At 39.0% G+C, this 72,089-nt stretch overlaps 2 protein-coding genes across 2 annotated transcripts; both read right to left on the bottom strand.

Annotated features, from left to right (window-relative positions):
• Nucleotides 1-24,518: 24,518 nt before the first annotated feature.
• Nucleotides 24,519-48,479, bottom strand: IPMK (inositol polyphosphate multikinase). The gene is made up of 6 exons (XM_058187315.1): nucleotides 48,100-48,479; nucleotides 40,503-40,588; nucleotides 37,899-37,995; nucleotides 36,228-36,400; nucleotides 32,429-32,510; nucleotides 24,519-29,958 (listed from the first exon to the last, which is right to left on the bottom strand). The coding sequence occupies exons 1-6, from the start codon at nucleotides 48,290-48,292 to the stop codon at nucleotides 29,360-29,362; spliced, it is 1,230 nt and encodes a 409-aa protein (XP_058043298.1). The 5' UTR covers nucleotides 48,293-48,479; the 3' UTR covers nucleotides 24,519-29,359.
• Nucleotides 48,480-52,910: 4,431 nt separating this feature from the next.
• Nucleotides 52,911-69,282, bottom strand: CISD1 (CDGSH iron sulfur domain 1). Its single transcript, XM_058187317.1, has 3 exons — nucleotides 69,136-69,282; nucleotides 55,432-55,637; nucleotides 52,911-53,273 (listed from the first exon to the last, which is right to left on the bottom strand). The coding sequence occupies exons 1-3, from the start codon at nucleotides 69,266-69,268 to the stop codon at nucleotides 53,184-53,186; spliced, it is 429 nt and encodes a 142-aa protein (XP_058043300.1). The 5' UTR covers nucleotides 69,269-69,282; the 3' UTR covers nucleotides 52,911-53,183.
• Between the last annotated feature and the right edge of the window lie 2,807 nt (nucleotides 69,283-72,089).

The following is a 72,089-nucleotide window of genomic DNA, read 5'->3' as shown; positions in this document are numbered from 1 at the left end:
CGAACGGCTCAAAATTTCCCCTACTGGTTTTCCAGAACCTGTCAGAACCTGCTGGATTTCAGCCCTGCTTTAAATGTCCCCTTCTTTTTGATGTGTAGCTATTCAGCAAATTGTTACCTGAGACTCAACTTTATTCATTTGCGATGTAGTTGAAAATCATATAAAACAGATATGAAGACAATGAGGAAAGCAGAATCCTTTGGTGTCAAATTAAGATGCAGCAATAGCTATGGCTGCTATAGTAAGAGATCAATGCAAATCTACAGCTTGGTAAACCCAATTTAGTACAAAGGACTTCTACGATAATCTTACTGAACCCCAGTGCCCTTTTAGATATGTAGCCTTTCAGTGCCTGGAACTTTCCAGACCACTAAAGTCCATGTTTCCTGGAGGTCAAATAACATCCCTCTCATTCAACTCTAATCATATTTGTTGGCTTTTCAGTGGGAAATCTAAAGAATCTAAATCTAAAGAACAAACACAGGAAATAACAGTGTTAAGAGGCCATGGAAATCTTTCTTTATAAATTGCCATCTCCATAAAAGCTTTTTATAAACAAGAGAAATGTCAGAAAAGAATAAGCACGCAAACAACATTCCAATCGTTTCCCACAAATGTAATGATATTATTTCTCCCCACCTAATCACACTCAAAATGCTCAATGGCTGATTTCTTTTATGACCCTTAGATCAGGGGTCTCCAACCTGAGTAACTTTAAAGCTTGTGGACTTCAACTCCCAGAGTTCCTCAGCCAGCTTTGCTAAGCTTTGCTGAGGAACTTTGCTGAGGAACTCTGGGAGTTGAAATCCACAAGCCTTAAAGTTACTAAGGTTGGAGACCCCTGCCTTAGATGAAGGAGGAGAAACTTAAAGCAGAGATATAGATAGTCCTTGACTTACAAACAGTCACTTAGCCTACACTTATAGCCATCTGCCTCATCCTACAATCACATGATTTACGATATCTTTTGCCAAAAAAACAACAACAGCATTTACTTCCAGTTCCTGACAAAAAAAAGCCCATCGTAGACAATGGATTTGTTTAACAACTGTGGGGTTTGCTTAATGACTACAATCACCACTTAATGACCACAGTGATTCACTTAAATCCACTGCAAAAAAAAGGTCATGAAATCAGGCGTGATCACATGGTGACCCGCTTCACAAACTGCATGGACCTGCAACCATAATTCCCGGCTCAAACACAATCATAAATTTACTGTAAAGCGGTAAATACATTGTTCTCCCGCAACTCACAATTTTTTTAAAAAACTACTTCGTTTTTTTTATATGTTCACCTGTACCTGGTGGGCAGTATTCAATGTACCAGAGTACAGTGCAATATTAAAGACAATTCAACAATACTTGATTTATTTATTTATAATATTTACATAGTCACTCATCTTATAAGGAACTCTGGGCAGTTCCCAATCAGCAATTAAAACATCAATACTAAAACAACACAATACATACCTATTAAAGCTAGAAACATTTAAAGTCTGCCACCTTAGTTAAGCTTCCTCATTAGACTGTCTGGTCTACCTCATCTCACATATAGTCGATTAACTAGGACAATCTTCTTCAAACTGGGGTTCTTCAGATTTAGGGATCTTGGAATTGAAATCCACAGATTAGAAAGACACCATTAATTAGCTGTATCTGAACTTGCCAGATCCACTGTCCTCCATTGGAGATCTCCCAACAATGCTTCAACACCAGCTTAATTTTTTTTTTTTTTGCAGATCCTAAATCACCTTTTGATCATTACTCTGAAATTTGGTAATATAACTTTCTTCCATAATTGAGACAAACAAAAAACAAAAAAACGCACACAAAACTACCAAAGTAGGGTCCATGTTGTTTTTAAGCTAAGCAATTCCCAAACTATTGTTTTAAAAAAAGGAGTTTAAAAAATCCTGTATTTTTGTTTTTTATTTGTTTCCTGCTTAAAAACAGCAAGAAATCTTAAAGGCAGAATTTAGCAATTGATTACTAAATTTTAGCAGCAGGAACTGGTGGTTAGGACTCCGCAGGCTGAAAAAAACAGTATCACCCCTAGACTGTCAATTCTTTGAATTAAGTGGTTATGTTGCTTCTGTGATTATAATTTCTAGACTCCCATTCTGTGATTTAAAAAAAAAAGAAATAAGAAACTGTAGGAAAATACAATACAAGTACAAAATATATACAATATTGTCTATAATGTATCTCTTTGGAACAAATCCAGTTCGATCAGTATATATTAATTCAGTTAAAAAGCCATTTCATCTCTTTGCCATAAAAAATGTATTCTATATTCAATAACAAAATAAGTCTGTGTAATTCTAGTGATTCCTCTTTTATAAATCAAAGAAATAAAAGTTTCTTACCATGAAGGAAAGGTCTGATGCTGTCGAATCTCATTCATTTGTGAGTTAATGGATCGAAGAATAATTAAATGCAACACAGCTTATCAAATTTACAGATCAACAAATTAACTTAATAAGTTAATTACAGAAACTGAAGTGGAATAAATCTCAGTACCAGATGGTTTCTTTGCAATGTAGTGGAAGACCTTTCTGGAAATGTTATGAGAGAGAATAACTGTAAAATGAAAACCTAGCCCAGAATCATTATATATACTTAAATGGAAAGGTTCTTTGAATAAAGAGTTCTTTTTCTTAGTTGTTTGGTTTGGTTTTGGTGTAACAGTGACTTGGTTAACCCTAAGACAAATTGTAAGAAAGCTAAACTAAAGTATATTTAAAAAATGCTAAATTATAAGGCAAGCATCACACGTTTTAACTTTTTAACCCTGTTTTTAAGCTACACTTTCAGCCATGTGTTTATATGGTTTTATTAGGCTGTTATAAACTACCCAGGGTGATCTAGGTGAGATGGATGGGTAAGTAAAACTTATAAGCAGTGGTGGGATTCAGTCAGTTCACACCACTTCGGGAGAACTGGTTGTTAACTTTCTGAGCACTTTGATAAACTGGTTGTTGGAAGAAATCATTAGGGCAGAGAACCGATTGTTAAATTATTTGAATCCTACCACTGCTTATATGATTTACTAAAGCAATAAAGAATTAGACTTAACATTTACTTACGAGACCGCCTGCTGCTTCCAAATGCCTCCCAACTACCAGTGCGCTCCCATAGGGAGGGCCTCCTCAGGGTGTCGGCCAGACAATGTCAACTGGCGACCCCCAGGAGGAGGGCCTTCTCTGTGGGGGCTCCTGCCCTCTGGAACGAGCTACCTTTAGGGATACGTCAACTCCCTGACCTCCGGACCTTTAGACGCGAGCTTAAGACATTCTCGTTTCGTCGCGCAGGGCTCGCCTAATAGTTTTAATGGGGGCTTTTAAATTGAGTTTAATTTAAGTTTAAGTTTTTTATTGAATTTTAGCTGTTAGCCAAATTGAATAAGTTTTTTAATAATAATCTTAATTTTTATATTCCTGTTTTATTTGGCTGTAAACCACCCTGAGTCCTTCGGGAGAAGGGCGGTATACAAATCAAAACAATAAATAAATAAATAAAACATTTAAGGATGTCTGTGATTCATATAAAATAGAAGAGGGGCTTCAAATCCAGCTGCCAGCTTTACTTTTTTAATTCCATGTAAATATCCCAGATGACTTTAGTGTAGCACTGTGACACGAGTAACAACTAGAGAGAGTAACAATTCTCATTAACACTGGAGCTCAATGTTCATTCATTTTCTGTCTTGGCTTTGCCTGACACAGTGTCAGGGGCCAGGAACCAAGAAGGACCCAAGGAGTTTCTCATTGTAGTTTCTTTATTGTTGATTGTCTACAGATCTTGCCAGACTAAAGCACCTATCTGCATAACCATTAGCTTCTTTCTTTCTTTCTTTCTTTCTTTTTCTTTCTTTCTTTCTTTCTTTCTTTCTTTCTTTCTTTCTTTCTTTCTTCCTTCCTTCCTTCCTTCCTTCCTTCCTTCCTTCCTTCCTTCCTTTCCTTTCTTTTCCTTTCCTTTCCTTTCTTTTCTTTTTTTCTTTCTTTTCTGCTTTTACTCTTGGTTAGTTTGTGTTAGTGCTTAAGCTCATTAGAAAACTTATAATTAAAAAAAAAATCAAAAAGAGTAAGCATCTTTTGAAAAAGCCAGATTTTAATCTTCCTTTCCTGTTTAGTAACAACCAAAGCCACAGAACAGAGTGTTGCTCCAGAGCTAAATTGCAGGGATTGGAATCTAATAATCCTAGTGCATATTGTTCTTTGTTCAAGGCATTATCTCTTTAAGTGTTTATCTGAGCTGTAGGCAAAATAAAAGAGAGTGGTATTTGGGTGCTATGTCTTACTTAAAAACCTTAATAGGCTTCACATTCAGCAGAACTTCTTTTCTTAGGGCAAAGTAGAAAACAGAAGAATCCAGCAGTTAATACTTCAGGCAAGGCTTCCGTGATGACCTCTAACCTCCAAAATCTCAGTAATGAAACATTTATAAGAAGCCACAGTGACCAACATTTTAATAATAATAAAAGTCAAAAAGAGGGCTGTGAAAATATTTACAAACCCCTCACATCCTGGATATAAATTGTTTCAACTCCTACCCTCAAAATGAAACTAGAGAGCACTGCACACCAGAACAGCTAGACACAAGAACAGTTTCTTTCCGAATGCCATCACTCTGCTAAACAAATAATTTCCTCAACATTGTCAAACTAGTTACTAAGCCTGCACTACTATTAATCTTCTCATCATTCCCATCACCCATCTCCTTCCACTTATGACTGTAACTTTGTTGCTTGTATCCTTATGATTTATACTGATATTGATTGTTTCCTGATTGCTTATTTGTAGCCTATGACTATCATTAAGTGTTAAATTTGTACCCTATGACTATTGTTAAGTGTTGTAAATGTACCTTGATGAAGGTATCTTTTCTTTTATGTACACTGAGAGCATATGCACCAAGACAAATTCTTTGTGTGTCCAATCACACTTGGCCAATAAAAAAAATCTATTCTCAGATAATATTTCATATCACTCTAGTAGCAGCCCCAGTGAATTTGCCTCTGTTTCCCCAGATGACTACCCAGATGCTAACTACTCACAGGCATGTTCAGGTGCATCTTTCAACTGACAAAGGTTGATCTTTAGACTGGAAAGCAGTGACATCCACCAACTGTGGTCAAAATTGACAAGGTGGAACATTGTGATGCCAACCCTGGTCCTTTGATACATGCATTGGATAGTGTCAAGATCACAAGAAGTAATAATATTGTTCTATGCTGCATTAGACTACATTTGATACATCAATAGAATATTGATAGACTAAGTATATATAGGTAAAGGTAAAGGTTCCCCTCGCACATATGTGCTAGTCATTCCCGATTCTATGGGGTGGTGCTCATCTCCATTTCAAAGCCAAAGAGCCAGCTCTGTCCGAAGACGTCTCCGTGGTCATGTGGCCGGCATGACTCAACACCAAAGGCGCACGGAACGCTGTTACCTTCCCACCAAAGGTGGTCCTTATTTTTTCTACTTGCATTTTTTACATGCTTTTGAACTGCGAGGTTGGCAGAAGCTGGGACAAGTAACGGGAGCTCACCCTGTTACATGGCAGCACTAGGGATTCGAACCACTGAACTGCTGACCTTTCGATCGACAAGCTCAGCATGCTAGCCCCTGAGCCACTGCGTCCCTCTTAAGTGTATAGACCAAGTGTATATACCACTGAAAGCGTATGCACCAAGACAAATTCCTTGCGTGTCCAATCATACTTGGCCAATAAAGAATTCTATTCTATTCTATTCTATATGATAATATATTGTATTATGTATATGTAATATAATGTATTGTATTGTATTGTATTGTATTGTATTGTATTGTATTGTATTGTATTGTATTGTATTGTATTGTATTGTATTGTATTATATTATATTATTATATTATATTATATTATATTATATTATATTATATTATATTATATTATATTATTATATTATATTATATTATATTATATTATATTATATTATATTATATTATATTATATTATATTATATTATATTATATTATATTATATTATATTATATTATATTATATTATATTATATTATATTATATTATATTTCATGCATGTTCAAAAGAGGGAATCTTGCTTCTCTCTGATCTTGGTTGTTTTCTTGCAGATATTTCATTACCAAACTAGGTAACGTCATCAGTGCTAGGGAGTGGGGTTGCTCTCATATTCAAAAGAGGCAAGACTTGCATCATCATAGTCCCTCCACCATCTCACCCATCTTGACTGCCCTTTCCCCACAGATGCCCAGGTTCTCTTTGAACACTGATAGCGTGTTGGGAAATATGCTACCACAGCATGGGAGTATCATCCCTTTTGGATTTTTGAGCTTCTGCCTATACTAATCTTGAAGTAAGCCAAAATAGGATCAGCACAAAATATGTTCCTACTTCCTGCAAAAAATAAGTTGATACCACTCATATATTCCAACTTTTGCCATAGGCTACTACCCTCCCCTATTTAAAGCTTAGTGTTGTGTCCCACTCCTCTGACGGCCGGGTCAGGGAAGTCCGTATCAAGTGTGGCTGCAAAGCCTCTGCAGCTTTGCCAAAGTTCTGTCAGAGTTCTCAGGGCAGGCAGGAGACCAGGATGTGACTTCAGCAATCCAAGTTAGACTTTGCCTGACTCAGAGAATGCCAGAAAGCAGATCCTTTATATAGGCCATGGGGTGTGGCTCCATGACTCAGCACTTATCCAGGCCTGCTCCTCCCTTCCTTTTGCTGACGTCGTCTCTCTATTCTCCAGAAGCGAAGATCTCTCCAGCCTCCAGCTGTTGGTAATCTTAGCTCATGACTGGCTTCACATTCTTCAGGCTCACATGCTGTGGGGGAGGGGTTTAGTTGCTCCGTTTGTCTGGCATGGTGCCAGGACTGGGGGCTGGAGGCACATCAGGCCATTCGTCTTGCTCGGCCTGTCTGGGCATGGTGCCAGGGCTGGGGGCTGGAGGCATGCCAGGACATTCTTTCGCATTATCAGCGTCCGGCAAGAGATAAGAGGGGCCCGGCTGCGGTGGGGGGAGCGAGCGAGGCACAAACTTAGGGTCTCTTAGCTAAAAATCTCCTTTCTAAATGAACAACCATGGAGAATTAATATCCAGTGGAACTTTCAATTTATTTTAATGCAGGAATACAAAATTAGCTCTCCAGTTGTTTTTGGCATCCGAAAAGTCAAGATGATGAAAATGCCATGCAATCTCAGAATAGCAGAGTTTGAAAGGACCTTGGAGGACATCTAGTCCAACCCCCTTCTCAAGCAGGAAACCCTACCTACATCATTTCAGACTTAAAGCTTTGATTGCAAAGGAACTGCCACTATGCTGGTTATGTTTCAGGTCTGAGTAGCCCCAGACAGAATGGCCAAAGGAAGTGGTAACTAGGAAAGTTAGTTTAGCAACAGCAGAGAGTTTTGAATTCCCCTCATTTGCTCTAACATAAAACCTAGATCTAAAAATTATTCTCAGTTGTCCTTAATTTGTTGTGATTAAGTAAAAGGGTGGGTGGGGTTGTGCTGGGTGAACTTTTTGAATCCTTAATGCCAATCTACCGTGCTATCCACTTCAGTAGTGGGTTCCAAAAAATTTTACTAACAGTTCTGTGGGTGTGGCATGGTGGGTGTGGCATGGCTTGGTGGGCGTGGCAGGGGAAGGATACTGTAAAATCTCCATTCCCTCCCCATTCCTGGGGGAAGGATATTGCAAAATCTCCATTCCCACCACACTCCAGGGGAAGGATACTGCAAAATCCCCATTTCCTCCCGATCAGCTGGGACTGGAGAGGCAGAGAATAGATGGAGGCGGAGTCAGTCAGAATTTTTACTACCGGTTCTCCGAACTACTCAAAATTTCCACTACCGGTTCTCCAGAACTGGTCAGAACCTGTTAAAACCCACCTCTGATCCACTCCTTAAAAGTAAACTTTCAATTCCATGCCAACAACCCCTCAACAGAAAGACCAGAATTTCTTGATAGAGATATTTGGGGTGGAATTGATTTAAAATGGCCAGTTACTGTGCACCCAATTTGCTGAAATGATAACTTGTGTGTAATGGCTACAAAGACCCAGAGAGCAATTGCCCTTGGGAAAATACAGCCTTTCTCACTATTAATAATTCAATGCTATCTGGTTCTTCATCACAACTCTCTACAAGATGGGGATTTTTTGCAGTTACTTTCATTGATGTTCTTGCATTGGGTCTATCTCATATTTATAAACAGAATGCCTACAGCAGTAAACCCATCTAGGACAGGCTTAATGAGCTGTCTTGCAGGTTACGTGGATGCATGATATTCTGATGATTAAATAAAAGATCGCACTGGAATGAGACTTGAAGAAGCAGCACATTGGTTGCGTAGAAAGGTTCCTGAAAACTACCAGCCTTTAATAAGAATGCACAAACTCACCAAACAACTTAAGTACCAAATGTTTGAGCATTGCACCATCTGGTGGTGACTTGTTTAAAAGAAATCATAAACAGCACATGCCAAAGTATTTTCATTTGTCTCTGTCAGTGTTTTTATTCATACCCAGAGAAAGTAGCCAGGGGGAAAAATGTGGAAACAGGTTAACGTTGAGAATACTTACATCAACATTGATGTGTGTATAATAGACAGCATTGGCAAAAATCTGCTCTTGAGTAATTATTTTTTCAACCATCTGAAAGAAAACCTTTTTTAAAAAAGTTTTTTTATTAATAAGACAAACTAAAAACATTGGGCATGGTGTGATGTCTCCAGTTCAAGCATTTTTGTCACTTTTTACCTTATAATTTATACAATTCCTTATCTCTATACCAGTTTATACTATTTATCACGTTTCAAACATGTAGATTCTTCTGTGAGAGTTACATCAAAAGCAAATTTGATCTTATCTAACACAGAAAACTAGCGTAAACACTTCTAAACATTCTACTCATCAATAATCATTTATCCCAGCATTCCTCCTCCTGTCAAGCCAGTAATAAACTTTGTTCCAGATTTCATAGTACTCTGTTTCGTTCTTATCTTTAAGTCCCAGAGTCAGTCTGTCCATTTCTGTACAAATTAATATTTTAGCTAACACTTCTTCTTCTCGGGGGGGGGGGGGGGTGTGTCTCTTTATTTCTCCATTTTTGTGCAAAAGCCAATCTTGCTGCTATTAAAATGTGTAACATTAGATAAATTGTACCCTTGTTGTAGTTGCCTTCTATGATGCCCAGTAAAAAAAATTCTGGTTTTGATTCTATATTTTGTGTTAATATCTCTTCTAACCATTGTTCTATCTGATGCCAAAATTTTATACCTTTTGGGCATTCCTACCTCATGTGGTAAAAAGCCCCTGGCACTACCTCACGCTTTCAACACATTGATGAATATTTTTTTACTTTTTTTTGCTAGCCTTGTGGGTGGGAGATGCCACCTATAGAACATCTTCTATAAATTTTCTTTGTACGTAGTCGCTAGAGTAATTTTTATATTTCTGAAAGAAAACCTTCTTGAAGTCATCAAAAAGTTCCTCTGGGAATCTTATCAGTGCAGATGTGAAAGTTATCAGAGCAGATGTGCAAATGGCCAGAAGATAGTAGGATGCAGAATCACAGAGATTGAACTGGGCATTTATATCTTCATTATAAACTGAATCAGTCACCAGCAAGCTTCTCAGCCAAAAGAATAGAATAGAATAGAATAGAATTTTATTGGCCAAGTGTGATTGGACACACAAGGAATTTGTCTTAGTGCATATGCTCTCAGTGTACATAAAAGAAAAGATACGTTCATCAAGGTACAACATTTGCAACACAATTGATGGTCAATATATCAATATAAATCATAAGGATTGCCAGCAACAAAGTTACAGTCATACAGTCATAAGTGGAAAGAGATTGGTGATGGGAACGATGAGAAGATTAATAGTAGTGCAGATTTAGTAAATAGTTTGACAGTGTTGAGGGAATTATTTGTTTAGCAGAGTGATGGCGTTTGGGAAAAAACTGTTCTTGTGTCTAGTTGTTCTGGTGTGCAGTGCTCTATAGCGTTGTTTTGAGGGTAGGAGTTGAAACAGTTTATGTCCAGGATGCGAGGGATCTGTAAATATTTTCACGGCCCTCTTCTTGATTCGTGCAGTATACAGGTCCTCAATGGAAGGCAGGTTGGTAGCAATTATTTTTTCTGCAGTTCTAATTATCTTCTGAAGTCTGTGTTTTTCTTGTTGGGCTGCAGAACCGAACCAAACAGTTATAGAGGTGCAAATGACAGACTCAATAATTCCTCTGTAGAATTGGATCAGCAGCTCCTTGGGCAGTTTGAGCTTACTGAGTTGGCGCAGAAAGAACATTCTTTGTTGTCCTTTTTTAATGATGTTTTTGATGTTAGCTGTCCATTTGAGATTTTGCGATATGATAGAAGTGTCTAGATTAAGGGGACCAATCATCCTCCTTTAGGGAGGACAGTCCTTCTCTTATAAGTTCTGTCCTCCCTTGAAAAGTGTCCTTCTACATGTCCTCCTTTTCGATATTTGAGACTAATCTGTAAATCTCCGTATTCTGTCGATGCTGATCCAATCCATTGTGTGTGGTGTGACATATTTGTATTTGACATGACGATTCGTCAAGGCTCAGTACAGTGCGGCAAGACACGATTACGAGACGCATGCGCTCCGCACAGGAGAATTGTCTTGAGAGAGTGCGCTGCGCGCAAGAGTGTGCCGTGCGCAAGTGGCTTTGTTTACTTCTTACTGAAACACGACACGGCACACACGCATGCATTAGACTCACTTCTTTCTCAGTGACTATTCAGTCATACACAGGTGAGCACAATAATTCACGTTTTATTCATTCATTATCTATTTAATAATTTCCAAACATGTATAATTTTATTTACAAGTTTATTCGCTTATGCTATTGTTTCAGTTTTAATCATTAATTTTATTTATTCAGTTGCTGATAGTTTTTGGAAAAGTGTGAAATCGAGATTGAATGTTGATACTCTAGCTGCAGCGCTTGCCGTAAAATTCAATGTGAAGGATATTTCTTGTTCAGATATTTCCAATGTATTGCTAGAAGATGATACATTGACAAAAAATACTCATTCAGTGGAAAAGTACTCATTTAAATAATAATTAATAGGCATGCAAGCATAATTACAATATAAAATGTTATTGTTACAAATGATTTTTATTATGCATTTATCATATTATAGTGTAATATAATATGCTGCTGTTACCCTATGCCTCCCACCGACCCATACGTTCACACAGAGAGGGCCTTCTCAGGGTGCCGTCCGCCAAGCAATGCCGGCTGGCGGCCCCCAGGGGAAGGGCCTTCTCTGTTGGAGCACCTACCCTCTGGAACGAACTTCCCCCTGGTTTGCGTCAAATATCTGACCTTCGGACCTTTCGCCGTGAATTGAAAACGTACTTGTTCATCCAAGCGGGACTGGCTTAATTCTTAATTTTTAATTCTTAATTTTTAAATTTTGAATTTTTGAATTTTAATAATTTTAAATTGGGTATTCTGTTTTATTGGGTCAAATTTGACGGTTTTTAAATTTTTCGGCCATTATAGAATATGTTATTTTAATTTGTTGTTTTAAAATTGTATATTGTATTGTTTTAATTTGGCTGTACACCGCCCTGAGTCCTTCGGGAGAAGGGCGGTGTAAAAATCTAAATAATAAATAAATAATAAATAAATATTCTATATTATTGTTGCAATGAATAAATGTTTCTTTTATTTACAATATTTTCCTCCTTCTCTTTGTAAAAAAGTTGGTCACCTTATCTAAATGCAGGGGTGTCAACCTCAAGGCCCACGAGATGCTTAGAGCTGGCCCATGAGGCCGCCCTGGAAACAGCGAAGGACTGGCTCATGGTACCTCTGCCAAAGAAAACGGAGCTCGGGAGGGGTGTATGTGGCCTTCCCAAGCTCCGTTTTTGCTGGGAGAAGGCTGGAGGAGGCCCTTGTAACCAAAAATGGAACCCAAAAGGACAGTGGACCCCCCCCCCAGCCCCATCTGGGTCACCACAAGTGCCTCTGACACTAGTGATGTCAATCTGGCCACACACACCTGACCCCCCCCCCAGGTCAAACACAACTCTGATGCAGCCCTCAATGAAATCGAGTTAGGTCTAATGGTTAGGAGCATCTGAGTTTTTTTCAATTTGTAACTTGTACCATTTTTAACTTTTTTAACTTGTACCATTTTAGACAGCTGGCTCACTCTACCCCATTGATAAAAATGACCCACTGCTTTTGGGATTTTGGACATTCAGAATGACGCTTTGTTCAACATAAAGTTCCCTGTAGTAGTATGGTCATGCTGATTGAGAAAGATACCATATGCGGAAAGCATTTGTCCATATTTCCTTCAGAATATCATTATCTTTTTTATTTATTTACAAAAAGTTCCTTGGGGTGTTTTTACATAATAACGCACACTTACTTATGTGACTTCTTTTTCTCTTTGATACTTCAAATATGCAAACTAATTCTGCCATTGCAAGTGAGCCACTGGATTTTGAATTAGGATTGGTTCATATCCAAACCTCGTAAATCTTACTGGGTGATGATGATGATGGTGGTGATGTTACCCTTTCAGTTGTGTCTGACTCTTGGCAATTCTATAGCTCAGGTCTCTCCACATATTCTGATCTTGCACTACTTCTTTGATTTTTTCTATCCTCTGGCTTGTGTCAGCTTTGATGGTGTCCAGCCATTGTGTGTTGTGGTCTGCCAGCAGCCTGCGGAGCTGGCAGTGGAGTAGGACAGTGATGAGGCTGAGGAAGAACAAGAGGCAGAGTGGGGCCAGGGTCATTGAGGAGTGATGTGTGGATTCCAGAGCCTCCAGAGCCTGACAGTAGTGACGCAGAGGAACAGGAGGAGCCTGTTCCTAATGCACACATGAGAAAAGCTGCCAGAAGGCAAGAGCAGCTAAAGCAGGGGTGTCCAAACTACGGCCCGCGGGCCAACTGCGGCCCGCGGGTCAGTTTTTATTGGCCCGCAGCAAATTCTCGGTGGACAGTGGGGTGCGGCCCCCGTCCTGGCCCCCAAGGAAGCCGCCGCTCGCCCGGTTGCAGATGCGGGGAGGCTCCGCTGAGGCTACCCCTGCCCACCCGGGGCTGCGGGCCGGCCATTCAGCCACTGGGCTGTAGGGGGCGCCCGGGACGCCCACGGCTCCAGCCCGGCCCACCAGACAGAGGAGGAGGCGGGCGGGCGGCAGAGCTTCCGGCGCTGCTCCAGGCGCCCTCGGCTCGCGGCGCCGCACAGGTAGGCTCTCCGGGCGGGTCGGCAGAGCAGGGCTGGACGGGCAGGGGAGCGGAGCGGAGGAGGATGGGAGGGTTGAGCTGCTGAGTGGGCCCCGCTGCCGGGGCTGCCGAGGGTCCCGGCGGGAACGGGACGCTTCTGCTCCCCGGAGAACCTCTGGGTGGGGCATACCAGGCATTCCCACCAACTGAGCTGCATCGCTGGGGGAGGGAGGCGGTGGCTGGAGAGGACAACCCGCCGCCGCCCCCACCCAGAGGTTCTCCGGGAGCAGAAGCGTCCCGTTCCGCGGGACCTCGGCAGCCCGCAGCGGGCCCACTCAGCAGCTCAACCCTCCCATCCTCCTCCGCTCCGCTCCCCCGCCCGTCCAGCCCTGCTCTGCCGACCCGCTCGGAGAGCCTACCTGCGCGGCGCCGCGAGCCGAGGGCGCCCGGAGCAGCGCCGGAAGCTCTGCCGGCCGCCCACCTCCTCCTCTGTCTGGTGGGCGCCGAAGGCGGGTTGTCCCTCTCCAGCCACCGCCTCCCCCCCCTCCCCCAGCGATGCAGCTCAGTTGGTGGGAATGCCTGGTAAGGGGGGGGCGCAGCTCAGTTGGGGCCTTGTCCGGGAAGCTGAGTGACCAAGGAGGCTCTGGGAGAGAGCCGAAGAGACCTACCCCACCCCGCCCCGCCCCAGCTGGGGAAGATGGCAACGCCGCCGCTCGCCCGGTTGCAGATGCGGGGAGGCTCCGCTGAGGTGACCCCCGCCCACCCGGGGCTGCGGGCCGGCCATTCCGCCACTGGGCTGTAGGGGACGCCCGGGACGCCCACGGCTCCAGCCCGGCCCACCAGACAGAGGAGGAGGCGGGCGGGCGGCAGAGCTTCCGGCGCTGCTCCGGGCGCCCTCGGCTCGCGGCGCCGCGCAGGTAGGCTCTCCGGGCGGGTCGGCAGAGCAGGGCTGGACGGGCGGGGAGCGGAGCGGAGGAGGATGGGAGGTGAGCTGCTGAGTGGGCCCCGCTGCCGGGCTGCCGAGGGTCCCGCGGAACGGGACGCTTGCTCCCGGAGAACCTCTGGGTGGGGGCGGCGGCGGGTTGTCCTCTCCAGCCACCGCCTCCCCCTCCCCAGCGATGCAGCTCAGTTGGTGGGAATCCTCGACGCCTGGTGAGGGGGGCGAGCTCAGTTGGGGCCTTGTCCGGGAAGCTGAGTGACCAAGGAGGCTCTGGGAGAGAGCCAAGAGACCCACCCCACCCCACCCCCGCGGTGTTGCCACAGCTGGGAAGATGGCAACATCCTGGGATGCCGGGATGCCCAAGGGGATGAAGCCCTTCCTCAAAGAGTCTTTTGGGCCCAAGGCAGCTTGGCCGGCTGGTGGCCCCTGTGCCCCATGGGGCATTGCCAGGGTCGTTCCTCCAATGGGCCAAAGCCTCCTGGCTGACCCACAAGGCCCTCGGAGGGGAGAACAGCCGCCTTCCTAGCACAGCGCTGCCTCTTCCCAAAAGGGAAGTTTGTTTGTTTGTTTGCCTTTGAAGGTGTCTCTCACCCGCTTGGCTTGTTTCTGTTTCATTTTGTCTGCCTCTGAGAAGGACTGGCTGGCTGCAAAACTCTTGTGGCTTGAGGCTATTGTGCGCACTCTGTACATGGGCCCCAGCTGCCCTCGGAGCAGCTTCAAAGCCTTTGGGGCTCTGCTCCCAAACCTGTGCCCAAACCGAGGGACCCTTGGGGCTTCTTTGCATGCTGCAGGATCTCCCAGTGTGACAGTTTTGCACCCTGCAGACTGATAGAAAGCAGCTGGGACTCTGGCGGAAAAGAAGAAGACCGCATCGAGAAACAGGTGAGGCGGCGAAATAACAGCGTTGGTGGGGGAAGTGTGCAGAATGTCTCCAGACAAAACTATATCGCACTTTTGACCAGTCCTCACACTTATGACCGGTCATCATTTATGCCTGTTGCAGCATTTTGCATAGGGACTACTCAGAGGGCTGAAAAAGTTATTTTTGACCTGTCCTCACACTTTTGACTGGTCCTCACACCTACAACTATCTTTACATTTTGCACCCTATCTTGTAACCGTGGTGAAGAGAAGCAGTTGTGAAATGAGTGATATGGTTGTTAAAAATGCTGCAATGGGCATAAATGTGAGGATGGTCATAAGTGTGAGGACTGGTCAAAAATTACTTTTTTTAGCCCTCTGAGTAGTTTCTATGCCCATAGCCACATCCACTCAGTCACATGAGCAGTTAGCCACACCCACCAGTCACATGACCACCAAGCCACACCCCAAAATAAGCCACGCCCATTCCCCCCCCCCCGGTGGCCCGGGCCTTTGCTTATTTTTCTGTATTTGGCCCTCACTCAAAAAAGTTTGGACACCCCTGAGCTAAAGCAAAGAGGACAACTTGGGAGTAGGGCCAAGAGATGATTGGCCCCTCCCATAAGGTTTAAAAGACCAGCAGTGGCATTTGGGTTCTTTGTCGGAAAACAACATTGATAGAATTGCTCTGTCTTGCTGCATTTATTTCTTGTCAGCATCTTCTGCTTTTGAACTTTTGCCAAGAAAAGCCTTTGGCAGTTTGCCTAATTAGACCAAGGTTGGTGATAAGATTGAAGACTTGTGTTATGAAGAATTTGTTTTGATTTAGTTTGAGAATTAGTTAATTGAAGACATACAGGCAATAAGAAACCTTCCTTTATTATTTTCTCCTTTCTTTTAAGCTTATAATGTTAAGAGCAAAAGCAGAATACGACTCTCAGATATATCCTTATTGAACTACTGACAAAATTAAGAGTTCCATAGTATTCTGAATCAGGGATTACAACTTCCAAAAATAATAATTGTAAGTTGATCAGATGTTCTTTGACGCTAAAATTCAATTATGACTTACAGCTTGGCTGTTCCACAATGTTCCTATTTACTGTTGAACTGTCATTGTCTGTCATTGGCTGGACACCCTATACTTGTTCACTTAGTAACAGAAACAGAGTCGGAAGGGACCTTGGAGGTCTTCTAGTCCAACCCCCTGCTCAAACAGGAGATCCTATACCATTCCTGACAAATGGCTGTCCAGTCTCTTCTTAAAAACCATCTGTGATGGAGCACCCACAATTTCTGGAAGCAAAAAATTTTATTGATTAATTGTGCTCACTGTCTACTTAGTTCCAGGTTAGATCTCTCTTTGATAAGCTTCCAATGTTGCTTCTTGTCCTGCCCTCGGGTTTTTTGGAGAATAGGTTGACCGCCTCTTCTCTGTGGCAGCCCCTCAAATATTGGGACACTGCTATCAAGTCACCCCTAGTTTTTCTCTTCATTAGACTAGACATACCCATTTCCTGCAAACATAATCTACACCAAACAAGAGCAGCATGTGTAAGACATATTCAAGAGCAAACATTGCAATCCAATGAGTCTTAGTAAGTTTGCTTAAAATGCCAAATGAGTACACTGGCTGTATATCTAATAAGAACTACACAAATTGTAAATGAATTACTTTTTGAATGCTTCACTAGGTCCATACAAAAGTATGACCGTGACAGCAATCTCAAAATGGGCTCCATACTCCATCAAAATTTAACATTACTACTATGTTGATTGTCACTCAGCAACAACTAAGACTTCGGTTCCCATCACTAGAAAATCTTATTTTGTCAGACAGCAATAAATGAGTTTTGAAAAAGCAATATAGGATGGCATCAGTTGGGTTGCCTGCAGCAAAACGTATATACTTCCATCAGAAACGGGAAACAATTTAAGTGTAAAGCAATATCTCTGACCTACCCTGAACAGGATCATTATAAAAAGTTTTATTCCAAAAATTATTCATAACCTTTTGTTAATTTTAAGAAAAACAACCCTTCATTTATCAGCTGCTCCTACATCAGGGAAGCCATAGTAATTCAAAGTTGGGAGGTATCTGGAAATTACTTTTAAAAAGAGCAAAACTTTTTTACTTCCTATATCAAAGTCAATTTCTGTTAACTTACCGTATTTTTCGGAGTATAAGACGCACCTTTCCCCCCAAAAAAAGAGGGTAAAAATCTGAGTGCGTCATATACTCCGAATGTAGCCCCACCCAGTTTCTCAAACAGAGTTTTCAGAGACTGAAAAAAGCATCAGAAAAAAAGCTTCAGAAAAAAAGCCCCCAAACAGAGCTTCATGGAGCTTAGAAAAAAAGCCCCCAAATAGAGCTTCAGAGGCTTTTTTTCTGAAGTTCTATTTTGGAGGCTTTCAGAGGCAGATTTTTTTTTTTCTGAAATGGCGTTTCAGAGGCAGGAGAAAAAAGTCAAAAAAAGCAAGGCACAGAGCTCACAACCAAGGAACCTGATGCTAAAATTCACCTCTGGGAACAGCTAATTGGGGGTATTCCAGGAGGCCGATCCATCTGCCAATCAGCTTTTTTCTTATTTCCCCCCCCCAAAAAAAAGCTAAGGTGCATCTTATACTCCGAAAAATACAGTAATGGGCCCCTGTTGGCTTTCTAACATCAACGTAGAACTGATTTATGTTTGCTTTCTTCTAGAGAAATTACTTAGCCCAAATGAAGTTCTAAGGGCTAGTTCTCAGACTAATAAAGATGATGTTTACACAAATAACCAGAGGAAGAATCCTTTATTATCAATGGACAGACTTTTCACTTCATTCATTTACTTTAAAGGAGTTAGGAAAAAGATAAAGACATCTCTGTTCCGGTGTATTTATTTTTTATTTATTTATTTATTTTATTTTGTCACAACAATATATGTAGGTATCATACAAAAAGATTATATAGTAAATAAACATATATATGGGTAAATATAAGGGGGTATAAGCATATATATAGGAAGAAGAAAAGAAAAACAATAGGACAGGAATGGTAGGCACGTTTGTGCGCTTATGCACGCCCCTTATGGTCCTCTTAGGAATGGGGTGAAGTCAATAGTAGAAAGTTTTTGGATAAAACTTTTAGGATTATGGGAAGAGACCACAGAGTCAGGTAAAGTATTCCAAGCACTGATGATTCTGTTACAGAAGTCATATATAGGAATATATTGATTTCTAAACAGGAAATAGTTTGCAATCCTATCCTTTCTTCTCAATAAATCTCGCTAGAGGCATCCTGTGGGCAACATACTTGTGAAATAATTATTTTTGTTTGCAGGCAGATATCAGAAAGCCTGAAAGAAGGGTAAGCAATGGGGATTTACAAGTTGTAGCAAGTGTGCTGAGTCTGTGACATTCCAGTTCTTCTTTGGCTATAAAGCAGGGGTGAAATCCAGCAGATTCTGACTGGTTCTGGAAAACTGGTAGCGGAAATTTTGAGTAGTTCGGAGAACTGGCAAATACCATCTCTGGCTGGCCCCGAAGTGGGGTGGGAATGGAGATTTTGCAATATCCTTCCCCCAGGAGTGAGGAGGAAATTGGGATTTGCAATATCCTTCCCCCAGGAGTGGGGAGGGAATGGGGATTTTGCAGTATCCTTCCCCTGCCATGGCCACCAAGCCACGCCCACTAAGCCACACCATGCCTACCAAGCCATGCCCACAGAACTCATAGTAAAAAAAATTTGAATTTCACCACTGCTATAAAGGTAAAAGTGTCCCTGCAGGTTTTACGTGACTAGCCATGACTGACTTTAGTGAGTGGTGCTCATCTCTGTTTCTTAGGCCAAAGAACCAGTGTTGGAGATATTTCCACGGTCATGTGGCCAGCATGACATCATGCTGCAGCACAGAACATACTCTTGGCTGCTTATATGTGGTCCCTATTCATTATTTTGTACACCAAGGCACACTACTATAACTTAATTAGCCATACTTCCGCTGAGGTAATTGAACATACTTTCCAATAGGAAGTCCCAAAGGCAGTAGTGAAATGCAGCCGGTTCTATCCGGCTCTGGCAAAACGGTATCACCGGTGGCGGGAGGCTCCGCCCACCTACCCGGATGTCATCACATCCTGTTTTTGATACTCTGCACATGTGCAGAAGATCCTGCGCAGGCACAGAGGGGTCGCGCATGAGCAAAGCGAGCGCACACGCGTGCACTCCTGTTTGCAAACCGGTAGCGAAGGTAAGTGGATTTCACCCCTGCCCAAAAGTGCTTTTTCAAAAGGCAACTGGTCTTTCTTTGTTTTTCCTTGAAGATGCTTCACTTCTCATCCAAGAAGCTTCTTCAGATGACTGAGAATCTCCATAGACATTTCCATTAGGAAGTATAGAATATCCTTGGACAATGCACAGGTAATATTTAAAAGTAGCAAGCTGCAAAGAAAATTTAAATTTTTGAAATTTGTTTAGCATAGTGATTTTCCAAATTGTTGATATAAGATTAGATTACTTTTTCTCATTTTTTTTTTTTACTGTGAGCACACTGGCACACATTTAAAAATGAAATTCTGTTGCCGGCTCTGCAAAAGAACGTATGTATCAATTCATGCCATACACACATATATACACATATATCAGAGATGATATTCACTTACCTTCACTACCAGTTTGCAAATGGGAGCACATGCGCAGAACGTCAAAAACAGGACGTGATGATGTCCCGGCGGGTGGGCGGAGCCTCCTGCAGCCACTGCCACTGGTTCTCACGAACTGGATAGAACCAGCTGAATAGCACCACTGACCTATATATATTAACCACTATCCATTTCGAATAGATAGCAGGAAGAGGAAACTTGAGAGTTCACAAGGCTGATGCTATTTGGACAAAGCTGTGACTAAATCTAGATGTTCTGTTTCAGATACCACCAAGACCCCTCCTAGAAGGTATCAAGGAAACAGCTTATGAAGAGGATATGTAGTGTCCCAACAACACTGCAGACCCTGCTCAAACATTGTTTATGTGCTTTGTCCTGGATAGAAGAGAGTGAACTACCAATAATCTTTTCTACCATCCTCACCACTCTCTGTACCGCCTTCCTGTATAAAGCAGTAATGCTTCCAAGCCAGACAGTAATGCAATATGACAGGATGCTCTTGATTGTCCCTCTATAGAAAGTGGTAAGGACAAGGGACGGATGTGATGCAGAAAACGTAGGCGCCACTGTACCCACTTTACCAATATCTCATCTTGTTGAGCGACCAAGCTAGCTACTCGTTAACTGCATATTCAGGTACACGATGCTGCTAACCACAGGTGAATCATTAATACACAGAGGTGTGAGGCTGTGCCTGTCTTTTCTGAAATCAACAATGATCTCTTTAAGCTTTTATTTTTATTTTATATTTACATTACTTTTTATAATAATGTATTTTTTTTGTTTTGTTCCTTTTGCTTTTAATTTTTCTATTATTGTTTTATTTAACTGCCATATTGAAGAATTCCAAATTATCGAGCCTTACAACAATGCCACTGAATACATTTTTTTAAAAAAAATCAACCTGGTTAACATATTTCTAACAATATTTAGAGAATGAACTGTCCATTTTAGCAATCAGTAAAACATATTAGTTTTGTCTGCGGTATTGTACTCATTGAAAGTTTAATATTTCCCTTACACTGGAATTCCCACTGTGGCATGTCAATTACTGTATCTAAAGTCTGCATCCATTTAATCATATAGTCTGTAACTAATTCAGTTTCCAAATCCTATTTCATTAACAATTTCAAAGTAAATTGAACTTTGGTGGCTTGGTCTACCCGAAGAGGAATTCTCAAGAGAGAGTTACTCATAATCAAGTATTGCAATCTATATAATTTGTTGACTCTCCACTGAACAAATATCTTTATGCTTTTCTCAGCATGAAAATTAATACCTGGACATAATTTTCTCCAAGCTATTAATACGCTTCATTATGAGTTGTTTACTTCTGTTTATATCAGTCCAAACATATCTGTATAAATCATCTGGAAATCCTGTTCTCTCAATTGTTGTTGTTGTTGTTAGTTGCGAAGTCGTGTCCGACCCATCGTGACCCCATGGACAACGTTCCTCCAGGCCTTCCTGTCCTCCACCATCCTCTGGAATCCATTTAAACTCATGCCTACTGCTTCAGTGACTCCATCCAGCCACCTCGTTCTCTGTCGTCCCGTTCTTCTTTTGCCCTCAATCTTTCCCAGCATTAGGCTCTTCTCCAGTGAGTCCTTCCTTCTCATTAAGTGGCCAAAGTATTTCAGTTTCATCTTCAGGATCTGGCCTTCTAAAGAGCATTCAGGGTTGATCTCCTCTAAGGCTGACTGGTCTGATCGCCTTGCTGTCCAAGGGACTCGCAGGAGTCTTCTCCAGCACCAGAGTTCAAAGCCCTCGATTCTTTGGCGCTCAGCCTTTCTTATGATCCAACTTTCACAGCCATACATTGCAACTGGGAAAACCATAGCCTTGACTATACACACTTTTGTTGGTAGGGTGATGTCTCTGCTTTTTAGTATGCTGTCTAGATTTGCCATAGCTTTCCTCCCCAGGAGCAAGGGTCTTTTAATTTCTTGGCTGCAGTCCCCATCTGCGGTGATCTTGGAGCCCAGGAAAATAAAATCTGTCACTACCTCCATTTCTTCACCATCTATCTGCCATTGAATTGAGAAGGCCGGATGCCATGATTTTAGTTTTCTTAATGTTGAGTTTCAAGCCAACTTTTGCACTTTCCTCCTTCACCCGCATCAAGAGGCTCTTTAGTTCCTCTTCGCTTTCTGCCATTAGAGTGGTATCATCTGCATATCTGAGGTTGTTGATATTTCTCCTGATAGAGAATATCTACCTCTCAATAGAGGTAGCCAAACCATAAACAGAGGCAAGTTAAAATGATCCAAGTTAAAACAACCAACTAGCTTGTACAGTTAGAAATTCAGTATGAAATTCAAAGCTGTTAGACTGCCTTGTTCTTTTCAACTCTACAGGGTCTTAAATTCAGTCTTTGGATTATAATTTAGATGTGATACTTGTCTCTGCCAATCACTTAGTCCCTCATTTCCCATTTTTATTGGAACTATTTGGAAAAAGAAAATCAAGCTTTGGCAGATTATTTGTTTTTATGGCTGCAGTTCTTCCTAACCAAGACAATCTTAACTTTCTCCATCTTGAAGGAATAGTAAATAGAAATAGAGCTGTGGTGGGCGCAGTAGTTAGAATAGTTATTGCAGGGCTAACTCTGCTGACTGCCAGCAGTTCAATCCTGACCGGCTCATTTTTTATTCAGTCTTCCATCCTTCCGAGGTCAGTAAATGAGGATCCAGCAAAGCTGGCTGGGGAATTCTGGGAGTTGAAGTCCTCCAGGCTTAAAGTTGCCAAGGTTGGAGACCCCTGCTTTACAGCATTCTCTGGGTGATTTACATGGTAGAAATATTATTTGCATAATGCCCCCAGTAATCTGGGTTCTCATTTTACCAACTTCAGAAGGATGGAAGGCTTAGTCATCCTTGAGCTCCATCAGGATCGAACTCCAGGCTGTGGGCAGAGTTTGCCTGCAATACTGCTCTTTAACCACTGCACCACAAGGGTTTTTCAAAACTAATTAGGGTCCCAAAGAAAATTCCCAATGCAGAGGACTGTAGGATGGGTTTCAAGTTACATTCTGTGGCTGAAATCAGATGTACAAATAAGAAACCTCTTGGATTTTTCTCTAGGTACTTTATGCCCTTAGATTTCAGATGGAAAAGCAAAACCAATGACCATAGATCTTCAGAAGGATCCATCGCCAGGATACTGTATTTTTTTTCTTCCTTCAGGAAAAATTAGGTTAGGCACAGTTTCTCAAAATGTCATTCCACATAATATTGACGAGTACCCAAAATCCCTGGTGTGAACATGTCCAGGTATATGGCTTCCCTGAGAGCTAAAAGCAACAAATATCGGGAACCTGGATGTAAAGATTCATTGAAAAAGGCAAAGCAAAAAAAAAATAAATCTATAAAAGTAAAGTAAGTGGCATTGGCAGACAAGACAATTTCTGCATTAAGATGGGGAAAAATGGGATGAAGAAGGATCACCTGGGACTTTAGGGCTCTTAAACAAAACATTTGGGACATCTTCCCTGTTCATCCATCCTTCCAGGTTTTGGAATGGAAATAGGAGTTCTTACAGGCAAGTGGTGGGATACAACCGGTTCACACCACTTCAGCCGAACCAGTTGTTAAATTGCTGGCTGGCTCCTCCCCTCCCCTTCCAGAAGCCCTCCTCCCGCTCCCTATTTTGGCTCCCAGGTAAGTGCAGGGAGACCTACTAGGCCCAAAATGGGGCATGGGGGGAGTGGTGGGGGGGGCCCCGGCCCATTTTTTCTCCCAGAAGGCTGCAGGAGGCCGAGTGCTGTCTGTCACACACCCCTGGCCATGCCCACCATGGCCACGCCCTCCCAGCTAGTCATTAGGGCAGAAAACCAGTTGTTAGATTATTTTAATCCCACTACTGCTTACAGGTGATGGTATGCTAACTAAAATCCCTTACGCAAAATAGGCTATCAGTGGTGCTGCTCTCTTCTCTGCTTCAGGAGGAGCTTTATGTCGCAAAATGTAACAATTGCTTTTTTTCCTGAGGAAGTGATGTCTATTTTCACTGGAGTCACTACATCATGAGAGGTGGTTGCCCACAAAGTGATCTAGATCAGAGATATCCTAGTTGGCTTCTTGGTTGATCTATGTCATCCTTAATTGTAAAATGTTAGCATCCAGTTCACATAACAGATCCTTTCCTCATAAATTCAGTAAGTAATCAGAGAATAATAAGAAAGAATGTTCATTAGTTATCCTAAAAGATTTAAAAAGAGATCAAGAAACTGGCCATCCTTGTATTGATCTCTCCAAGGCTGGAAGCTCAAGAAAAGAAGAGGCTTACAAGACAGAGTTGCTGTTTTTTAAAAAAAAGCTTTCTGGAGGGTATTAATGCACATACAAAGGGACCACACTAATCAATAGATATAAAAAATGTCCTCACTAGTAGAATTGAACTCCCAACTTTCCTAACAAAAAATATTGGTGTTTTCCTCTAGCATTTCAGATTTAACAATCTAAGTTGATGTATTAATGGTTTGGGAATTTGCTGATTTGGATTTTGAGGGTCTGAATGTATAACTGGAGCATTAATATTGAAATTAACTCCACAATGAGAAATTAGTTCAATTAGCTCCACAATGAGAAGCCACCTTTGATCATCCTTCCCCTTTCCCTATCTACCCTTTTGCTATATGTTCTTTACCCCCTTTCAACTATCATCTAAATTTCTCAGGAATTCCATCTGACTTGATTTATTCTATGATCAAGGATACTGATATTTAGTAAGGAAGCCATGAAAAGCTTGATAGTATTTCTGTTTTTCGTATCTTGAAAGGATAAGAAGATGCTTTCTCATATTAAAAGTATCATATAAAACAAAGATGCCAAGATAAATTAAAGAAATTTTAATAGTCAGCCAAATATACAGCTATTAGAATTACCTAAATATCGCATAAATTACAAAATGATTGCTTTATATAGCATAATACATTTTTTTAAACTATAAAGTAACCAATGTAACTCTGCAATTCTGTAAGTACCCCCGACTAAATTATCATTTATAATACAAACAAACAACCCATTAAAAGAATAAAGCACAACACAATCCAAGCTTCTTGAATAAGAAATCAACGAGATCAGACTAAGTACATTCATTCAGATACAATACACTTATAAAGTAGTAAAGTTCTCCCTTTCACCCACCCATCACAAACTGAAAATTAATATACAGTAGCTATAGGTGCAATTTCATATGTTTCCATGTATTTTCCAGTACAGTTCCCACAATATTAAAGTGCTTATGTCACTTATATCATTCATGGTAAGATGTGCAATATCATCATATTTGGATGTTTTAATTCAATGTCAGTTCAATCAGGATTTTCTATCCAGTGCCAAAACGTATTATGTTTTGAAAGCATACCACTTTAACAATGTGTAAAAATATATTTGTTCCCAATATCACTGTTGCTTTCTCTTTCCTGTTGCTAACTTACATATCAAGATCTAACATAATGAACAATTTTTAAATACATAGAAGCCATTCCTACAAAAGTAAGGACAAATAAATTATGTTAAAAAAAAAAGAGGCAGGATTAATATGACTATTCATAGTATGGAAGTTTTAAATGTGCATATAAACTCTTCAGTGAACCGTAATTCACCATTATAAGTGTGCAGTATGTAGCTTGTAAGATATGTAATGGAGTAACATTTCACAGTTGAATGGCCCATCATTCTACAACTGAATGCAATGATTTGCCAGTAAAAACTGTTAGTACAGAAACGGGGGGGGGGGGGGAGAATGATATAAAGCTTCTCAAGGAAAATGATTTGCAAGAATTCCACTTGCAAGAATTCTTGCAAGAATTCCAAGGGGGAAAAAAATGTCTTCAATTCAGTGTGAATTACAAAACAATCTTGCTTACTTTAATCTACAAGTCAAACTTCTTTATGTTCAAACTGTTGTTTACCAGGCATGATATGGAGGCTCATATTCAGCTATATTCATAAATCTAAAGGCCTATTCATACTCACAAAGATGGAAATCCCTCTTACCAAAAATTCTAATCAACTCATTCTAAGTGAGCATCAACAAGCTGTCGGGTTCCATATGATTGTGTATCAAGTTTCTGGTTTTGAAGTATCCTCGTCAGGTATGACGGAGATCCAGCTAAGAGAAGATGAGGAAATATGTCAGTTCCACATCCCAGCTTCCCTTCTGCCACATGTGCCACTCCCAAATTGCTATGGCTACAGATGTCATGGCCTCTGCTGGTACTGTAAACAGAGACCCACACAACATCCTCTAAGCCCTGCAACTGGCAGGATGAAGAGTTTTAGTTCCTGAATAGGCGGTTAATTTGTGGGTTTGTAAACACAATTCATAATCAAAGAAATAGAACTTTTACCAGCAAAAAGGGATTTTAGGATAAATATAAAATATTATAAGTGTTCCTTAGCTATTGTGGGGTATTACTATCTTCAAGCTTTTAATTAAAGCATTCCATTCTGTCACCCTGGATGCTGTACAATGTCATTTAAATGGTACCAAACATGAAGCAGAAGGCACTCAATAGGGGAGGTTATTGCAAATAATGTTAATTTAAAAATAATTTGGGTAAAAAGGAATGACTATTTATACAAGCTGCAGTCCTTTAAAAGGGTAATATAAACCACTGGAAAATGGTTCACATGAAAGACTAGAAAGAAAAGTTGTACCTTTTTCACTTTCTAAACTAGTATCTGATGTCTTTTTTTCCTCAAAACTTGGCCAGTCCTTTCCACTCTGATAAAGATCACATATTTTTATATAAACTTTAATTCTACTATTTCAGATGGGCTTAAATATTATAATGACTACTGCATATTTCAGGGGTTTTACTTTCAGATATGCATGGAGTCAAAACTGTAATCTACCAAGTTTTGTATTAGGTGCACATTAACAGAAAATAGTCCCTTCCTAAAATGTAATCATCTATTATGGGATGGTAACATAAGCAGAAAGCTCGGTTTTCCTTACAACAAAAATAATTCCCATCTCATTATATGCTCTTAATGTGAAACATGATTATACACAACTGCATAATTCTGTAAAATTAGTTAGGTAAAATAGTTTTAACATTTCATAACACCGTAGTTTTAAATAGATCTATGCAACAAGAAGCAAAATATCCAAAATACCAAGGATGAAACTGTTCGGTATAAAAAAAAATTATAGAATTAAAATTCTTATATTCGTTTGTACATAATTTTTCATATAATATATTTTAAGGGAGCATCTTCATAATCTCAATGGAAGCAATATTTAAGATTCTGCATTAGTGGTAAGGATAAGCTTGTCAAAGTCGGAGTGTTTGGGACAGCTACAAAGTAGTTGACATTAATTGTTATTTATATCTATTCCTAAGGAGTTTAGAAATCTTCCTTCCAAAAATGTAACTTAATTTGAATTCAGTTTAGATCAGATACTAAAATACTCCTTGCTCTATCTACAGACTTTAAATCTGAAGCTCAAAATAATTGTTATTTTATGGACTCTTAACATGCAGGCTCTCAAATTCACTTCAATTAGAAGCAAGCAGTTAAATGTATAAGACTGAGATAACTCCTCCATAATGTGACTACTGAAGATTCCATCTGTATCCTCTATACACAGAGTTATAACATATGGAATAAGCTGTAGGATTAGGACAGAAAATGAAATATAAAGGTCAGTTTTACATACATAGACCAGCAAATGGAAGTGATGGAATTGGCCAGTAATGTCTAGGAAACCAAACTATTCTAGATAAGGTTTTTGATTTGGTCACATATGAAAATTGCAAAATGTTTATTTCACGACTGGTAGACAATAAAAAAACCTGGAATATGCTTTTCATTAGATAAAAAATGAGAGGTTACTCGGGTAACTGTAACCAAGTCTTCCTAGCTTCCAATTTAAAGCAGTTTACTTTCCAAAATAAATCGTATTTACATTAAATATATTTGTAATGACTCAATTACAAAACTTGAAAATTAGATGTTGAGTGCTTACTATTCCAGAACCTTAAACTATTAGTGAAAAAATAATTACACTACAAATACTATGAAGCACAGAAGTTATTGCCTGAAAGTTGTAAAATTATATATTCTTACTAGCCTACAATGGAAACATTCCCAGTCTGCACCAGGTATACATATGTAGCCAAATTAACTGATAACCGTTAATGAGAAACTACAACAGAATAACCTACCAATGATGAAGGAAACTGATTCAGACATTTCCTCATAGCAATTATTTTTCAACAATATGGCTTAAATTACTGACAGAAGACCAAATTCTTGTGATCACTCTTAAATTAATATTAACTTCAAATATATGATATTATTAAGGCTTTCTTTATAACCTATAACAAAACTACTTAATAGAGATTTATATAACACATTTGGAATATAAAATATAAATGTAAACTTTAAACTACTGCTATTTACCATCTACTATCCACTACTTTAAAATTGAATTCATATCAGCACAAAGTTCTATTGAACTGAAGGAAATAAACGTAAGGACATTTTTTTACGAATTCCTCCTTTTCTCTACAATTCCCAGAAACCCTTTCCATACCGCTTAGGAAGGAAATAGGGGAAAGAGTTAAATGAAAATCTCTATTCTGTTATCCTTTCCTCCAAAAAAACTTTTTACAATATTAATCTTTCTTCTACAAAGCTAATCCAATCATTCCATTTGCAAATCCAAACCTGTATAATGAATACCAAATTATTTAAAAAGTAGCTTCAGACATTAGAGTACACTTTGGACCCCCTTTCCAATAACTAAAACTACTTTTGATTAACTATTTCATTATTCATTCTCTAATAGAACCTCCAAAACGCAAACTTTTCTTTCTATGGCTCATTTCTACTTCATAAATTTAGAGGGAAAATATTACATATTACATGGTAAGAATATTCGACCATGAAAAGATTAACACCTTTACCCAAGTTTAATAATGCAGAACATGATTATCTCTCATTTAAAAAATCTGTTAAACTAGAATAGATTTTAAATATGTACTCCTTAAAAATATTATTAGCTCCAGTTTTAAAAATATATCAAATACTCAAGAATAATACAGTAAACTCTTAGTTTAATGGACTTCAGTTAGATGGACTTTTGAAATAATGGCCTTTTTGTTCAGACTCCAATGCAGGGGTTTTTGGGGGTCAAATGAAGGATTTTTCTGCTAAATTATTTTACCGCTAATAAGGTCATTTGTCAAATATGTAATTATGCAAACAATGTAAATTCACAAAAGCGATATTAATTTAAATTTAATGGATACCCCATCATCCTAAATGGTTTATTAAATTCTGATTTTAGTATTCTCTAATGATTTTCTAGTATTCCATGAGAGATATGGCTCAACATTATGGCTGCATGACAAGTTTTCAATTAAAATATGTAAGAATGTAAAACAACTCAGCCATTTCAACCAATGAAGATATATCCAATATCAGATAGGCTTTGTTTGTTAACTGTAAATTCCTATAACTACCAGTTAAATCTCATTAGCTTTTTCTTTTACTAACTACAGAATAATTTTCCTGAGTAACATTATAAAATACCTGGTAATTATACCAAAAGTATAAAGACAAGAAAATGTAGAACAATATAAACCAAGGATCACAAGTGCAGAAATGTTGTTGCTTTTCATTATATTTGGCCCTCAGTAAAAATCACTGCAAAAATTTAGATATCTAAAATATTCTGAAGGACAGTAATTAAGTTTTTCAGCCCATAGATGTAGCCCTCATCTCGCGCATTGCTAGGGAATACATGAGCAAAATCTATCATCCGGACTTCAACTTCTCCATTTCCTGGAAGAGATGTGGGCATTTGGCTGAAAACTTTTTCCAGCTGAGGTATAACATTCCCATTCAAATGTTTTTGTGAAAAGCAAGAACCGCGCTTCCATAGATGGTCTCTTAACAAAAACTGATTCTGGTGCCTGTTGTGAAAAGTATACGTTTTAGAAAAATCTTTGCCATCTGAAGTCTCTACCTCCCCTGTTTCTGAGGCATTGATGATATGAATGTTGTTGTTGCATTCCAATGTGTTGTCTGTACTATCAGTTGGCACTTGGTCTTCGGCTACTTTGTTCTTCTCAACCAGAGAGCCCTCATTTAAGCAAGGAGACCAACCATCGTAGACAAACAGTAAAGAACTTGCATAAAAGTTAAGCTGCTTCTGGTTCTCAAACCAGTGCAAGATTTCTTTAATCTTTTGAATACTAACAGCTATGGCATCTTTTCTCAGGGTGAATCCATTATAGAAAAACCGAGCCACACCTACAAAACAAACAAACAAACAAATTAGCAAATATCTTAATGTAACAGAATTCAGGATTAAATTGGCACTACAAAGTTCAGCAATATGTATTACTGCCCTAAACTTGCATGCTTCATTTTCAGAATTAATTGCAGAAATTTATGGTGAAATGACAAATGACAGGCTTGAAATAAACAGAAGTTCATACAATTACCAAGTATATGGTACTATGTACACTTCTGGTTCTACAACTCAATTTCATACAATGGTCAAAGGAATTTGTGAACTCTTTAGAATTATCTACAACCTTACAGCTTTGTGTCCTGCAAGTTGATGTTTTAGTTTTAGTAGTTAAAAATAAATTGGGGTAAATATTATTATATATTCTTACTGAATAGATTGAGCTAATGTTCACTCTCATTGCTTGAAAAAGTATGTGAAGCTTTAGACTGAGCAACCGGTGGCAGTTCCTTTAGCAGCAATGATTGTAAAATATTTCTTCTATGAACTCATCAACCTCACACAACATTTTAAAGATACTACTTGGTCCTCATTCCTCTTTACGGAACTACTTTAATTTATTGGTATATTGGGATAGAACATCAGTATGGCGGAAGCCATGAAAATTTCAGGGAAAATTCAATCCAAAGGGTAAGTGTTGCTACAGAGAATATAATTTTCTGGAGCCCCAATAGATGACACCAGTTATTGAAAGGACCACCTCTTGACATGTAGAAGATGGATAGAAACCATGGGAGATAGGCAGTCCCTCAGGTAAGGTAGCCCTGTCATGTAGGGCTTTATAGGAAATAAACAGAACCTTGAACCATACCCAGAAGCAGAAAGGAAACCAGTGCAGCTCACAGAGTAGAGGTGCCACATAGGAATACCAAGGTAGGTCCCTCATTGCCTGCACTGCTGTGTTCTAGACAACCTGAAGCTTCCAAGTCAAGTTAAAGCCACTTGAAAACAGCCTCTCATAAAGTGCATTACAAAAATCTTCAGGTAACTAGAGCATGAGGTCTAAAGGATGAAAACCTTTATTGGAATACAATGTTCTTTTTTCCAAACATAAATTTCCCTTCATTTTATCCGCCTATAGTGCATCCTCTGGGGCATTCAGGGGGTCTTCAGAAAACCTGAAATGAGCAACAATGTATTCTGGAAAGGAGAAGAGTCCATCGTCAGATCTTCTCATGCATACTACTCTTTTTGTGTGTCTTCCTTATAATGCAAATTATTGTAGACCTCATTCTTGGGATGATTTCTGTTGGGCAACCATTCCTAGTAGAATAAAAATGGTATTGTTCTTCTCAATTTAGATACTGTCGATCTGACTAGAAATTGAGGGTAGACAAACTTTTGGCAGTGATTTGTTGCTCTTTCCAGTCTGCTAATTATCAACAACCCCTCTTCTGAGTTTGGCAGAGATCTCTTTCAATTAGCTTATGGTTTACTTCCGTAACTCAGTGTTGGAGGAAGAAAGGCTTCAAACTCACTTCTAATTATCATCTATCGATTGGAATATTTGATTCAACTTTTATTGTTTAAAAGTTCATAATCGTAGAGGACTTCACATTTTTATTCAAAGACAGCACAATATGAGTGCAATAAGTATGACACAGTAATTTCTTCTGAGTGATCTTTGTTTAAGCAGAATCTCTGTATCTATTAATAGGGCCTAAGGCAAGCTCTAATTATTTCAGGTTACAGCACTGCAAGAGAGCAATTAATTTTAAAGATTTCAAAAACTTTCTCTCACTGGCATCAACTAGAACCACCATAAATGACAGGCAATCTGCAGGATTCATTATAAACTGGAAGTCCATATATTTTTTTTCAAACACATAGCTAAAAGATTGGCAAGATCAGGCAGAATGGAAGCATTCTGGGCACCTTCTATCAAGCAAGGTCATCTAGTGGGACCCCAGAAGCATGCCTTCTCTGCCATAGCACCTGCCTTCTGGAGTAGCATCCCTCCATTCACTGAAGGTTCTGGAGCCTCATGCTAATCCAATACTGATTTGGTATATAGATGTTTTGCAACTCTTGTCCTAAGAATAAGTGATGGGACCAAAGTCAGCTAAATTATAATTTCTATGCCTAATGGATGAGTAAAACATAGTCTTCTCCAGTCCCAGAACCTTAAGTGCTATATCACACTTTTCTCAACATAAAGCACAGTATTAATGCTCAGTCTTTTTAACTCATTGTTCACAGTAAGAGATTTGTGCATAAAACATCTTTATCCCTTCTATAAATACTACTGGAAAATGTCTCCAACAATATACAGCACCAACTTTAATAAAAACAAACAAACATGCTACTTCATTGTCTCGTTTGGCATTATTAAACTCCATTTTTTCTATTAATAACTACTTTCTTAATTACCAAGCACACATGGTGCAGAGCCCATAACACAAACTCTAGCCTGGCCGTTCCTTTTTAAAAAGCCATATGTGTAATACAGTGCTTTTATACAAAGATTACCATCTTTTATAGTTTCCTTTGTTAATCCTCTTCCGTAGTGCTGGTTCTGTGTCTCATAGCTGCCAGTAGGTACATGATAAACCTTTAAAAAAGAAAAATGTCTGACTCATTCCTTGAACTCTTTTTTTCCATTTTAATTCTAGTTAAATGTTACACTTACATTAAAATATTTCACTTCAGACCACAGAAGTCTGAAAGAATTAGATGAGTCAGACCTAGCTAGATCTTTGTAAAACATATGAATATGGTATTTTTTGAAAAAGTATCATAATACTTTGTTTACAGAAGAATCCAAGAAACAAAGAAATAAATGCAAATGAAATATTTTGTGTACAATATTGTACACAACAATATTGAGGAATTGTCATACATATTCTTTTAAATCAGTTGTCCTATGAACATTGATAGCTTTATGTTTTATTGGGAATCTAAATTAACTAAAAATCATAACAAAACAAAATTTGATTCAGAGAACAATGTATTTGCTACATTCAAATTTCCAGAAACTAAACAAAAAATAGAAACATATAACATATGCAGTAGCATTTTTTTAAAAAAAATCTAGAAAACATCTAGAAAATTTCCTGCTTAAAAATCTAGATATTTCCTGCTTAAACTCTGTGCTTTTATAAAATGCATTTTAGTAATTAAACAGCAAAATACATTTAAATAAACAACAAAACAATCACAAAATTATATATTTAAGGTCTTGTCGTGTATCTATAGATGCATATAAAACTGTACTCAACAGTTTCAATAAAAGGTAACTATACTTTATAACTGTCCATATACAGATAGTCCTTTGCAGGTCTGTAAAGCAAAGGAAAATGGAAGTACTGTAAGATCATAAGCACAGTTGTGCTTTTACTTAGCAATCACTTTGCTTAATGACTGAGTTGCTGGTCACAGTTGTGGTAGCTAAACAAGAATTGCTTGTATAAGCCAAGGTGTAAAAAAACTACAAAGTAACATTACGTTTTCAATCAGCTGAGTGGAGTCACAAATTTATTATTTCAATGTTGAAAGTTACATTTTTTAAGCAAAAAAAGGAAACGGAGAAATAATTCTTCTTGTCCAGCCATAGATTTGATGTAATTAGTTTTTAAAAATTCCAAAACATATTTATACAATACATTTATACAATAAAGTTATAAGTAACTTCCCAAAGCCCTTTAGCTAACAATAATGTTGCTAATGTAGGAGATGCATGAAATGAACACACGAATATAAATCTCTCACAAAATATGTTCTGTGTCTATAATGTAAGGGAACCTACAGATTTTAATCATATAAAGTCTATGGTAGACTTCAGCAGGAACAAACACATTCTTTCATAGTAGAGAAATAAACTAGTTTATTTTCTGGCTGATACAGTAGTACTTATACAGTATTCCACTCAAATTATTGCAATGCTCTCTACATGGGGCTCCCCTTGAGATGCACTCGGAGGCTTCAGTTGGTCCAGAATGCAGCTGCGCGGGTGATAGAGGGAGTCTCATGTAGCTCCCATGTGACACTTCTCCTGCGCAGACTGCACTGGCTTCCTGTTGCCTTTCGGGTGCATTTCAAGGTTTTGGTTACCACCTTCAAAGCGCTCCATGGCTTGGGACGTGGGTACTTACGGGACTGCCTGCTGTTACCTCATGCCTCCCACTGACCTGTACGCTCGCACAGAGAGGGCCTTCTCAGGGTGCCGTCCGCCAGACAATGTCGGCTGGCGGCCCCCAGGGGAAGATCCTTCTCTGTGGGGGCCCCTACTCTTTGGAATGAACTTCCCCCTGGTTTACGTCAAATACCTGACCTTCGGACTTTTCGCCGCGAACTGAAAACTTATCTGTTTGTTCGTGCGGGGCTTTCTTAAATTGTCGAGTTTTAAATTTTAAATTTCTTTTTAGTTTAACTTGGGGTCTTTTAGATTTTTAACTATTTTAATTTCGGCCACACTGTATAATAAGTTTTTTAAATTTATTTTAACTGTATTTTGTTTCTTTTTTACTTTGGCTGTACACCGCCCTGAGTCCTTCGGGAGAAGGGCAGTTTATAAATCTAATAAAATAAATAAATAAATAAATAAATAATAAATAATTAAAAGGGAAACCACAAAGATTCTAGAATACTAATGGCTGCAGAATGGAGCTAGGATGTTGTGGCCTCTGGGCCACTGGCCTGTTGGCCGCTGGCTCGTCCAGCAGCCGAATCAGAGGAGGAGGAAACATGGGAGTCAGGGTCAGCATCAAGGCAACCTTAGAGCTCCGAGGGGGAAGAGGGAATGGATCTGGCACAGAGAGAGAGGCAGAGCCTGGGCTATCTGCCAGCCCAGATGGAGACTCAACAGCCCCCAGGTCTGAAGGTGGTTGATGAGGAACAGAAGGAACAGCTGGGTCCTGTGCCTGACACGCAGATGCGCAGAAGGCAGAGGAGAGGAGAGAACAGTGGAAATCCACGGGCCGATCCTTGGGAAGGAAGGTTCACTGCTGCTAGAGAAGCCCCTCCCTAGCTCTGGGGATAAAAGGCAGGAGGCGGAGATGAACAGTTGTGGATTCATCTTCTGGCCGGACGGACTTGTTAGCCTGCATTGAGAGAGAAACTTTTTGCTGGGGCTGCTGGCGCTCCTAATAAAGGAATCTTTGAATTCACTTCAGAGGGTTTGTCATGTTTAGAGAGATGGGTCAAAACATAGGATCTTTGGGTTTGGAGCTTTGTTTCTTCTCCATCCTGCCAGAGGAATGCAGCTCCCCTTCAATCTGGAAGGGAACTACTCTGGTGGGTTGTAGAAATGGAGCTGGGATCTTTGGGAGAGACGTTCCTTCCCCGCTGTGCACAGCGGGGAAACTCTTTCAAGGGCTGCAGAAACAGAGCTCAGACCTCAGAGATCCCTGCTCTGTTTCGACTGGCGACACCCAGGGGAAGGGCCTTTTCTGTGGGGGCTCCCACCCTCTGGAACGAGCTTCCCCCAGGACTTCGCCAACTTCCTGACCTTCGAACCTTCCGCCGCGAGCTTAAGACACATCTATTTATTTGCGCAGGACTGGACTAGAATTTTTAAATTTTAAATCTGGTTTTAATGGGGTTTTATTATTTATATTTATATTTAAAATATTCGGCCTACTTAATAAGTTTCTTAAATTAATGTTTTATTCTGTATATATATATGTTTTATTTGGCTGTAAACCGCCCTGAATCCCTAGGGAGATAGGGCAGTATAAAAGTATGAACAAATAAATAAATAAATAAATCTATAGCTGCCAAAGCAGTTCTCTTCCATATATAGAAGGGAGATTAACTCCTCTGGCAGGAAGGAGAAATATACTTGCCTGCACTTGGTGGGAGGCAAATCTCAGCTCCACTGCCGCTGGCAGCGGCTTGCAACTTCCTCTGCCGGCTTCCCCATTAACTTTCTGGGGAAGCCAGCAGAGAAAATTGCAAATGGCAATAGCATGACTGTGGGGCGTTTGGCAACTGGTCATGAGTGCAATCAAGTTGTCAAGACCTAGATCACAATCACATGACAAGAAAGGGCAATGCGACGTTTTACGATAGTCGGAAATCTTTACAGGCTGTAAAGCAATCTTTAAGGGGCTGTCATAACTGCAGTTGTTAAACATTTGGTCGTAACTTGAGGACCGTCTGTAATGATGAAAACAGAAAATGTTTCCTGCTATGTGCAAGCTATTATGGATGTAAGAAAAATATATGCACTCCAAACCAATCCTTAATTCTCTTCACAAGAAAAAAGAAAACCATCTGGAGCAGGCTTACATTGCACACATCTCTAATTAAAATCCAAGAGACAGCTTACCCTCATGCCAAGCACCAAAAACCCAATCTCTTCCATTAGTGGATATTTGCTGATCTGTTGCTTTATCTTCTCTTCTGAAGCATATGGATCATAGCTTTTCTGGCCTAATTTTACGTCCATGATGCATGGTTTCTTAAACCTGTGTGTCACATCTTCCAGTTTCAGGTACAAATCTGTAAACAATTAACAGCTTTGTCAGTATCTGAAAAAAATGTAATACACCACAGCTATCATACCTGGCTATAATTCAATATCTTGGAAAGGAAGGCCAAAAGCCCAATAGTTTTTCAGTTCATGAATGAAAACTGCTAATGTTAACTGTCAATCATACTCCTCTCTGTCAATTTTAGCCATAGTTATCTCTAGTCATAATTCCTCTTAACCAAAATTTGAAACTAATTTCAAATCTTGCTTAACATTTTTTTTATTGAAAAAGTTTTAACAAACAAAAATATTTTTCACCCTTTTCCCCCCTCCCCCCCTCAAAACCCCCTTCACCCCTCCCTTCACCCACCCACCCCCCGGCTTCCCGGGTCAATCACAAGGTATTGTTATATATAAACCAAACATAGAGTAAAATTTTCCCTTCTAATCCAATTAACCTCATCCGAGTCTTTTCATTTCCTAACCTCCCCCATTACATTCTAAAATAATACATCCTAATTATTCAAAGGCAATCTGATATCTCTTAATCTGATATCTGTTTTGTAAATAATCAATCCATTTTTTTCCATTCAATTAAATATCTTTCCTGCGTATTGTCTTTCAAAAAGGCTGAGATTTTAGCCATCTCAGCCAAGTTAGTAACTTTCAATATCCATTGTAGGTAATTCTTTTTTCTTCCAAAAATCTTGCTTAACATTAACCACAGCTAACACCACTGCAGATATTATATTTAAAATGATTAAAATAATTTGAGAAGCAATAGAAATTATTTTCTAACAGAAATTCTGAGCAAGATGGGCAGGGCTTCTGGTTGTACAATCATGGTGAGAAATCAGGAACCCTTATTGATTCATGAGCCTAGGATTTCATTTACACAACCTTCCCCTCACAATGTCATAGGGTCCTTGGAGGTCTCCTAATCCAACCCCCTGCCTAAGGCAAGAGTCCTTATACCACCCCAGTCAAATGGTTTCCAATCTTTTCTTGAAACCCTCCAGTAATGGAGAATCCACAACTCAGGGAGACAAGCTGTTCCACTGATAAACTGTTTTCACTGTCAGGAAATTACACTATCTCCAGGTTGTATCTCCCTCTGACAAGCTTCCCCGCTTTCTTCTTGTCCTGCCTTCAGGTGCTATGGAGAATAAATCAACACCCTCTTCCTTATGAAAGTATTTCAAGTAATTTCAACTATCATGTCTCTGCTGAGCCGGCTCTTCATTAGCTAAACTTAACTAGTTCCTTTAGCCATTCATCATATGATTTAGTCTCCAGACCCCCTTATCATCTTTGTTCTTCTTCTCTGCACTCTTTCTAGGCCTTCAGCATCTTTTTTGAATCGTGGTGATTGGAAATGGACTTAATTAAGTACAGTCGCTCGGAAATATTATTTTCATGAAGTTCTATATGACAGGATTTAATGTATAACATTCTTTATGTTATTAAAACCCTCCACAGAAATGTCCATCAAATTCATGCCTAGCACACTGAATATAGCAATAGTACCATTAGGTGCAGTAGGCAATGACCAGGTTCCGTAATATTTTGGCAAGTATTTTTGTAATTCAAGAAACACAGAGTCTTCACATCCATCAGCAAATACCTGAAATAAAAGAAATGTTAAGTGAAATACATTGGATCCGGTAATAACTCATCAACTTCTCTGCTATGATAGCAACTTTGGAAATTTAAACCTTACCTTATATAAATACCAAATTTATAGGAGTGAAAATGAGGGTAACCTCCAGTATGAACAATACAGCTATAGGCAAATCAATGAGTTGCTAACCTATCTATTCCTATCAAAAATACAGATTTCATATTTTATTATATTAAAAAATCATAGTTTTTGTCAGCCTAGAGCATCCGATTCCCTAGGGCAGTGGTTCTCAACCTTTTCTTCACCACAGATTTAAATATGTTTTGACACCAAGAGTTAACTGAAGATTTAAATCATCACATTTCTGCAAGTTTTCACAGACCCCTCGTGACAACATTGTGGCTCCGAGGTGTCAGTGGACCACAGGTTGAGAACCATTCCCTGAAGGATTTCTGAAATACAATTAACCAAAATAGTTTAAATAGCTTTATAAGCTCCTTACAACTGGCTGGAGGTAAGAACGAATAAAGTATGGGGACCCACTAAGTATTAAATGTGACAAAAATGAGAAAAACATTTAGTCAAATCTTTAAACATTTTTATTTGTATAAACTCCTTAAAAATTAAGTTTCTATTGCAATAACAATATACCCTTGGAAAGCTATCTGAAAAGTATCAAAAAAAACTCGTTTTCAGTTCTTTTGATAGAAAATGTAACTAATCAGATGATAAAAAGCTGACAGAATATAGATTGGCTTAAGATATAGAGATGAAATTTGTTAGCGAATTCATTTTAGAACCCTAATAGTTAATAGTTTTAGACTTCGTATCACATTATTTTATTCATTTCAAAATCATTTCCTCTCCAAACTCTCAATCTGCAGAAGTAAATTGAGAATCGAATTATTTTACTAAAGAAATTGCAGATTCTAATCAGCATGCCTAGAAAATAAACTTCGTTGCATGAAAATCATCCTAAATGGGTCAGCTGCAGACTGATTTTTGTTTGAAAAGGGAATTGAATCATGAGCTGGTTTGAAAAGGGAACTGAATGTTTCAGAGCAAGCTGTTCAAGTACGTCTTACAGTAATTAACTGTTTACAGGTCTTTCTAAGTTCATACTACTGTTATTCTAGCTAATTCTAGTGGGAGACACATTATGTACTCTCTCCAACACGGCAAGCATTTTACATTCTTTTTTCTAAAAAAAAGTATTCATATTTTAAATATTACTTGGGGGTGGAAGAGGGGGTTGAACAACTTCAAGGACAGTTTCTTACAGTCTCTCTGATTTTATGATTTTGGGACAATAGGTGAACATGCTTATTTAATCTAAATTAAACTAGCCTCTACCACAATATCACCTTTACCTTACATTCAAAATTTACCTTTTTAAATTTTATTATAAAAGGATATGAACATTATAAATCACTCCAACAACAAAACCATGATTAAATTATCGTGATGAATAACTACTATGTAAACATATGAGACAGCCATGAATACTTCTGACAATGTTTAATTTTTTGAAATGTGATTGATCATTTATATCACTGATAATGTCACTGATAATTTTCTTCCCAGACTGTAAGTTTTCATTCTAAACACTCCCTAGTATAGGGAATACATAACAGATACCTAACAGAGTATGTAAGTAGTTTTCAACAACTAAATTTGATGGTACTTAAATGTCACATATTGGTTCAACTGACACACATGGAAATTATAAGTATAATCAATGGTGGGATTCAAATAATTTAACAACCGGTTCTCTGCCCTAATGATTTCTTCTAACAAGCAGTTCACCAAACTGTTCAGAAAGTTAACAACTGGTTCTCCCAAAGTGGTGCAAACTGGCTGAATCCCACCAATGACTATAATTTATATGTGTAATTAATATAAAATCTTGTTAAGCCTATACAAATACTTGCCTAAATAAAGAAGGCTTATCTATGCTTTCTAAACAGAAGCACTACACTATGCATAATTTTACTGATGATAAATGATTTACTATATTAAATTAATTTTGATTTAATTACTGTCTTTATTAATAGTTCTATGGTTGGTTTTTGTATTATTGTGACTATATTCTGAGTTCTCCCTTCTGAGAGAGAAGGAAGAGTAGTAAAAAAATAATGCCATAATCTCTAAACAACAAAAGTAATAGAGGAAAATTTCAAGAAGTTGTTTCAAATCAACAATACTTTTAATGATACACATAAGTCTTTAGTATCCCAAGATAGCATATAAATTCCCTAACCATCTGATTAGATGGCATTCCAATCAGCATTGAAAAATGTGATTAAGTACATCAGGAATGGAGACATACAACAGTTAAAAGGCCAAAAAATTAAAGCTTTCAGAATCATTATACAATTTATAAAAACGGAAAGCAGCACAAAAATAAAATGCAAGGCATGTTTACACCGATAGTACACAAAATGGGTTGTTTGATTCTACAAAAAAAAATGTAATTGCTTCCAGTTGTTTTAGGAAATGAATTATTTTACCTTATTGTAGAAGTCTAGTTCTCTGGGTCCTCGAGGAGGTGGCTGCAATTGTTTGAGGACAGTGCCATCTGGATGCTGCAATATACCTGAGAGACAAACAAAACGAAAGCCCGATATACTCATGATCTTCAAACTACAATATAGTTTCAGTTTTACCTCATAATGAACAGAAATTTAAACAGAGAAGAAGAGCATTTCTAACATTAAATCCCAAGAAATCTGATTTAGAATAATTTCTAATTTCAGAGATATGTCATCTTTCATTCTGAGTGAGGATCTACTTCCCAAGTTGGTGAATGATTTGGAATTTTTTCCTGGACTTATAACTCTTGTTCAAAGAACTGATGGCAGTCATGACTAGGGGAGTCTTTGCACACATTTTCCTGGTGTATCAATTGTACTCATTTTCTGGATCAGAAGGCCTTATTTGCAATGATTTCACAGTGACCTCCCATTCAGACTAATGTAATGCACTCTATATGGGGCTGCCTTCAAAAAGCATTCAGAAGCTGCTTTGGTCGAGAGCTCAGTAATAGAGGCAAAAATTAAATTGGTAAGTATTGAGTTTGTTCTTTGTCTTTGTGCATCTCATGATTTAAATTAGGGTAACATGGGTCATGACTTCTCAAAATCAAACAAGTTAAATTCTTAAGTTACTAATTATAAACCTTTTATACATTCCATTATTATTGTGATTTTGTAATCCAAGAAGCTCAGAAATTAGTTAAGATTAGCTTGAATATCCCCTTACTTTTTATAAACAGCAGGAACTATGACATCAGTTTTTGATTTTCTCATACTGAATACTTAGTATCTTTATTTAGACGTTTGTTAATATTTGTTGGATAATCAATGAGAAATCGTAACATTGCCTTTTATAGAGATGCATATACAGATGATTAATTTCACCAAAACCACTATCCATACATTTTTGAACATCAATTGAAATTTAGCATTGAACAAGAGTTGTGTCAACTGTAATATTCTGTAATGCTGCACTGCAGCTTGTTTTATCTAAAAAAAATTATATTTAAAGCCTATTGTATTCTGGACAGATTCTATACATTAAGAGTTATATTACAAGAAATACATTAGCTAGATCAGGGCTGTCAAACTCCCAACCCGTGGACCAGATACGCCACACGCTGGCATGCCCACACCTGGTTTACCAAAAGGAAAAGAAGTTCCAATATGTCATGTGATGCCGCCATTGAGTTTAACACCCCCGAGCTAGATCTATGCCTAGCCCTATGAGTCCGTTAGTTAGAGCCGCTCTGATTCACAACAATCTACAGTACTACTATAGGCTGTACTCTGTAGGCTGTACTACTTTATCCTAGTTTCTCTGTTGGAACTCTTGGTCTCCTGCCTCACACTGAGAAATTTCCTAAGTGGCAGCCTCAGCATTTGAATCTTGAAATGCTGGTGGAATTGATGTGGGTCTCTGTATCCAAGGTGAGGGCTATTTAATCAGCACACTTCAAGAAAGAAACATATTTCTGTGTGATGCAAATTCCTTCACTTCCATAAATCTTACATCTGTAATGTAACTTTCAAGTCCACTGCCACTTTCCTTTCTTGTCTACCTGTCTCTTCTATTATCACGTTTTGTCAAAGAGACAGCATGTTATGTTTTGTTATAGCAAAAATAAATTTTCATGATTTATTTTAGCAACCATATAGTAATCTTAACCTTAACCTTAGCCATTGTGGCATATAAAATTTCACAGATTAGAACTCTGCTACCCCAGATGTTGTGAACACTAGGCATTAGAAATCCTACTTGTGGCAAACAATTTGCCAGGCATAAGGAACCAGAAACAACACCATGAGCTGATCAGAGTGGTATTTTTATTATTGCTCACCTATACACAGGAATCTTACCAGACTAAAGCACACACTACATACGTAGCTACTTGATGAATACTGAAAAAAGTGTTAAGGAGAATCTCCCTTCAGCCACTTCCTCCCCACAAGTGATTCAAGGTTAGTCAGCAGTTTCACTACACATCTCAGCACCAGATCTTACCACACAATTGTGTATAACATGCACCCAGATAAACCTATCTGAAACCATATTCTTCTTTTAAAAAAATAACAACGATCTTGTATCATGTGTGTGCCTTCAAGTTGGTCTTGCTTCCTGGTGACTATATGGAAAAGTCCATGCAATTTTTTGGCAGTGTTTGCAAAAGCAATTTACATTGCCTTCTTCCTAGGGGTAAGAGAGACTGAGCGTCTCATTTGGTTTCCTTCTAAGGCAGCACTAAAATCCAGGTTTTCCTATCACTAGTCCAAACACCTTAATCATTAACCGAAATTGGCTCTTTGACTTTTACACCCATAGTTAAAAAATAACCAAGGCTCTTATTTTAATATATGTATTATGATTATTAAAAATACTCTTTGGACTCTACAACTAAAGAAAGCATAATAAAAAATAAATTTTGCAAGTGTAACTGAACTTTGTAACAATATTATCACAGCAGTAGCGAGCTGTGGTATTTTTTCAATTTATAATTGTTGCAGTACATATAAATATTAACATTTATTCTTTCTCATAACTTTATTTTAAAAGATGTATACACAATAGTTTAACATCATAGAACTAGGATAATTCTGCTTTTGCCAGTTCTTGAGGAGATGGGGCAGGGAAAACCATACAGAGCATCAGGCCCCATCTCTAACCAAGAAATGTTTTCTGCCTATCACTTTGGCATCTGAGAATTAAGAATCTATTCTCTTGTGTATTTTTAATCCTATCACTATAATCCCAAATGCCATATTTTTTAGTTTTTAAAAACCAAGCTGCTAATATAGTTTAATTCTACAATGAAAACTATATACACTGGCTTTCATAGCACCCCAATGTAAACTTATTACTCATGGTTTATAGTACCTACAGCCACACAATTTATGTATATAGATTTACATATAGAATTCTTTATTGGCCAAGTATGATTGGACACACAAGGAATTTGCCTTGGTGCATATGCTCTCAGTGTACATAAAAGAAAAGATCTTGGCTGATTTCAAAAAACCAAGAAGGTTAACATGTGAGAGATCAACAGGAAACAACAGAGCTGTAGGTTACACTAGAAGAAAAACATATCCTAAAAAAGCAATGGTAGAACTCTTTTATATGGTTTCTATCATAAAATCCCTAGCAATTGAGGTCAACATGAAGGAAATTTTACTCTTAAACAAAAATGGTGTTACTTTTCCTATAGGCAGATAATTTAAACACATATTCTGGTGGACAAAATACTGAGTCCAATCTATAAGGATTAACCTAAATAGTAGCAAGAAACATTTCTTCTGGGGACTGCAGCTAATAAAAAGTTTGTATTTCAAATGGTGGCAATTTATTAGCTAATTAAAGTTCTTTCTAAATTGTTGCTTTACAGTGTTCCATCTGAGACACTATAAGTCTATAAAAAGCAGGCTAGGAAAAATGGACAAAGCAAAAATTACAGCTTGAAAAATTCTTCTAAATGGGCATGCAAGTATTCTTTCTTGTTTGTTTGTTTGTTTTATGAGAACATTTCCAATAAATCCTTTTGAAGTTCACTGACTGTGAAAAACAACTAAGACTGTCTCTTTAAAAGCTCATTATTTTCTTCTTCCCACTCCCTGTTTTCATTCTTCCTCTTGGTCACTCCCACCCATGTCAAATTTATGTAAGACAGAAAGCACCTAGATAAAAACAAACCAACATGGTTCAGTTAATACATGAATACAGATCCTTTCTTTTAAAAAAAAAAAGCACTTTAATTATCCTACATTTTTCCGTTTCCTGTAGAAACCTACAAGAGATATATTTCCTAACCAAATAACCAATTTTATAATTTCTCCTGGAGAATTAGTAGCATTACTTTTGAAGCCATTTTAAAAATATCATTGTGGGAGACAGAGAAACAAGTAAATTCCCTGCCATTTAGACCAAGCATAGAAGTTTTCCTAGCAAATACAGTATGGAAATCATATGAGGGATTAAACTGTTTCTTGGGAAAGAAAATATATCAGTCTATTATATCCATTAATAAATATTAAAAATTAAAACATCTACCTCAAACTATCATGTTACATTATAAGTAACATGATAAACTGATAAAACGGCTAGAAGCAAAGCCAGGTTTACATAAATTTCAGTTCTTTTAAATTTTCAATTACTTTTCTTTGTAAATTTTGCTAAAACGATTACTGTAAATGATAAATTTCGTGGGTTTGGTATTGGGTTCATGCAAAAACTCAGTAAAGTAGGTCTGCCTGGGAACAGAAAAACAGTCACCTTATCCTACTAAAAAAATCAGAAAAAGTGAGTACCCTTTCTAACTAACTAAGGCTATTAAAAGGAAAAAGCTTTAGTGAGCTTTAGCTCACTTCATTAGATGCACAGGGTAGCTAAACTAAAGGATTTAAACTGGGATTGGAGAAAGAAAGGAGAAGACAGGCTAATTATGTAGATGCAGGTTACATAAGAGTCAGATTACGAGCATTTATGATGACATCAAGGAAGTGATATAGTCTGCATATAGGTGACATCTGAGGTTGATGGAATGGAATGGAATGGAAGTTGTTGAAATCAAGACAATTTGATGAGACATTCATCAAATACAAAGTACAAGTACTTCTACCTGTTCTATATAGACCTATCGAGATTTTTTTTTTTTTTTTTAGAATAGAATAGAATTTTTATTGGCCAAGTGTGATTGGACACACAAGGATTGATTGTGGGGTGGAAATTGTTGAATCCACAGTGGAATTTAATAAAACATTCATCCAATACAGAATATAAATACAGGTAGTCCTTGACTTACAACAGTTGTTTAGTGACTATTCAAAGTTACAAGAAAAAATGGTTTATGATTGTTTTTCACACTTACAACCATTTGCAGCATCCCTATGGGTACATGATCAAAATTCAAATGCTCAGCAACTGGTTCATATTTATGACAGCTGCAATGTCCCAAGGGCCATGTGATCACCTTTTGCAATCTTCTGACAAGCAAAGTAAACAGGGAAGCCATATTCACTTAAACAACCACGTTACTTAAGTGATCCACTTAACAGCCGTAGCAAGTCAGGTGGTCAAATGGGGCAAAAACTCACACAACTGTCTCACTTAGCAAAAGAAATGTCGGGCTCAATTGTGGTCATAAAATGAGGACTACTCATCTACTTAACTAACCTGTCTTTGTTTCTTGTCCTTTTCATCCTCATCCCAACTTAAACCCTAGATCCATTTAGTCACACCATGCATCTGACGAAGTGAGCTAAAATGAAATGTGTCAGAGAAGCTGCTATGGGGCTCCTCCCTTGTTCCCTTGTAAGAACAAGGAAATTCAACTGGAAGTCCCTATTCAACCATCTTGCTCGCCTCACATCTTGCTTCAAGCCTCTTTCTTGTCTATGGAGATTCTCAGTCATCAAAATCATGGTTGTCCCAAAGGTGCTTTTTTCTTTTTCTTTTTAAATTTTGTCTTTATTATTAAAAAAGTTGGACATGGCGCAATCGTCTTGGCGTTATCTCCGCCGTACAAAACTAATTATTAATTATATACATATACTTAACCTTTTATAGATGCTTACATTTACATATATTACATCTTCTTTTGATCTATACTCCTTTCTTCTTGTTCTTATCTGTTCCAACTTCCATTCCTTAAATCTAACCATTGGTAAAATCTATTCCAAATCTCACAGTATTCTGTCTCTCCTTTATTTTTCAGTTCCAATGTCAATCTATCACATTCTGCGCAGTCAAATATTTTCTTCATTATTTCCCTTTCTTTAGGTATATCCTCACTCTTCCATTGTTGGGCATAAACTATTCTCGCTGCTGTAATAATATGCAATATTAAATATGTTAACCCTTTACTTTGACCTTCTTTTATAATTCCTAATAAGAATACTTCTGGTCTAAATTCCAATCTCTGTCCGGTCATTTCTTCCAACCATGTTAGAATGTTTAACCAGTAGTCTCTTGATTTTCTACATGTCCACCACATATGGTAGTATATGCCTGGTGTTTGGTCACATTTCCAACCCACTACCCAGTCAAGAGCTGAAGAAGCTTCTTGGATGAGAAGCAAAACGTCTTCAAAGAAAAACCAGAAAGTCCTGTTGCCTCTTGGGGGGGGGGGGGGGGAATCTTTGGGACAAGCCTCTTTCTTTCTTCTCCACCGGATGACTGAACCACAAAACCCACAAAAATCACTCCCTTGTTGACTTCCTCGCTCTTTTCGGCTGTCACATCGCCACAGCTCCGGTAGGACTGTCCAGGAGACACAGGCTGCCCTGAAGCTGTTTTAGGGACCACGATGCAAACGTGCCATAAAAGACTGGTTGGTTGGGTGTCACCCAGCCCTCTGGGGCAACTATTCCCCCATCCACCCGGTCGTTTTTTTCTTCCCCCCCCCCCCACATCCCAATAAAATCATGCAACCTTATTTATTTATTTATTTATTTATTTGATTTCTATACCGCCCTTCTCCCGAAGGACTCAGGGCGGTGTACAGGCAAGAATAAAACAGACGGTACAATATACAAATTTAAAATGCAGTTAAAAAACTTAAAACCTGCATCATAAACTGTTTCAACTTCTACCCTCAAAAAGATGCTATAGGGCACTGCACATCAAAACAATTAGACACAAGGAGTCCCCCCCCCCCCAATGCCATCACTCTGTTTAACAACTCGTTCCCACAACACCGTCAAATAATTTACTAAGACTGTATTATTATTATTATTCTCTTTCTTACTAGTATCTATCTCTTCCCACTTATTACTATAATCATTTTGCTTGTATCTTTCAATTTATATTGTTTTTGTTTCCAAGTATGATTTGATAGCTTATTGGTAACCTTGACTATCACTAAGTGTTGAATCTTTTTATTCTCGATGAATGTATTTTATCCTCCTTATGTACACTGACAGCATATGCACCTAGGACAAATCCCTTGTGTCTCCAATCACATTTGGCCAATAATGAATCCTCTCCTCTTCTATTCTCTTCTCTATTCTATTCTATTCTATTCTATTCTATTCTATTCTATTCTCTCTTGTCTTCTATTCTACATTCTCTTCTGTTCTGTTCTCTTCTAATGTCTCTCTTCTCTCTTCTCCTCTCTTCTCTCTATTATCTTTTCTATTCTATTCTATTCTCTCTTCTATTCTCTCTTCTATTCTCTCTTCTATTCTATTCTATTCTATTCTATTCTCTATTCTATTTTATTCTATTCTCTCTCCTCTTTTCTTCTCAATTCTAGTCTCTTCTCTCTTTTCTTCTTTTCTCTTCCCTTCTCTGTTCTCTCCTATCCCATCCTATCTGCAAAAACAGTGAGAGGAGAGAGCTTAGAAACCCAGGAGAAAGATGAGCTGGTGGCCGGTCGGGAAACCGAGAATTACCATTGTTACCTGCCGGCCCCATTGCAAAAATGATTTCCCGGCAGCGGGCCGGAGGAAGTTACATCGCCGGCGAGGGGGATTCCCGAGACATCCTCCCCCCCGACCGCTATCCCACCCGCCGACAGGCACGCAGGTCAAACTTTCGCCTCTCCTCCTCTTCCTCCTCCCGCCTTTGCCCGCCACTCACCGCCCTTATCCTTGCCAAACATGTGCCCCGCCACTTGGTGAGAAAGCGGCACGCAGCCGTCGAGGAGCCGCGCCGTGGCTTCAGCCTCTTCTTCCCCGTTCGCTGCCGTTGCCCCCGCCGGCGCCGAGCCGGGAAGTCCTTCTAACCGCTCGGCCTCCCGGTTCTCCACACAGCGAGGCGTCTCGGTGGCCATGTCCTTTAAAAGAGCCGCGATGGCTACGCCTCCCGCTTCAACCTCAAGGCCCGCCGCCGCCCCGGCCGGCCGTTTGTGGACCCGGCCAGGCCCGCGGCTCCATGGCGCGTCCGCCTTCGTTTCTCTCCCTCAGGGAGCTAAGCGCTCCTCGGCTTGGCGAGGCGAAGAATACCTACCGAGGCACCGACTGAGCGTGCGCGTCGCGCTTTGCGCCTGCGCGCCGGTGGCGATTGAAGCCGCCTTTGGGCTGAAGAGTGCCCGGAATGTGTTTCCTCTCGAAGCCAGTGACGGCGGAGGTGCTTTAGTCACTGGCGGGCGGGCGGTGGGGGGGGAGAGCGAGGTGTTTTAAACGCCGTTTCCTTGTTGCTATTTCCGAAAGTGGCTTCCGCTGGGCAACCGGGCTAAGTATTTCATGCATCTTTCGATGCACTGTGGTGCGTTAAAAGAGCAGAGTTGTCTTTTGCAGAAAAAAAACAATTGCTACCAACCTGCCTTCCATTGAGGACCTGTATACTGCACGAGTCAAAAAGAGGGCTGTGAAAATATTTAGACCCCTCCCATCCTGGACATAAACTGTTTCAACTCCTACCCTCAAAATGACGCTACAGAGAACTGCACACCAGAACAACTAGATACAAGGACAGTTTTTTACGATGAACGCCATCACTCTGCTAAACAAATGATTCCCTCAACACTTGTCAAACTAATTATTAAATCTGCACTACTATTAATCTTCTCATCGTTTTCATCACCCATCTCCTCCCACTTATGACTGTATGACTGTAACTTTGTTGCTTGTATCCTTACGATTTATATTGATATTGTTTCCTGATTGCTTATTTGTAGCTTATGACTATCATTAAGTGTTGTACCTTATGATTCTTGATGAATGTATCTTGTCTTTTTATGTGCACTGAGTTTATGCACCAAGACAAATTCCTTGTGTGTCCAATCACACTTGGCCAATAAAAAAATCTATTCTATTAAGTTTTTTTAAAGGACCTTTAGCCATAAACCATGCTGTATTCATACAACTCTCTGAGTCTAAGCCATTCTTTATTTGCTGTTGGGTTATTAAACCCAGTTGGAGTGAGTTTCCCATTACATTCTTTCCTGGGGTTACAAAGATAAAGAGGGAATTGGATTTCTAGTGATTGAATGGACACCTCTATATAGTTTTCTTGGTAAAAGCACCATGTGTTTTGCCAAAGCTTCATAATTAACCATGACCGCCATTTACTCAGTTGTCCCAGTTGGTTGGGTGCACACAATATATTGAATTATAAATTAGCAGCATGATTGACTAAAATATTTATTTTTAGATTCTTCCATCATGTGCAGAGAAATATAGCCCTTGGTGTACAATACTGTCATTTTCCTGTGGCAAGCCAAGCTTAAAAATATTGGTAAGTATGGCACATAAACGGCCTGTTACATCAACAGTCTGCTCTTTAACCAATATTGTAATTACGATTTTGGGTATGCAGAAATTGAGACTTGTGAAGAGTGAAGACACCCAGTCATAGTTATTTCTGGTTCAGAGAATGCAGAAAACCACATAATTAAAGAACAGCAAGCAAAAAGGGCAATATAATACAATGGAACACGTGCTCTTAATAATCGAACTTTCAGCTTGATGTGCGCTGTAATACACAATGACACAGAGTTGCTTCCCATCATCTTTCCCAATCCTTTTAGTTTGTTTCATGCATTTTTAATATAAATCCATGGACTGCCTAAATACTGTAAAAACCTTATAAGCCATGGGGTTTTTCCCCCCACCCCTTTTATTTCAGAGGTGGTTAGGGCTTTAAAAAATAAATTGCAAACCAACCCATTCTCTCTCGGTGCTAAAGTAATTAAAGGGACACATTGTCAAATAAGGTCTTGCCATGCACAGCAAATGCAAGGAGCAGAACTTTCTTACAAATGCAGGACTTCAGAATGTAGAGAACTCCAAGAAATGTTGAAAGGGTCAGTCTTGTGTAATGATATAATGACGAAGCTGGAAGTAGATTCAGATTCACCTTCCATTTCCAAATGCAATCCCAAGTATTTGGCTTTTGTCGTTTCAAAATATTTAAGTTTGGAAAGTAACATTCTGATTCTACAGAAACTATTCTGTCACTGTTCTGATTTTATCAGAAATTTTCTGAGTTCTGAACCCTTCCTTTAAGTACAGATCATTATTGACTTTCTGAAATTGGAACAGTGTATTTCAAGATCAAAACAGTACGTTCCAAGCTCTAAAACATTACAAACTGCATGTATGTTGTATGAATCACACACCCCATAGTTTTTCAACAGCATATTAAACCAGAACCAAATTAGTCATTTGTGGCTCAATAATGTGTATCCCAAGCCACTAGATGATGCATACTACCATACCTAGGATGAATTATACAAGCAACAAATTACCCGAACTGAGTGGTCTAATAAAAATCCTCGTCATCTGCAAGGGATTGTAATATTTTAGAACCATGCGAGTAGCTTAAAGAGTTTCCATTCTTTCTAGTGCAAAAAAAGAGTGCAATTACATTATTACCTACAGTACTCAAGTTTTTACAGGGTAATTTAGCTAAGTATCACAGAGGAATGCTCCTTGCCATTTGGAAAACAAGATATAGCTGGTATGAGAAAGTGCACATGGAATATCAATTTTAAAACTTATTCTGTTTTGGTATGCAATCCAATACCTTGTAATAAGAGAAAAGGAAACCTTGGGATTGAATCTGTCCCTCCTGAGATATTTCAGTACCTATGGGTGAACAGCAACTAGAAAATTACTGTACCCACCTCCCTTCACCACAACCCCTTTCCCCTTTCACACCAGGATACCTCAGCCCCCTGGGTACCTCAGTTGGCTAAATACAGAAAGGGAAACAGTACAAAAAAAAGTGGGAGTCAATAGCTCAGCCAGGCAGAGGTGGGTAATAGAGGGCAACTAGTCAATCCCAGGATTTAAACAAAATTCAACTTTATTAAAGGCACCAAAAGGATACATAGAACAGTTTAAAAAGATAAAATATCCCAAAAAACCCACCAAAGTTCTAATGTAATTCTAACCACTAAATAACTCAGTTTGCCTGAGGTCTTCATCTAGGACTCCAGCTATCTCTTGTTCCAAAGCACCTCCCAATACTCTTCCCCCAAAAAACTGGACAGAACTGCCTTGTTTCATAAATAGCACAATACATTGGTCAGTAAACAATATAGAATTGGTTTATTACTATCATTAAGGACAAAAATCCAGGCATTCTGGTTCCTACTAGCCAGCTGAGATAGCAGGAATTGGAATACTGGTTTACTGCTTAAGGAGTCAATATTGTGAGAGCGTGGATCAGGATAGGAACTAATATAGATACACCCAGAGCCGGTAGTTAAATAAATGAGGGATTTTATTTTGGGTACTGAACCCTAATGAAGTATGATCTAGTAATTTACGCAAGTGAAAACATTATTTGCAAAGAATAGAATACACACAAATCAAGTTGTAACCTATTTAATATTCCTGTTCCCTCTTTCCCTCAATTTCTGATTGTCATAATATATATATTTGCATATAAGCCATCCAAGGATAAATTTACTTTCAAATTTTTAAGTAAAATACCGTGAAAAATGTACCATCCATGGATAAGTTGACGCACATTTTTCATGGTATTTTGGTTAAAAACTTGGGTTTGCTTATCCATGGATGAGCTTCTCTATGAATATATATGGGAAATATGGGTACATTTAAAAAGTATTACCACACATTATATTCTTACAAGTAATTCACACATAAGCTGAACCCAATTATTGGGGTGAATTTTGGAACCTAAAATTCTCAGCTTATCTACAAGAATATAAAATATGCTTCCTTCTTCCACTATCCCAGTTAGTGGCCCTAGAATGTCCCTTAAGGTTTTTCCTTGCAGTCTTCCTACTAAAGGTTTTAATTCACAAAGTTCTACTGTCCAGCATCTCAGGTGCTGCATATTCAATCCAGTTGACTCTCCATATCTTTCCACACAAGCCAACTGGTCTTCTTCAATATCCCCGAGGCTGGGATTCTTAACTTTGACAGATTGGGTTGTTTTTCTATTTCACTCCACATTAAAAAGGTGACATCATCTCCAATAGCATGTCTACAGCATCTGAAATATAAGCCCTTTCCTGCTTTTTCTTTTACATTCCTAAAAGATGTTGTGTGTCAATTAAAAGGTGCATTCTAGCATTTTCCTTTTTTCTTGGGCTTATGCAGTCATCTGCCTTCTCTAAAATAATTCACGACCGTAGCACAGATCCAACCACTTACCTCCAGCCAAACACTTTACCGTGCCATAAATATGTAAGAAAAGAAGAGATACGTAAGGCAGTAAGATGTGTGCCTACCAATGTTGTGCAATATGATTTCCATCTGCAATGTTTCTGCACACTTAAAATGTATACATTTTAGTAATCACAGCTTCATTGTGGTCTTTTTGATGCCTTGCATACTGCAGATCTTTTTTAAAAAAAATATCAGAAAGCTATATATTAGTTAGATTGACAAAAATATAGGTTTAATCTCATGGCTCTTGGCAAGGACAGTTTAGGAGAACAGAATGTATTTGAAAATAATTTAATGTATCATCTCCATTGTTTCAAGTACCTTCTAAAGGGTTTTTTATTTTTACACTTAATGAGAATGTGCATTTAACAAGACAAAAAAAATCAAGTCACAGGTATTGTTTCTAACATATACACTGTAGTGTTTTAAGCAAGCAACATGAACTACATGTGCTGCAGTGCATTATATACCACATCTAAACATCTTCGGTGAAATTTAAGATCTTCTTTCCCACCGATCACTGGTGAGCAGAAAACATCGCGGCAATATCGTTTTGATGGTGTCTCAACTGTTTGCTGTTCACACGTCTTTCCTCTTGATGATTAGAGGTCCCACGTTGTCGCCTGTTTCATCGTTATGTTTTGTATGAGACCCATCACATAAGGGGAACTGAAAGGAAAACACGTATTAAATGTACTACTTCAGCAAGATAACGAGTCGGCATCAAAGTAAATTGCGGGTAAAAGAAAATGTAGTCTATCCCAGGGGTCTCCAACCTTAGTCCCTTTAAGACTTGTGGACTTCAACTCCCAGAGTCCCTCAGCCAGCAAAGCTTGGCTTCGAAGTCCACAAGTCTTAAAGGGACCAAGGTTGGAGACCCCTGGTCTATCCAACCTTGGGTAAAAGTTTTCTGCAGAAAAATTCTTCTGCCTTCTTGGTCTCTTCCTCCAAAACTGAGGGAAAGGATGTATCTATCGTCTCCCCAGCAGTCTGGGCTAAATCCTGATAGCTTTTATTATTAACTATAGATCTGTGAAAGAACTTTCTGATTGCTCCAAGCAACACTGGGACATCAACTGATATTAACTTTGGTATTAAAAGAGCCTGAAGACTTGGCTCTGTTAGTTGGTCTGGGGACCCGATGGGGAGTATTATACTGGAGGTGGCTACTAGCAGCTTCCATAGTTTGATAGCAAACTCCACCTTGTTCCCTGCTTCCCCACTCATCCATCTTTTATTCTCATATCGTTGTATTCTCTTTTTCTTTTTCACTGTTTATTCCATTGTTCCATTACTTTGCTAACTGTTACGCTTACACGACTTTTCATTTCTTTGTTTTTATTGTTGTAAGCCACCTAGATTAGCCTCACAGCGAGATAGACAGCAAATAAATGTAACAAACAAATAAACGTTGCTATACCAGAATGAAAGTCCTACCAATTCTTCCCTTTTCATTGTAAATAAAAGGGGATCTCTTCCCAGATCAATATAAAAATCTGGATTTGTATGCATTAATCAAAAAGTATTAATAGCTTTCGTAATACTTCTGCTTACGCAGAGTAATAGCAATTATGATCTATCTATCATGCCTTTTTGGTTTGAATAAACAAGACTCACTAACTTTCACAGAAAATAGGGGAAAGACACGATATGTATTTTTTGTCCCATAAAATACTAACAGATTTCATATTCTGAATCTGAAGCATTATTACTATCAGCAATCAAATCACAGATCATTTTTTCCCTTTCCCTACCATTTAAAACTAAAATGTTTTAAAAAAATATTTCATGTTTAATTTCTTTTGTGAGAAAAACAAGATAAAGGATTTTTTTTCATCCTTTATTTTTTTTAATATAAAAAAAACCCCTTTCTGTATTAAGAGTATTCAGGACAGTTTTTAAGCAAACAATTGAATCCTGAAGTTGTGAATTATTAGTCTTTTGATTTTGTCAATTGATTACCATTCCATAAACATAAAGAATTTGAATTTTTTTCCATTGAAGAGTACCAGTAATTCTTTTGCTGTTCTATTGTCCAAGAAATTTAGAATTCTTAATCGATCCCAAGTTTTAGTTATGTAACTCAAAAGTAGATTCAGTTCTTTAAATCAAAGTTCCTCAATCTTTTGGGTTTGCAGACCAGCAGGGGTGGGTGGGGTGGTGGTGGTGGTGTTTTCACACGAGCTGCAGGCAACTTTGTGCGCAACTTTGCGTGAGAAGTGGGTGCCCAGCCACTGCTAGTGCAAGTGGAGATGTGCTGCTTGCCTGCCATTTCTGCAGCACAGTTCCAAAAGGTTCAAGGTCCAATAGTGGGCCCCTACTTTAAACCATACTGTTCTTTGTAAGCCCAGCTTAACTAAGATATGGCTACTAAACCAAAACAAGTCAACAGAAGGACAATATCATATGAATAAATGTACCCTGATCCATTTTTATTTGTGTTGAAAGCCAGTCTTTCTGAAACAATCTTTGACACACCCAACAAACATGAAAAAGTGTATCTTGTTCAATTAGTTTTAACTTAAGACTATAACAAACTTACTTAATATTCTGTGGATTATTCTGTGGACCCATTGATTTATAAATACAGGTTATGCCAATTCTTTACAGAGTTCTTGCAGAAATCTTTTTCAATGTTTTTTCCTCTCCCAATTTTTATGGGAGGATCAATGAAAATGTTGTTCTCTAGTAACAGTTTCCTGTTTATGCCCCCCTCCCCCTACTTGTTACTTAACTATAATCTAGCAGTCATTATTTTGTTTTGGAAATTCAACAAATACATTCATAATAAAAATTTAGAAGAGATTTGAGTGTGCTCTTCTCTCACCGTTTTAGATCTCCAACATCGGCAGTATACTGCTTTCTCTCCCAAATCTTCCATATCGAATGCATGAACTACTTTGGGATTATCTTTCTGAATATGGAGGTTCACCATTCCGTTGCAACCTTTGCCCTTGCTAAAAAACTTTTTGTAAGCGAGATACCCAACAGCTGCTGTTCCTGCAGCAAAAGCGACTGCCGCAATCCATTCAACTGAAAGAGAAAAAATAGAAAACCGATCAAAATTTTTCGTTGATACAACCCGACCTTGAAAATCAAGAATTGATCAAGAATAGATATGCTTCGTGGATTGCCGTCTGTCTTTTAATAGGTTTTCCATTTTCCCTACAAAACCTGTCCAATTCTCTGCATGCTTGCCCCCCCACACTCCCCGAATGTGCATTATCTTTTATTGTTAAAGTTTGTCCAGAACAGAAGCTATGAAATGCGGTTCTATACATGACTACTCAGAATTAAATTCCAGTCAAATCAACGGGGCTTACTCCTAGGTAAGTAATAAATGACTGCATCTTAATATTTGTTCTAACGGTAGAATGTTAGTTACGTATATTAACTATATTGCATCAATGATTTCAAGAATCATACGTTAGACAACCACTTCGGGGGAAGAACCTATTTAGTTTTGGGAATTATTATTAGAAAGAGCATCACATACAAAGGATGCAGGACTGCTAGACTAGAAACCAGGAGTCCGTGAGATTTATTATTGCCTTAGGCACAAAGCCAGCTGCCTGACCTTGGGTCAACCACATCCTTTCAGCCATAGGGAGAAGAGAATGGCTTCTGAACTCTTGCCAAGAGAACTGCATGAACTAGTCCAGGCGGTTTCCAGGAGTCAACAATGATTTGAAAGCATCCAAAAAACAAAACAAAACAAAACAAAACAAACACTCCTCCCATCACCAGAACAAGATACTATACTATATGCATTAAGATGTATTGTGTGTGTGTGTGTGTGTGTGTGTGTGTATATATATATTGTATTCCTCAAAAGTCAAGTGAGTTGCTGCAAATATTCAGAAGTCAATAAATGACAGAATCTAAAGTACGAAGTATTATAATTCTACATGTGAAAATTTGTAACTTCAAAAATTGACTCTGGGTTATTAAACATGAAAATAAGTCCCAATTAGCAATATTAAAACATGTTTGCTTTGGAATTAATTTTATTTCTTATTTCTAACTGCAGTTTGCTAATCCCACCAAACTCTACCGAATAAGGTCATTTAGACCAGAGGTCACCAACTGGTGATTTGCGGACCACTGGTGGTCCGCGAGAAAAATTTGGTGGTCCGCAGCACACCTGGGTGGAGGAACTGCTCAGGGATGACCAATGGCCAGTCCTGTGATTAGAGCTCTGGAATAGAATTAGAGCTCCGGAGGCTGCAGCTGGTTCAGAATGCAGCTGCGCGGGTGATTGAGGGAGCTCCTCGTGGCTCCCATGTTACACCAATCCTGTGCAGACTGCACTGGCTACCTGTGGCCTTTCGGGTGCGCTTCAAGGTTTTGGTTACCATCTTTAAAGCGCTCCATGGCATAGGGCCGGGTTATTTACGGGACCGCCTACTGCCACCGATTGCCTCCCACCGACCCGTACGCTCTCACAGAGAGGGACTCCTTAGGGTGCCGTCCGCCAGGCAGTGCCGACTGGCGACACCCAGAGGAAGGGCTTTCTCTGTGGGGGCTCCCACCCTCTGGAACGAGCTTCCCCCAGGGCTGCGCCAACTTCCCGACCTCCGAACCTTCCACCGCAAGCTTAAGACACATCTATTTATTTGCGCAGGGCTAGCCTAGGGTTTTTAGTTTTAAATTTAGTTTTAATGGGGTTTTATACTATTTTAGCGATATTTTAATTTTCGGCCTAATTAATAAGTTTTTTAATTGTTTTTACCTGTATTATTCTTATGTTTTATTTGGCTGTACACCGCCCTGAGTCCTTCGGGAGATAGGGTGGTATAAAAATTCGAATAAATAAATAAATAAATAAATATGGGACCAGCCAGGCAGCACATGGTGGGGCTGGAAATCTCTGCCATAGAGGGAGGGAGGTGCAACTTGCAACTTTGCAGGCAGTGAACGTGCAAGTAGAGCAGCCTTTGCCGCCCAGAACGAGGTAATTGTGCTGTTGCAGTTGGGAGAAGGGTTGTGGCGCAGGCAGGCTGAAGCCACGGGTGTCGGCAATCCACTGCTCTTTCACCCCCCTGCTGAGGCTTCCTGTTGGATGATCCCACCACTGGCTGTCCCCACCCCTCACCCTCCCAGTCACTCCTCGCCTGGTCTGAGAAGAGAAGGGCGGGGGTTGGGAATTCACTCCATATTTCAGAGTGGGAGCAAAGCTTCATCTCTTGCTGGGTCTTGCAGGTGTTTCTTCCGGCTCTTGTTGGTGCTGCGCACACATTGGTTGCGCCGGAGAATCAAAATGAGAGAGAAAGAGATGAGAGACAGACAAAGAGAGGGGGGAGAGAGATATGAGAGAGAGAAAGAAAGAGGGGGGAGAGAGAGAAAGAGAAAGGGGAGAGAGAAACAAAGAGGGAGAGAGAGGGGGGAGAGAAAGGGAGGAAAGAGAGAGTGGGGGGAGAGTGCCTGAAGGACCCCATCCTGTCACTGGGATTCCAGGCACTTCAGCAAGTGGCGCGCTGCATTCGTGGTTCACAGGATTTAAAATTACGAATTTAGTGGTTCCTGAGATCCGAAAGGTTGGTGACCCCTTTAAGGACAGTCTAGATGTCCTTAAAGGGCAGTAAATACTTTTATACAGTATTGTATAAAGTTACACAATGCATAACTTTTTTCAGAAGTATCCAACTTTGTCCAGGTTTTTGGTTAAACACAAGGAGTGGTAGATTTGCTCTAAATCACGGGTGTCAAACTGGCGGCCACACCAGTTGTGCCTCGCTCGCTCCCCCTGCCGCAGCCGGGCCCCTCTTATCTCCTGCCAGACGCTGATAGTACAGAAGAATGTCCTGGCATGCCTCCAGCCCCCAGCCCTGGCACCATGTCCAGACAAACCGAACAAACAAACCTCCCTCCGATAGCATGTGCGCCTGAAGCCAGCCACGAGCTGGGATTACCAACAGCTGGAGATGAAACGATGCAATGGATAGATCCACACTTCCGGAAAATGGAGAGGTGACGTCAGCAAAAGGAAGGGAGGGGCAGGCCTGGATAAGTGCTGAGTCATGGAGCCACACCCCATGGCCTATATAAAGAATCTGCTTTCTGGCATTCTCTGAGTCAGGCAAAGTCTAATCTGGATTGCTGAAGTCACACCTTGGATTCCTGCCTGCCCTGAGGACTCTGATAGGACTTTGGCAGAGCTACAGAGGCACGCTTGATATGGACTTCCCCGACTCGGCCGTCAGAGGAGGAGTGGGACACGACAACACCTATCCCAGCTCCGTGAAGGGGAAAAACGTCATGAAACATGATATGACGCAATGTGACGTGGCAAGTTTGACACCCTTACACTAAATCATAATCTAAAGCAGTAATTATTAACTAGTAAAAAAAAATCTCTAACATGCTTGTTTCTAATAAAAATGGCATGGATTATATTTGTGCTAAATGTACTCTTCAGAACCCACATCACGTTCATTTTTAGAAGGTACATAAATATATTATTCTGAATTGTTTCAAACAAATTTTATTCATAAATTGCAATGATTTAGTAGTAAGAAGGTACATACTTGTGAAACCAGCAGAATATGGATTACTGCCAGTTTAATCAAATGTGATGGATGTTTGGAGTATATTGATATCAAGATATACTACAGCTATCATCAGTTTTTAATTATACTAATATCTTCATTTGATCTGGCTAGCTTTCTCTGAAAAAGAGAGAGATTGATGATCTGAAGAGCTTAATTAATATATTTCTCAAAGGGTTTCCTTTTACAGCCGATTTCATAATTAGGTTTTAATCAATAGAATAGAATAGAATTTTTATTGGCCAAGTGTGATTGGACACACAAGGAATTTGTCTTGGTGCATATGCTCTCAGTGTACATAAAAGAAAAGATACGTTCATCAAGGTACAACATTTACAACACAATTGATGATCAATATATCAATATAAATCATAAGGATTGCCAGCAACAAGTTATAGTCATACAGTCATAAGTGGAAAGAGATTGGTGATGGGAACTATGAAACGATTAATAGTAGTGCAGATTCAGTAAATAGTCTGACAGTGTTGAGGGAAAGGTACACTCCAATAAAGGTACACTTCAATAAAAGGTACACTCCAAACCAGAAAATCATTTTGCAAGGCTTCTTGCTTACAAAAACATGTTTTGCATTTTTTTGATTCACTATTTATTTCTCTCCCCTCTATTTCTATTTAGATTCTTCTTCACCTCAAAATTTCTGATCCTTTTGGCTGTTATTTTATCTCTCATCTTTATATTAGCAGGTAAAATAAAGTTAGAAGTTATTATACTTTCCTATACATTTTTTACACAAAACACTAAAAATGTTTTTAAAAATCTAATTTAACTTCGATCAATGCTGTATAAATCTAGTTTAAATAAACAAGTCAAAAAGGTACTAAACAAAACAAATAATCCACTGATCACTGAAGTGACTATTATCTGCCTCTCGAGAACAAAGAATTCTATAACAGATCTACAACCTCTGATGAGATGGAAGGCACATACATTTAAATAAATATTACTTTGCTCTTATTGTTTATTGGGCATAAATGCATCTAATAAATAAACAATAGGAAATGTTGCCTAATTGTTGCAGATTAGAAGGCTTCTTGAGGCATCTGATTGATAACAGCCCATCAAAGATAATGCGTTTGCAATTTGTACCATCTTTGGGTTGCTTTTATCTGTTTTGCTTCTCAGATTTCTCTCTCTTTCTTGCAACAAGTGAAAAAAAAATACTCAAAGAGATCAAAAAATCAAGTAACATGAAAAATACAGTTGAGATTTTTCTGAATTCTTGCAAACCTTTAATTTCCCAAAATCCTTAAACTGGAAATAAATTAAACATAATATTTTTTTCTCAGATGCCAGTTTCAATTCAAAAAATCAAAATACTTTTTTCTAGGATACAAACTGTAAAATATGTTTATGTATGTAATTAACATTGGGCTGTTTCACAAAAAATATAATAGGGAACTGGATATTGAAAAATAATGAAATTCTTAGGAGAATTTACACAGTGATATATTTGGAGAATTGAAATAGGTCATTTAGGCAATCAATCCTACCTGGAATCCAACATTATTCAGGGACTGAATAGTTTCCCTGGGGAATGAATAGTTTCCCTGTGACCGTTAAAAAGTCTTTTTCAAACGTTTAATTAGAATCTGGCTTTCTGAAGCTTACATCTGATTGACGTGCTCTAGAAGGGAGAGTCATAAAATTGGGCACAACTCATCTAATACCTGCATCGCTTAGCGACAACAATTCTGGTCATAACCAATGTAGCTGTGATTCCAATAGAGTGGGCCATCATACCTGCCAGGGCAGAAACAGGCTGTCCCTTGTAGCAATAGGCTATATAGGGTTTAATCCACCTGGTGCCTATGCAGAATGGCTTGTAGCTAAGCTTGCTGGAAAGAAACAAACCAATTCCAAACCTTGGTATTCTACAATTGACATCTGATAGCTTTTTACACCTTACATTTCAAAAGAGCTGGCTGGCAAAATAAATAAATAAATGGCAGGCATATTCCCTATGCTTTGTGGAAAGTGGACATGACCTGCAAATATAGTTTACAAAACAGGCAGAGAAGGTCGTGTCTGATAAAAAGATCTGCTGAAGACTCAGACTACTGATAATTGCCAAAATAACTTCTGCTTTCTTCAAGCATATGCTACATAGAAAGCATGTCAGAAGAATGAAGGAGAGGCATACAAAACCCCTTTGAACCATTTGATGTTCAAGGCATTTTCAACCAAGGTGCCCTCTGTGGAAAACCAGTTATGGGTTTCAGATTTTCTATATAGAACATGCCACTTTTCATATGTCAGCTGACCCTTCTGAGATCTAGAATTCTCCCCCAGACAATATGAATCAGTGGTAAGCTTATTTCTTCCAGTTCTATGATGCAGCTAGGACCAAAACACCCAAATGCTTCTGATGATGGAGAAGCAACACTGCCTTCTACTGGTGGATCTTGGTATGTCATTTTTATTTAAAGCACTCTTTACATGAGGCAGAAACTTTGCAAAGTACCAGCAAATCCAGCACTGCCTTCCAGTGCTGCTTTTGCTGGTACTTTGGCCAATAACAACTGACTCCTAGTACTTATCAGACTGGCTGAAAAATATTAAATGAACACATCTGGGCTCTAGTAAATCACCTGTCTATTGTTCTGGTAGATGGCTCAAAGTGCTCTTTTCTTCTTTTAGATTTTGTACATTATTTGTTACATGTATTCAATGCAGCTTTAACCATATACTGTACTTGGACTACTAAGAGTAGATTGGATCTGCATATCAAATCTTAAGCCACAGTTGTCTAGTGTATGGTAGTATTTGTATTGTTTATATTTGTGTTTGACCAAATATTATTTGGACCATGGCACTCTGGATAAGATAAACAGGGATATGGTTTCCATTGCTTGAGTGGTGAACCAGTAGCCTCCAGTTTAAAGAATGTCATTATGCCTATCCATAGGATGTTTGCATGCATCTCCCCACCTTTAAAATGATTGTATCTGAAACTGAACTGAGGAGGCTCCTAGGCATCAAATTTTAGTATCCAATAATGACCTGGGAATGTGTACCATAAAGATTGAAAGTAATGAAAGCTTTTTTTACAGCTGGTAAGGCCCACTCTGTCTTGATGACCCTGCATCTAAGGATTCTTATTACCGGCTCTGAGCTCACAGAGAATACTTCAGCTGTTCCTGGATCTAAAACAGATCAGTGAATAACTGAGATTAGGCTCTCTTGACATCAAACATTTAAGCAAATGTTTGTGGCCGGGAGTGCTTCATAAAAACAGCCTCAAAGTCCACTGCACGCTTACCCTCTTGATGGCCCTCCTTAATTCCCCATCTAAAAGCCTGGGGTAGAGAAAGCTATAAGATGAGTTGGTGCCAGGAGAACTCATGCCCAGGATCCTAAGAGGCTTTATGTTTTCTCAATTGGCCATGTGAGCTAAGTGATGCATTTCCTTTGCTTGAGACCTGATTAGAGATGGAGCTAACACCAGGTACTTTCCCATGCAAACAGTTTGCAAAGCGGGGGGAGGGGTTGTTTTCCCAGGCCCTGAGATCTACTGATCAATGGATTGGGGAGACAGAAAAAACAATGTGATGCTTCATTCTGTCCAGTTTGGGAATCACTCGGCTTCCCTACTGCTCCTTAAGATAGCAATGGGAGCGTTTATTGCCTTCTGATTAGCCAAGGGGGAGAGAATCACTTGGAAAGGCAGTCTGATCCAATGAGGCAGCTGCTTAAAAGGAAAAAGGCTTAAGAATGGAAGCCCCAAGTATCTGAATATTCTCTTGCTGTTTATAATGAGAATAAATGCTTCTTTGGCAGTCCAAGAGAAAAGGGAAGGAAAAGTCAAACATTAAGAAAAACAGACAAAGAATAAAATTTAGCTGGCAATTCATCCTTATTTATTTAAAAGGCTTATATGGCCATTTATACAGGTCTGGGCCAAGCATAACGTATGTATGTATGTATGTATGTATGTATGTATGTATGTATGTATGTATGTATGTGTGTATGTATGTCTATGAGAATGTATATATAACTACATATCACAAGATCTAAAATGGACAGCTAAACTTGCAAACGTCATCAAAAAAGGACAATAAAGAATGTTCTTTCTGCACCAACTCAGAAAGCACAAATTGCCCAAGGAGCTGCTGATCCAGTTCTACAGTAGAATTATTGAGTCTGTCATCTGCACCTCTATAACTGTCTGGTTGGGTTCTGCGACCCAACAAGACAGACAGAGGATAATTAAAACTGCACAAAAAACAATGGCTACCAACCTGCCTTCCATTGAGGACCTATATACTGCACGAGTCAAAAAGAGGGCTGTGAAAATATTTACAGATCCCTCGCATCCTGGACATAAACTGTTTCAACTCCTACCCTCAAAATGACGACGCTATAGAGCACTGCACACCACAACAAGACACAAGAACAGTTTTTCCCGAACACCATCACTCTGCTAAAAAAATAATTTTCTCAACACTGTCACACTAGTTACTAAGTCTGCATTACTATGAATCTTCTGATCGTTCCCATCACCCATCTCCTTCCACTTATGACTGTATGATTTGTAACTTTGTTGCTTGTATCCTTACGATATATATTGATATTGTTTCCTGGTTGCTTATTTGTACCCTATGACTATCAATAAGTGTTGTACCTTATGATTCTTGATGAACGTTATCTCTTCTTTTATGTACACTGAGAGCATATGCACCAAGACAAATTCCTTGTGTGTCCAATCACACTTGGCCAATAAAAAAATTCTATTCTATACTAAATATATAAAAGTAATATATGTATGTTCTAATATATATATTCAAGTAATATCAAGTAATACATATATTCAATAGCAATAGCACTTAGACTTTACTGCCTTCTCTAAGCGATTTACAGTGTCAGTATATTGATCCCAACAATCTGAGTCCTCATGTTACTGACCTTGAAAGGAAGGCTGTAACACTCAAACTGCTGGCAGCCAACAAACAGCAGAAGTAGCCTGCAGTTCTGCATTCTGACCACTGTCCCACTACAACTCAAATAATTCAAGTTACTCCAAAAGGGGCCTCTTGTGGCTCAACAGGCTAATGCAGTCTGTTATTAACACAGCTGCCTGCAATTACAATTACTGCAGGTTCGAGTCCCACCAGGCCCAAGGTTGACTCAGCCTTCCATCCTTTATAAGGTAGGTAAAATGAGGACCCAGATTGTTGAGGGGGGCAATACAAGTTGACTTTGTATATAATATACAAATGGATGAGACTATTGCCTTACACAATGTAAGCCGCCCTGAGTCTTCGGAGAAGGGCGGGATATAAATGTAAACAAAAAAAAAAAGTACTGTAATAATATATTCAAAAGTAATGTATGTACACTGAGAGCTTGTGCATCAGAGTCCAACTCCTTGTGTGTCCAATCACACTTGGCCAATAAAGAATTCTATTATTATGGTGATAAAAACAGAAGGTATAAAAGAAAAAACTGATGCCACAACCAAACGCCTTTGATCCAACCAGCATCACTGTTTTCAAATTCTAATCTTACCCTATCCTGGCACTTGGGAGAAGACCCAGTTTTTTACCACCTTCTGTAAGGTTAAAAAGGTGAGGCCTGCCTGATCTCAAGGAGAAGAGTGTTCCAAGGCCTTCTGGTGCAGAAATGGGAGATCCTGTTCTTAAAAAAAAACATCTTAATGGGCTTCACTTCATCAGATGTCTAGGATGGTTTAAATGATATAGGATTTCAATTGGGCTGAGGCAAGAGAAAGATCAGGTTTGATAATGTAGATACAGGTTAAATGAGAAATAGGTTATGAATACTTCATCAATTAACAATTGCAATTTGTTAAAAACTCATTGTGTTGGTTGAAACATTCTTAGATTGCCTGAAATTTTTGGATGTATCTGAATTCAGCTATCTCTTGCTTAATTATGGAATTAAAGTTCTTTTTTTTTCAAAATAGTGACTCTGAAGTCTGTAATGGAATGTCCTATCAGATTGAATGCTCTAAAGCTTTGTCTTCTTGAAAGTATATGTCTTTTGAAAACATTTATTAATTGAAAAAGGTACTACCAGACTCCTGATTTTTTGCCACCAGAGACTATCATGGTTTTCTTCCACAAGGACTACTTATATGTAGTTTTCTTTGGCATACTGTCTCTATTTCCATTACATGTAGAAATATATTTTTGTATCTCTATACTTTTCTGTTCCAGATTGTCATATGACTTTATAGGCAGCCGTATTAACTTCTTCTCCTGTACTGTTTTAATTCATTGGAACAATTTTGATTTTACTATGTCTCCTTAAATAACTCCCACACAATCCTTTTCTGTTTGGCTTCTCCTGCCATAGAATCTAACTTATTGTTGATCTAATTGTATAAAAATCCACTTTGAAACTCAAGATATATGTCTGAATAAGTTCAATCTTAGCTTAGCTTTGATGACTTTCCTCCAATATTCCTGTTAATTTCACTTTCTTGATTAAGTCCTCTTTTGGAGGGTGCACAGTCAAGGACAAACAACAATCTGTTCTTCCCTCCGTCTTCTGGAGCAGAAATTTGTCAGTAGCACAAGTTCTCTAACATTGGCAATTCTTTGTTTCGGCATATTTTTAGTCAATTGGTGCAAAGCCCAGGTATTTTTAAAGAAATAACACTATTTCAGTTAACTTTCTTCTACTTATTGTCAAGTGGCAAGTACTTATATATCATAAACACAGCATAATAAAAAATTGGATTTTAATTTTTATTTATGTAATATAAATACACATTTTAACGGTGTACATAAAACTAAGATGATTTATTCTTTTCTATTTCACAAATACTTCACAAATAGTGAGGTGAGTGCTGTTTTATATCTAGGTTTAGCGATTCTATTTTATTATCTTAAGTCCAAACTAAGAGCAAGAGAAGCTTAAATTTGAGGGCTCTTAAAATATATTCAAAGTATCAGAAATACTGAAGGCTTTTTCCCCCCTTTTCAGCCTTCACAAAAATAAAGCTCCTATGTAGTGACAATCAACAAAAGTATAGCAACTGGTTAGATCAATAGTGAAAGGGCAACCAATGAAGGTATACAAAATAGGATAGGAAATCTCAGCCAATGAAACTCCAATTGTACTAGTTATTACCATGTTTCCCCGAAAATAAGACCCTGACTTATATTTTTTTGAACCCTGAAATAAGCACTTGGCCTTATTGCCATGCACTCAAAAAGTCCGATTGGGCTTATTATCAGGGGATGTTTTATTTTGGGGGAAATAGGGTATGTAAATAATTTTATACCATGCCAGATGTTAGATCTATGCAAAAAAAAAGGAAGGAAGAAAGAAAGAAAGAAAGAAAGATCAGTGCATGTATATGCATCTGAGCTTTTCTCAACCCTATAGCCATAAAATATTTTGGCTGCACTGAAATCACTCAAAATGATTATTCCTGGTGGATTTATTAATATGTCCCTTATGCGGCGAAGGGTACTTTAATTATTTCTAATAATTCTTAAAATATTTTTTTTTAAAAACAACATTTCTTTGAGCAATATTTCTGTAGAATATGTTACAAAGAATTAAGCATTGCCTCACATGTATGGCTTGAAAGGCAAAAAGAAACCTAAAATAAGGGTTGTTTAGAAATCTCATTTTGCTATAGCAGAATGCTAAAGATATTTTGATTCCTTTTGTCCCCTCAAAACACTAGAATTGTTTCTTCCTGCTGAAGACAGACATCAGTGGAACATTCTGAGGACTGTTTTGTCCTGAGCTTAAAATAAAGTAGTACATTTTTCTTTTTCACGCACATCCTTTTCGCAAGGGCATTTTATTTGTTGTTGGGTTTTTTTGCACAAAGACAATTACAGTTATATCTAAAAAGAGTTTAGGCAGATCCCAAGTTATTTACAGCATGACACCCTAAGCTTCATAACTATTAACAGCACATAATGAAAACTTCTCTTCTGCTTTGCTTTATGTGATCATTTTTGATTGCTTTACCGTTTGTAAGAGAAGGACTGGCAAAGCCAGAGAGAAATTAAAAAAAGGATCAGTTTAGTTGTTAAGGAGCCACAAGCAAACTAAGTACAATCCCAACCCCCTTGAGTGCCATTTACCCTTGTTTAACTCTAACCATTGGCCATTAGTTGAGAAGATTCCTGGGCCTAGGCTTTTAGCAATAAATCAGTTAATTTGAATCTTCACAGGTAGACCTGTGTTTTTTGCCCAGCACGTTCCTTTGTAGTTCAAAGCATGCTTGGTTCATGCTCTCTGACAGATATCTAGCTCAGCCTTAGGGAAAGGTATTCCACCTGAGCAGAGCCGTTTAGTACCTGCTTTCAGAATTGGAAAGCAGCCCTTGAACACTTAAATATGCACGTGTGCCAACCTCAGGGCACACGCAAAGCATCCCTTTCACTGTCAAGTATTGGTCCTCACACATTTGGGATAGAGAATACTCTTGTAGCAATTACAGTAGTATTTCTAAGCAAACTGCTCCGAAGATTGTCTCAAAGACAAAACATGCCATTAAAATAGCCGACTACAGGTTGTCCTTGACTTACAACCATTCATTTAGTGATCAAAGTTACAGTGGCACTCAAAAAAGTGACTTATGACTGGTTCCCCTACTTATGATTGCAGCAACCCTATAGTTAAGTAATCAAAATTCAGGTGTTTGGCAATAGGCATGAATTTAACAGAATAAGAGTTGGAAGGGACCCTGGAGGTCTTCTAGTCAAACCCCTTACTCAAGCAGGAGACCTTATACCATTTGAAACAAATGACTGTCCAGTCTCTTCTTAAAAGCATCCAGTAATGGAGCACCCACAACTTTTGAAGGCAAGCCGGTCCACTGGTTTATTGCTCTGTTAAATTTCTCCTAAATTTAGGAGAGTTGCAACGTCCCAGGGTCATATGATCACCACCCACAAGATCTTTCCAGCCAGCTTTTGATAATGGGAGGGGGGGGAGCCAGATTCTCTTTAAGAACTACATGATTCACTTAACTACTCCAACGCTTCACTTAACAACCCTGGCCAAAAAAAAAAAGTCATAAAATGAAGCACCGCTCGCTTAACTGCCTTGCTTAGCAATAGAAACGTTGGCTTCAATTATGGTCCCAAGTCAAAAATTACCCGTAGCTGGTTAAACATTGATTTATGACCTGATTTTTTTTTTCCGGATTTCTTTGACCACATAGTTCACAGAAGGTGGGCAATATTGCTCAACCACGTTAAAATTTAAAGGATAAAAAAGTAATGGGGGGGAAGGCAAAGATGGTTTGAAAGAGAAGAGTCACTCAAGCATCGAAATCTATTGGGAGGGGCCGTCCAGGCTGTTTTGAAAACAAATCCCATCCTAATTAACGAAACCCCCCCCCATTAATTCGGGGTGAAGCATGCCACGACTCCAGTTTCTTTGTTCTCGGGAGTATTTTTTTTTAATAAAAAGTTTCGACAAGAGAGAACAGCGGGGAGGGGAGGGGAGGAAATAAACAAGACCCGGAGCAAAGGCGCCACAAGGGAAAAAAGGGGGGGCGAGGGCTTCGTCCTCGGTTGCAAACCAGTGGGGCGGTCAGAAAGCGAGGACTCCCAACTCCTGAGAAGGTAAGCAGCCTCACGAGAGTCTCGTGAGAAGAGAAAACCTTGGACGACCGCAACACAACAACACGACCACACAACCCTCTTCAGACGCGCCCCTGACACGCAGCCGAGGAGGGAAGGAGAGCTCGTGTGTGAAGGTCGCAGAGGAAGCCAGGCAAGGCGTTCTCCGCTCGGTCCGACTGCAGCTGGGGGCTTTGTCTCCCGAGGGGCAGCCGCGCACGTGGGGATGAGCGCGAGAAAGACACGTGTTAGAAAGACACGGGCGAGGTGCAGCCTTTGGAGAAAGAAAGGAAACCGGTCCCAGAGTTGCCGCCGGGGAGAAAAAAACTAGTTCCCTCCCCCACCCCAATAAAACGATACAAAGAGATTGTCTCCACACACACTGCTTTCCCTGCGCGCTCTTACCCCTCACGGAGCCGTTCGAGCTGTGGCCCATCGTCTTCGGCCGGCTCCGCAGGCTCTCCGCTGCTCTCCAAGCAAAGGACGCGCGAGGTTGTGCCCAGAGGGCGAGCTGCGCCTGCGCGGAGGTCCCGAACATGGCGACGAGGGAAGGTCCTTTGCTCTTAAAGGACCAGCTGAACCCTAACCAATTGGATCTCTCTCTCTCTCTCTCTCTCTCTCTGTGAGGAAAGGATGCTGACGGGATTCGTTTCATGGCGCCGGATTGCCCTTCTCGTAGGCTACGTTCGGGCTAAGATACGGTTTGTTTGGTCCCTGAATAAACCACAATTAGCAGAGCGCCTTCAAACAAATTAAAACCGTCAACTTTGACTCACTAGAGCAGGGGTCTCCAACCTTGGCAACTTTAAGACTTGTGGACTTCAGGTCCCAGAATTGTGGGAGCTGAAGTCTACAAGTCTTAAAGTTGCCAAGGTTGGAGACCCCTGCACTAGAGTACCCCTAATAGCTGAACTCACATAAGATTTTTATTTATTTATTTTATTTATTTATTTTGTCACAACGGTATATATAAGCATAAGCATGAAAGTAACTATATAATATGTAAGCATATATATATAAGCATAAGTATGTAATAACTATATTGATTGGATATAATGAAAGAAAACAATAGGACAGGAACGGTAGGCACGTTTGTGCTCTTATGCATGCCCCTTAGGGACCTCTTAGGAATGGGGTGAGGTCAATAGTAGACAGTCTTTGGTTAAAGCTTTGGGGATTTTGAGAAGAGACCACAGAGTCAACTAGTGTGTTCCAAGCATTAACAACACTGTTACAGAAGTCATATTTTCTGCAATCAAGATTGAAGCGGTTAACATTAAGTTTAAATCTATTGTTTGCTCTTGTATTGTTGTGATTGAAGATAAGCAGATTCTTAACCAAATATGAAGGGTTAGAGTATGTAGTACCTTGCCAGAAGCAAAAACAACAATTAACAATTATAGGACATACTATTGCTTTGTGCTATGTATAGCTAAACAGATTTTTTTATTGGCCAAGTGTGATTGGACACACAAGGAATTTGTCTTGGTGCATATGCTCTCAGTGTACATAAAAGAAGAGATACTTTCAACAAGGTACAACACTTACAACACTTAATGATAGTCATAGGGTACAGATATAACACCTAATGATACAACACTTAAAGTTAGTCATAGGCTACAAATAAGCAATCATGAAACAATATCAGTACTCAAATAAACTTTGATTAAGCATATCCCACAAATGAAAAGAGTCCCTAGGTTGGGTTTAAACAATAGTTTTAGTCATATCTCCTCGAATATGCAGCAAGGATTCACATATTGGGCTAATATCTGGTTTGGGCAGAACGCTGTGCTAATACTTGGGTTTGTTGGACAAAATTGAGTCAAAATCACCCCAGATTATCATCAACCCACATCTTTTGGTAAAAGGGACAGGAAGGGTTGTGTACATGTATCCTTACAATGGCACTCTTTGAGATAACTAGGATTTAGCACAGATTTGTTATATTTGTTTCATTTGATTTATTTCAGCTATCACTGAACTACATTTGCTAGTTGCTAGTTGAATTTCTCATAATTCTTTAGGATGCTACTAAAGCAGACTGATAAATTCAATTGGCAATCTCCAACTTTCACAAACAAAATGCATAAGGTATTCGAACTGGTTTTTTAATACCAGCTGTGCAAGGATGGGAGCAATTCTGTAGTTCTAATAACCAAAAGGTTATTTGAATGTGCTCAAGTCCATTTCTCATTGTAACAGTATGTTCCAGCTGGTATGATGATCTACTTGGAATTATAGCAGGTTATCATTCTGAAAATATAATATTTCGTTCTATGGAAGGAATAGTGCTTATTGATTTTCCATTTATCAGGCAGTAGCTAAACATGCAGAGTTTCTGCCTTCCTCAATTATTCCAGCAGGCAAACTGAGAACTCACAATTTAATCTAGAACCATTGTGCTTTAACAGATTGGTTACAAAATTAAACTACAGAATGGTTTGTAATGCACATTAATTTGTATTTAAGGGAAGAGAGCTATTAATATAGTTTATCTTCTTTCAGTCTAGAAGAATTAAGTATTAATTAAATTATGTCCAGTCATCTTTAAAGTTTTATTTCATCACAGTAATTTGGGCTTTGCTGAGAGACATAATTTCACAGAATATTGCAGATTTTATTAACATGTAATTCTATAAAAGGGCAATTTGATATGATACTAATAAATAAATTTCAGACTGAAGATAACTACCGGTAGGTACATATGATGCCCCATTTTTCCCTTTTTCCAAGACCAAAATCCAATTCTCCTTTAGGATTAGACAAAGATCTATAGCTTTTATCTGCTTTTCATTTTAAAATGGTGGAATATTGTCCTGTTAACCACGATCAGAAAGGTTTCCCAGAGCCATAAACATGACTGTCACCATAAGCCTCTGGGGTTAGAGCAGCGGTTCTCAACCTGTGGGTTGGGACCCCGTTGGGGGTCGAATGACGATTTGCCAGGGGTCGCCTAAGACCATCGGAAATATGGGAAGTATACTTGCGAGTCGAAGAATCGCGCTCCAATGGTTGACTCCACAAGCCAGCTGCAGGCTCTTCAAATTGCTAGCTGAATTTGGCTTCAGGCGCGATGAATTAAAAAAGAGAGAAATCTTTGCTCTGATGTCTCCCTCTCAAGCCAGCTGCAATCACTCCCAATCGCTAGCCTAATCTGGCTTCAGGCGCAATAAACTTAATAGGGGAGGAGTCTCCGCTTTAATGCCTCCGTCCTCAAGGCAATCGCAAGCAGTTCAGATCGCTAGCCAATACGGCTTCAGGTGCGATAAATTCAAAACGAAAATAATTTTATGGTTGGGGTCGCCACATTGTGGGGAATTGTATTAAAGGGGTCGCCACATCGTGGGGAATTGTAT

This window comes from Ahaetulla prasina, chromosome 6, assembly GCF_028640845.1.
Source record: "Ahaetulla prasina isolate Xishuangbanna chromosome 6, ASM2864084v1, whole genome shotgun sequence".
In the NCBI taxonomy this organism is placed as follows: Eukaryota; Metazoa; Chordata; class Lepidosauria; order Squamata; family Colubridae; genus Ahaetulla; species Ahaetulla prasina.
This window is presented reverse-complemented; position numbering and strand designations above follow the sequence as displayed.

Coding starts and splice junctions, on each gene's coding strand:
- CISD1 (XM_058187317.1), bottom strand. CDS start 69,268: ATGTTCGGGACCTCCGCGCAGGCGCAGCTCGCCCTCTGGGCACAACCT. Junction 55,638..69,135: donor CTCGAACGGCTCCGTGAGGG/GTAAGAGCGCGC, acceptor TTTCTCTTTCAG/TTGAATGGATTGCGGCAGTC. Junction 53,274..55,431: donor GATGTTGGAGATCTAAAACG/GTGAGAGAAGAG, acceptor TTTTCCTTTCAG/TTCCCCTTATGTGATGGGTC.
- IPMK (XM_058187315.1), bottom strand. CDS start 48,292: ATGGCCACCGAGACGCCTCGCTGTGTGGAGAACCGGGAGGCCGAGCGG. Junction 36,401..37,898: donor ATTGCCTACTGCACCTAATG/GTACTATTGCTA, acceptor AATTGTTTACAG/ATTTGTACCTGAAACTGGAA. Junction 29,959..32,428: donor AAAGGAAACTATAAAAGATG/GTAATCTTTGTA, acceptor TTTGTTTTGTAG/GTGTGGCTCGGTTTTTCTAT.